This window comes from Abrus precatorius, unplaced genomic scaffold, assembly GCF_003935025.1.
Source record: "Abrus precatorius isolate BTA unplaced genomic scaffold, Abrus_2018 Scaffold2, whole genome shotgun sequence".
NCBI lineage: Eukaryota > Viridiplantae > Streptophyta > Magnoliopsida > Fabales > Fabaceae > Abrus > Abrus precatorius.
Genome location: NW_020874362.1, coordinates 7997688 through 8060269, shown reverse-complemented (window position 1 = coordinate 8060269; position 62582 = coordinate 7997688). Strand labels below are relative to the sequence as shown.

The 62582-nt window shown below is 31.7% G+C and overlaps 4 protein-coding genes across 11 annotated transcripts in view; 3 read left to right on the top strand and 1 right to left on the bottom strand.

Annotated features, from left to right (window-relative positions):
* The first annotated feature begins 9804 nt into the window (after positions 1–9804).
* On the top strand, positions 9805–13607 carry LOC113860056 (probable serine/threonine-protein kinase PIX13). Its single transcript, XM_027492684.1, has 6 exons — positions 9805–10061; positions 10156–10520; positions 11581–11716; positions 11808–11950; positions 12291–12414; positions 12959–13607. The coding sequence occupies exons 1-6, from the start codon at positions 10004–10006 to the stop codon at positions 13345–13347; spliced, it is 1215 nt and encodes a 404-aa protein (XP_027348485.1). The 5' UTR covers positions 9805–10003; the 3' UTR covers positions 13348–13607.
* Positions 13608–35789: 22182 nt separating this feature from the next.
* LOC113858744 (dehydrodolichyl diphosphate synthase 6-like) lies at positions 35790–39818 on the top strand. 5 transcript variants are annotated; one of them, XM_027491489.1, is made up of 4 exons: positions 35852–36021; positions 37064–37157; positions 37900–37968; positions 38554–39725. In XM_027491489.1, exon 4 carries the CDS (start codon positions 38595–38597, stop codon positions 39681–39683), a length of 1089 nt encoding a protein of 362 aa, XP_027347290.1. In that variant the 5' UTR covers positions 35852–36021; positions 37064–37157; positions 37900–37968; positions 38554–38594; the 3' UTR covers positions 39684–39725. The 5 variants fall into 5 exon arrangements, with proteins under 5 accessions (XP_027347289.1, XP_027347290.1, XP_027347288.1 ...); XM_027491487.1 differs by having other exon boundaries at positions 35852–36190; positions 37900–38472; positions 38510–39725; XM_027491488.1 differs by lacking the exon at positions 37900–37968 and having other exon boundaries at positions 35790–36021; positions 38554–39818.
* Positions 39819–53110: 13292 nt separating this feature from the next.
* Positions 53111–54037, top strand: LOC113859044 (dirigent protein 19-like). Its single transcript, XM_027491862.1, has one exon. The coding sequence runs from the start codon at positions 53218–53220 to the stop codon at positions 53773–53775; it is 558 nt and encodes a 185-aa protein (XP_027347663.1). The 5' UTR covers positions 53111–53217; the 3' UTR covers positions 53776–54037.
* A 244-nt stretch (positions 54038–54281) lies between these two features.
* LOC113858246 (phosphoinositide phosphatase SAC6-like) overlaps positions 54282–62582 on the bottom strand; it is a 16049-nt gene continuing 7748 nt past the window's right edge. For 3 of the 4 annotated variants that reach the window (XM_027490778.1, XM_027490779.1, XM_027490780.1), the window contains 7 exons: positions 62262–62361; positions 61867–61975; positions 61658–61730; positions 58933–59026; positions 58478–58570; positions 56860–56926; positions 54282–54848 (listed from right to left, as the gene is read on the bottom strand). In XM_027490778.1, coding sequence (XP_027346579.1) covers positions 54718–54848; positions 56860–56926; positions 58478–58570; positions 58933–59026; positions 61658–61730; positions 61867–61975; positions 62262–62361 — 667 coding nt within the window. In that variant the 3' untranslated portion in view covers positions 54282–54717. Of the gene's footprint in view, positions 54849–56859; positions 56927–58477; positions 58571–58932; positions 59044–61657; positions 61731–61866; positions 61976–62261; positions 62362–62582 lie in introns of those variants that run through there. The other variant, XR_003503342.1, reaches the window with a different exon arrangement.

Here is a 62582-nt window from a genome sequence, read left to right as displayed (position 1 = left end):
CACCATCAAGGTTATCATCAAAAGTAGGAATTTTCCAATCATCTAAATTTACAGGATCATCATCAACATCATTGGATTCAACTCCAACTTGGCCCAAGTGTTCATTTGGATTCAAATCTAAGTCTAATATGTCATTCATCATCATCATTAGATGAACTTTCATTGTCCATAATTCATTCATCATCAGATGAAAGATCATCAAGATTAAAGTCTATAGCGCTTCTAGATGTCTTTTTCTTGGCCAATTTTGAGTTAACCATAATATAAACAATATCATTCATACTTTGTTGTTACAAATAGTTTCATTTCTTTAAGTTCTTCCTAATTATCACAAGAGTTTCTCTTTAGATAAGGAAGAAGAAAATAACAAAAAAAAAATGGAGAATGAAGCTTCAAAAACTTACCAAAGAACAAGGGAAATGATCTTCCAAGCTTTGATCGGAGAAAAGTTGAGGTTTTTCAAGGATTTGCTGAGAAAATGAGGAGAGTAGTCAGAGAGAACATATGAGCGTCATGACTTGAATTATAATCCAAATTTCTTAACTTAGAAACCCTTAAATACCCCTCCATTCACGATATTCTTGCTACAGCGAGCCAATTCTCGCTACAGCGAGACCTTCTCTCGCTACAACGAAAAAATCAGACAAAATTGCACTTTACTGTCTATCATTCTAGCTACAGCGAGAGCTCTTCGCTACAGTGAGAGCATCCTTGCTACTGGGAGAAGATTATCGCTACAGCGAGAGAGCATCAAAATGTAACGTCTTAAATTTCAATAATATTATTTATTGATAATTATGAAAATCTAAATGTATATTCATGTGTGTATTTTTTAGATATATGTTGTGAATATGTAGATATATATATATATATATATATATATATATGTGTGTGTGTGTGTGTGTGTGTGTGTGTGTGTGTATGCATGACTGGTTGGGCTAAGTGCCTAAGTGTAGGGCATGTTACTGGGTTGTTCTTACTGCAGTAGAATTGGTCCTGCTGCATATCGGATCGCGTTGCCTCCAAATCTCTTGAATCTACATTATATATATATATATATATATATATGTGTGTGTGTGTGTGTGTGTATGCATGACTGGTTGGGCTAAGTGCCTAAGTGTAGGACATGTTACTGGGCTGTTCTTGCTGCAGTAGAATTGGTCCTGCTGCATATCGGATCGCGTTGCCTCCAAATCTCTTGAATCTACATTCGGTGTTCCATGTGTCACAGCTTAGGCAATATATGTCGGATCCTTCCCATGTGATTGATCTTGACTTGGTTCAAGTGAGAGAGGACTTACCCGGTGAGGATTGCTGATATTTTGTGTGATATTGTGATGTGACTGAGTAGGGGTATGAAATTGCTGAGATATGTGATGTGAGCACTTGTGCCGTTTATACATTTGTGTATATCTGAATGAACATTGTGAAAATGTGGGCCCAAGGGCCGTGTAATATAAATAGGAATAGGCTAGGGGCTGTGTGTTATGAATGACTTTTGGGCTATGTGCTATGTGTGTTGTGAAAACGAAATGTGGGCCTAGTGTGTATAGTTGAACAAATAAGGGCTTAGTGCTGTGTACTGTTAAATGTGGGTTATGTGCTGTATACTGAAATGTGTGTGACTGGGGCGTAGTAGCGCCGTTGTAATGTGTTATGAATGGTTCAGCAATACATTGGAGATGTGAAAGATGGGGACGGTAGAAATACCTTGGGGAAGAGGGAGTGGTGGTGACACCGACTGCGGAATGGGTGCACCACGGGCCACATACTCTCTTCATGACTAGACCTCTGACCACTATCTTTGCTGAGCGACCCGTGACTGTTCATGGTATCCGTGAGGTGGGGGTAACCGACGACTATTCATGGTGTAAATCTGTGATCACAGTTCTATAATGAGTGTGGCTGTTGTGCGTATGCATGAGTTTATATATTGTGCTTGTGAATGTGAAATGCTGCCTGTAATTGTATTTGTTTAATGTTTTGGTAATGTGCTAGAGGTGAGACTCTATGTTGACTATGTGCTTTTGGGTAGTGTAGAGTACTCACCCTTACATTCATTTTTCAGGTAATTAAGACGATCAGCACCAGACTCAGTGAAAGGGACGGATGGAACTGCTATAGGACTAGGATTTTAATTTGAAATTAATGTATTCGAATGGGTCCTGTAGTAGTGATTTGATAGAAATTGTAACCCCTTTCCTTATTTTAAAATATTTGAAATGAAATTTATTTTATTCCAAATTTGCGAAATTATGATTTATCGAAATTAAACATAAGGTGTTACACAGAATGCCTTATTTTGTACGCTGATTTCTCGCTAGAGCAAGATACATCTCACTACAGCGGAAAATTCTGCAACTTAAACATCTAAAACTCTTCTAATTTCTAGCATCATACATTAATAACTCATAGCAAATACAAAACTAATAAATAATAAAAATAGGGGTGTTATACAATATATGAATAGCAAATCTTTGAAGCTTCTGATATCCATCTTCATAAGATTCCCATCATTGTGCTAAAGTTTTGTTAGTAGTTTTAAGTGCATTTAGAGTTGCCTTACCACAAAAAAAACTTGTTTTTTACCTTAAAATCTTCAAGCTGAGCATTAATTTTAGTCATTTCTTCATCAATTTTCACCATCCTTTCTATATAATCATATAATTCACATTTAACTTTAAAATCAGCTTTAAAACTAGGATTGTAGTGTAAAAAAAGATAATAGGCTGCAACATGCAATGGCCTATGGAATGATTGTCCCATATTTCATCAATTATATTCCAAAGAGGGAGATAACTGATAGTTGAAAAAAGTGAATTAATTTTCAAACAAAAATATCTATTTTAAATTCAACTTAATAATTTATTTATCTTCTTTTACTCTCATTTGAAGGCCTTTGCATTTTCTCTTTAACTTAGTCCATTTCATCACGAAGGAATCCTATATTTGGTATCTCATCCAAATCAACCAAATGTAAAACTTTCATGATAGGATATGCACTTTTTAAATAAACAACGACGTCTTTCTACAAATTTTTATCCATAATCATATCTTCAATAAACTTCTCATCTATTTATTTAGCAAACTAGCTAATCTTCCATTGATCAGATGTGAACATTTTAACCAATGCTTTCTTATGCTCTTGAAGACATCCCAAAGTAAGGTAAGATGTAGCAAAGCGAATGATGGCTCATCTTACCAAATCTTTTTCTTTTGTGAAGTATTGCAATAAAAAATTAAGGGAAGTCCTTGAATAAATGTGAGTAGTAATCTTTTTCCTTTTTGAGATTGTCTTGTGATGCATGGGTAACTTCTCCAAATCCTCCAATATCAAATCTAAGCAGTGAGTCGCACATGGTGTCCAATATAGTTTCTTCCTTTTTTCCATCAACAATTCACTCGCAACCTTGTAATTTGTTGCATTGTCTGTCACAATTTGGACCAAATTCTCTTCACCAACCTCTTCTATAATATCATCCATCATCTTAAACAACTTGTTAGCTATTTTAGATCTATGAGATGCATTAATTGAAGTCAAAAAGTTGTACCCATAGGGCTATTTACTAAAAAATTCAAAATAGTTCTCTTCTTTTTGCCGATCTAGCCATCCATCATTATTGTGTATCTTGTTTTCTTCCATTCTTGTCTATGTGCTTCAATAGCTTGTGTGATCAAATTCACATGATGCTTCAAATATTTAACTCTAATTTTGTGATAGGAAGCTGACTTGAATCCAACACCATATTTTGTAACTGATTCTAATATATGAAATTTTTCATTCCTTGCCACATTGAATGGTATGACATTGTTGTAAACAAAAAAAGAAGCAATATCTTGACCCACTTCCTCTCTCAAATTCTTTTTGAATATGATATTGAGAGTAACTTGATTACTTAGTCCTTTCTTCTTAAAAAATATTCCCACTACCTTCAACTTTAATACCTTTTCTTTTTTTTTACCAGAATCACCACCATCATCACCTTCTACAAGAAGTTCTTTGAGGTTGTTATTTGATTTTTTGATTAAGGCCTTCTCTTAGTAATTCAAAGACATTAATTTAAGTGATGACTACTTTTGATATTTAATTATTTTCTATAACATGGGTTTTATTTATAAGTTAGTAAAATAATTTTTCATTTATATTTTTTAAGAATTTCAAGTTGTACAGAAAAGTAATGATTCTCATGATGAGACCGGTCCATCATCTTAATCATAATGAGTAATTGACTAGTTAAAATTGAAATTTTATTACTATACTACTAAATATTATTTATAGGATTCTATTTTGGTTATGTGTATGAATTGAGTTTTTTTTTTTTTTTATATTATTGTTATAGTAACATACTCTTTTTACCTTTTTGGAGTCATTTGTCATTGTTGACTTATGGTAAATCTATTTAGACTAACTATGGTTTTTTGTGGGTTAGTCATCTAATTTTTTTTATATAGTTTAGATACATTATATATATATATATATATATATATATATATATATGTTTTAACATAATTTACATGCAAGTTAAATATCTATCTGTTTTGTAGGTTAGTTATATACTTTTCTTTTTTTACATACCTAGGTTAAATATGCTAAAGTCGTTATGCTTGAGGGTTTGTTTATCTCATTCATTTTAGATTTTGTAATTGACATGCTTACTTGTCATATGAGTATTTTTCATTATTATATATATTTTTTTAATATTATTTTCTAGCTCATTGGATTATTCACATGCATATAATTATCATGATAAACTTATTGAAGTAAACTTTCTAAAAAGTAATGATGTTTTGTATGTTTGGAGTATGACTTATGGGCATAATTTTTTTTATTGGCAGCAACATGTTATGGATGTGATATTAATGTTTAGAATACTTTAAATATTATCAAACTTTTATTTTATTTTTTTATATTTCAATTGAATTTTAGTGCCTTTTTTTCTTTGTAGTGTTATTTCTTGATGTAGAAAACATCAAATATTACTTTTCAACAAATTGCGTATTAGTAAAATTCAAGGTAAATTACAATAGTATAAAAATATGTTTCTATTTATATAAACCAAAAAATTGTACTAGAAATATTGAAAAGATTTAATAAAACTATTTTGTAACTCTACTGAAAACATGAAACTAATGGAAAAGTACTTTAAAAAATACTTTCTATGTAGATTGAAAGATAGTAACTTTTAATTTGTCTTAATTGTTTAGGTTTGTTATTTTTTTTTAGATTTTAGTTTTTCTAAAATATTTATTTTATTTTTAAGGATTTGGCTTTGAAGATTAATATTGCATTTTTTTTATTGGAATTGGTTTGGAAGTGATGTTAAATAAATATAATTCAACGCTACTAAGAAATTTCATTGATCGTGAAGTTTACACTTCATTGTCATTTGTCTTATAGTTGTATTGGTATAAATTTTAACTTATTTTTTTAATATACTTTTTCAATTAGTCAAAACTTAAAAATATGTTTTTACATAATATTATTACTACATGTTTTTTAATAATATTTAAAAATCAAATTTAGCCTAAATTGCTACTCAACTTAATAATCAACCCACAATCAAACTAACCCACTCGACCAACTCAAAATTTGATGAACTCAAAGCTCAACCAACCTAAACATTACTTTGGACGAAAGTGATTTTTACTAATGTATGTTTAGATTCTAATAGTTTTGGGTTACCAGGCATGAATTTGATTAAATTTGACCATTGGTTAAAAATGGCGTTTGATGAGATTCAAAGGTAAATTTTGTCATGTAGGAATCCTAATAATTATAGATCAAAATACTATATATACTACTATCACATTGAGAACTGTTTATGATATTCATGCAATAATCCATGCAACGTTCTCATGGTGAGTCAGTCAAATATATTATTACTCCTAATGTGTGTAAGGATTTGATATCTCATATTCATGATATGAGAGATTTAATCATCAATCTACTCACATTGGTCTCAATATATTATATTGTCTTAATATTAATACTTGACTGTGAATATTTTAAGAAGATACTAAGTAAGATTTCGTAATTGAATTATTTAATTGATGCCATACAAAGTTGTATTTATTATTCTAAGAATATCATTGTATTCTTAATAAAATAATTAAATATGAAATATCACATTTATTAGTATAATACTTATGGTAAAAAAGGTATGTTCATAAGAAAAAAGCACCCCATACACATCCTAACACTACAAGTCTCAAAAGATAATAATTAGTTCAAAAGATCTCAATTTCAATGTAAAAAAAATATATGTTTTTACATTTTCAACTCAAAGGTCCTTTGAATAATTATTCACAGTATATTATTAACTAATGCTCCTTATTAAGAATCCAAGTCTCATCCCAAATGATATGTTTTATCTTGAACCAAGACACAAGACATCAAATGAGGTTTTTATGAACTATCTCATTTTTATCATGAAAAAAGTCACCAAATTTTTAGAGTTTATTAAAGAAAAGTGTGCATATTATGAGTTAGCTTAAGATTGCTCCAAATTCTTAAGAAATCAAGTGCATTACATAGCAAAAGTAATGTTAATTTAAATTACTAGTTGGAAATAGGTAAACTATTAAGAGATTGAATATTTTTCAAGCCAAAGAAACTATCAAACTAAATTAAAAATTTCATCATATTTATGAAAACTAAATTAAAAAGTCATGATATTTTAATAATTAAATAAAAATTTTATAACATTAAAAAAGATCAAATGAGAATAAAAAATTGTAAAAAATCATTTGATAAAAAATAATTATAAAAAATAATGATTAAAAATAATTATAAAAAATAATGATTAAAAATTTAGTATTTGAACTCAATTGAAAAGTGAGAACCAGTAATTAAGCTAAAATGTTTGTGTCACAGTTCCTTTTTGGGAAAGATTTATGACATACTATCCAATTAAAACCAGTATAAATTTTAGGCATTTAAAAAGGATTGAAAATTTAGTTCAAAATGATCATTGGAAAATAAAAACTCAACATTTCAATAGTAAGATAGAGATGTAGATTATAGGAGCATGATTTTTTTACACCAGTGTAAGTCTAAAATTTTTTATATCCAATCTGAGTTTTTTATTTAACTTAAATCTAACATGTTATAATTTATTACTTCACTAGCTGCTTGATTTAAGTTAAATGGAAGGCTTAGATTAGGTGTAAGAGTTTTTAGATTTATAGTGGTATAAGAAATCCTTCCCCCATATATATATACAATTGTCCTTTAACAAAATTTACACAAGAGTTGCTCAGCATTGAGCTCAAAAGAATACAAAGTTGAAAACAAATATTTACATTCCATAATAAGATCTTTAGCTAAATAATCTCGATTCACAACTAAGATAACAAAAATAAAGCTACAAATTTAAAAATGTCAAACTTAAGTCTCTCCTCAACCAAACCTTCCAGCATGAAAAGTGGACACACCACCTATTACACCTGCTCGAGTACCACCATACTGTTATTGTAGCAGATACGATAACACAAATAGAATGCAAGGGTGAACTTATACAACAAATAGCTATAGTCATAATACAAATATAATTATTTATACAACTTAATATATCAAAAAATTTCAGCAAATTAATGCAGCAATTCAGCCCATTCCCAGTCCATCTAATGCAAATGCAATAGCTCAGTTCCAGCTAGTTTCACAGTTCAAATAATCCAAAAGGAACCTATAATTTTTTTTCCTATTGTTACATGTCTAACTACCTAAACATGTAACTCGGCTCTAGAATGATGAAATCAGCATGATGCAGCACAACCATATATATATATATATATATATATATCCTTTCTTCCTGATTTCTATTTTAGATATTTATGCTCTAAATAAAACCAGACAATTCTATGAATTCATCTTAGTAGACTCATATTCTGTTTCTATAAAACACTATAAGGATAAAAAAGATCCATCCATTATTACTCATTAGACAATTCAAATTCTCAGTCTTAACTCCAAAAAATTTTGGGAAAAATCTAAATACATATTGATGCTTGGACGAGAATTTATATATATATATATATATATATATATATATATATATATATATAGCATTTTCAACATCATATTATAGCATCTCAAACATCTGTCCCAGACACAAACAATTTCATACCATTTACCAAAACAATAGACCTTAGCCATACATACTCTTGGTTCTATCCTAAGATTTATTTATGCATCACTCCATTCTCAGCTAAATCAAAATTTATAGTATCTGAGTGAATAATAAAGGCCATCTAGGGTAAGCTCTCTTTACTTAAAAATGGATTTTCTTACATTATACTGCTCGTGAGTTTCAAAGAAAGAGCTAGAATGTTCAGGTACAAAATATCGCTTGAAGGACTTAGATCTCCCTAGTATGATAAGGTAGAAAGCTCTTAAGAAAGAGAAAACAAAGAATAAAGAGTGAAGTTGGAGAATTAAGCTCTGGAAACTTACTTGGATCTGAACGGAATAGGTATTCACCCTCAGATTAGGAAGAGATTCGGGCTTCAAGAGATTTTCTCTAAGAAGAAAAGGTGAGAGAACCTAGAGAAAACGAGAGAGAAAAACTTTTTGGTGAGAAATGAAAGTTTTTGGAGGCTGGAGTTCCTTAAATACCCCTCCAAATTTGCGCATTTTCGCTTAAGCAAACTCTCGCCTGGGCAAGAACATCCTCGCCTAAGCGAGAAAATAAGACAATTGTACTACTTAATTTTCTCTCGCTTGAGCGAGATGCATTCTTGCGTGAGTAAAAATGGGTCCAAAGAGTTCCTCAATTTTTCTACGACTTCTTGCATGAGCAAGCTCATCTTGCTTGACTTGCTTGAGTGAGATCCCTTCTCGCTGAGCGACAGTTGGAGTGATAATATCTTATCTCGCTTGAACGAGACCAATCTCGCTTCTTACTTAAATGAGAAATATCTCACTTGAGCAAGAAAACCTCCACCAAACTCTTTTTTTTTTTTTTCCAAAATGAAGGCACTACAAATGCTATGCTATATTCCTTACACTAATAAATACATAAAACACTTAATAATCGATCGCAAACCCCCATCACCAATTATATCAAAATAAGCAACCAATTAGCACTCAGACACACAATTTTTATCCAGCAGTTGCACAACTCACACATTTATATTTCAACGTATGAAAATTCATATAATTCTAATAATTACAACACGATTTTAAAAAAATAATACATAATACACATATATAAATATATAAGCATGACAATTTTACTATCTTATTTATTTAAAATATTTACAATTTAAATGTGAGATTATTTATTTATTGTTAATATATTAATAAGATATGTTATATGGTCTAACACCTATTTTAAAATGATTATAAAATATTAAATGAGAAAAGTATAATTTTGTAGAAACCAAAAAACAAGTCCATTTATTACGAACTGATAGCCGTAATGAACAAACTTTTAACATATAGGTTTTCAATCTTATTTTTGAAAGGCAAAGTTTATTATTTTATCTTAAAAGTTGTTTTCTCTCAATAAATAAAAATATTTCAAAACAAAATTTAAAATTGAAATTAATTTAAACATACATTTTAATTATATTGAATAAATACAAATAATTGTAGTAAAATTAATTTAATTTTAACATTAAAAAAAGAAAAAATAATTTTTTATAAAAAATATAATTAATCTATTGTTTTATAATTTTTAATACATTTTAATATAATCCTTAATAAAAAAAATATTTTTAACTTTCTCGACTAGTATTACATTTTGATTTTATTAAGAAAACATTGAAATTGTTATAAATATACAAATACGAAGCAAGAGCCATGACGTTGAAAGTAGGAAATTAGACGCTGTTCATTGTTCAAGCATTCAATAACTAAAAAGACAAAGACATCTCTCTCTCTCTCTCTCTCTAACTCATTTCTGAGTTTCTTCTTCAACCCACCAACAACCATTTTTGCTTTGCCAATAACGTTGGAACCAAATCAACCACGCAACGCAACTCAAGAAGAGAGCATCTTCACATGGGTCTCTGCTTCTCCTCTTTCTCTCGCTCTTCCCTCAACCGTCCTCACTATTCAGGCGAGTCCCGCAACACGACACGTGTCCTTCCTCCCTTTCCCCCCGATTCGAATATTCTCAGGATCATTGATAGGTTCGGTTCCTCTGTTTTCAGGTTCAGCAAGCACAGACAGCAAGACCGTGGGATTCTCCGCAACCACGAGCAGTGCCGGAAAGAGCCAATTCTCGGAGATTGCGAGTGGAAGCATCGACGGCGAAGGTTCCTTTCCCCTTCCTATTGCTTCCTCTCATGGCCAGATTCTGGAACGCCCGAACCTGAAGGTTTTCAGCTTCGGGGACTTGAAATCTGCGACGAAGAGTTTCAAGTCTGACACATTGCTGGGTGAAGGTGGCTTTGGAAGAGTTTACAAAGGTTGGTTGGATGAGAAGACCCTCACACCTGCTAGAGCTGGTTCTGGCATGGTCGTTGCCATAAAAAAGTTGAACCCTGAAAGCACGCAAGGCTTTCAAGAATGGCAGGTCACTTCACTTTCATCTCTTCCGTTTTCTTTGTGGTTGAAATTTTTTTTTCCAATTCCACTTTTTCTTGTTAATAATTAATGCGGTCTCCATTGGTTAATATTCTATTTACTTTTAAAATTTTATCTAAAAATTCATGTAACAAAAAATGATGTTAAATTAAAGTGTGTATCACTAAGTTGAAATTTTAATTTAAACCAAAAAATAAAATAAAAAACATCAATGATACACGTAAGTTTTTACCTTAAGAAACATGGGGTGCAGTTTGGAGCTATTTTTTTAGTGATTGACGACTTGGCTTTGAAGGGGAGATTGGAATTGAAGCGTTAATTAATATGGCGGTGATGGTGGTTTTGACTGTGCAATGTGGAGATACAGATATGGATGATGGCAGGAATTTCTCATTCCACATGGGATATGATATTAAAAAATAAGGGTGGGTCCGCAAGGTGGTCGTGGAATGTGGTGGGAAATTGTGAGGGGTCCCACCTATTTGACCTTTATTTTCTTCCATCCATTGGTTATGCACGAGGCAAGATGGGTTTTTAAATACGTTTGCCTTAATTTCCACACTATTGAATTCTTGACTCGTGATATTTTCAAAATGGGCGTTTCCCTTTCGCTTTTAAATTTCGGATCATTTTCGCTGCCTTTAGATCATACCATCGTCCCTTGACTTTTTCATTACAATAAGGGAAATGCATTGATGGTATTGCCATCTCGCAAAGGGACTATTTTTTAAGTTATTATTGTTCAAGTAGTAAGTAATATGTTAGCTTTGAGTTTACGTGTGAATGGATTTATGTTGAATATGCATTTATTATCACCTTATGAATTAGTGGTTTCTGAATTATGACCGAGCTTAATATTGTCATGTAATCTGTGTAGTCAATTTTACGTAACTGGATAATGCTAAGCAGTTGTTATATTGTGTAAGTAATTTCAGTTGCCACATTGCATTTAGGCTTATGATGTAACCAACGCAATCAGACATGCGATAAATCTTACTTCAAGCTATCTGATTGTATAACATGTTTTTCTCTTGATTGAAAAAATGCAGTCAGAAGTCAACTTTTTGGGAAGGCTTTCTCACCCCAACTTGGTCAAGCTATTGGGTTACTGTTGGGACGATGACGAGCTTCTTCTTGTGTACGAGTTCATGCCAAAGGGAAGCTTGGAGAACCATCTCTTCAGAAGTATGAACGAGACAATTAAAATGAGTAAAATAAAACTCCTCTTCGTGAATTTGAGTTTAATTTGCTTTCTTTGCCGTGTTTTTGTGAGCAGGAAATCCTAACATAGAACCACTTTCTTGGAACACCCGACTTAAAATAGCCATCGATGCAGCTAGAGGATTGGCTTTCTTGCACTCTTCGGAAAAGCAAGTCATATATAGAGATTTCAAGGCCTCTAATATACTTCTTGATGGGGTCAGTTATTTATTGTTAGTTGACATCTTTTTTTGTTTGTTAGTCATTTTATCTACCTTTACCCTGATTTCAAGAGATTGAAACTAAAACAAATGGAGTATCAAATTGGAATTGATGAATATTTTACAAATTTGGATCCCATTGTTTGTTTCACTAACCAAACGCTATTAATACTATTAAATGCTACAATTTTCAATAACAACTTATTATTTATTATTTTTTATCATGTGCAATGTTGCAGAGGTTATAAAAATTGATATTTTTAAAGTAACAAAATTTTTATCTTTTAATGCTGAATTCTTTAAATAATTTTCATAACCAATTGTTTTGTGTCCTACAGAATTACAAAGCAAAGATCTCAGATTTTGGCTTGGCTAAATTTGGGCCATCTGGGGGAGAATCACATGTAACTACCAGGATCATGGGCACGTATGGTTATGCTGCTCCGGAATACATCGCAACAGGTAAATTATATCTGCACATAATTGGCAATTAAAGCAGCTCTAAGTCTATCTTTCAACCCTATTATTGACTCACTCAGCTTAATAAGATCCAAGCTTTCCATGCTATACAGTAAGATGGAAATGCAAGCAAAAGTCAAAAAACATTCTTGAGTTTTTCTTTGAGAAGAAGTTCTTCATTTTCATTTCCTATTTTCACAAATAACAACTGAAGTGTCACCTTATTTCTTGATTTCAAAATTTTGTACAGAAATAGTAAAAGCAAGATTTATGTTGTTTCCACCATTTCCTGTACAAACCTCTTGTAGTAGGAAATAAAGTGAAATAGAGGGGACATATTGACATTTTGTAGTTATTCCTAAAACAGGAAATGGAAACAGACACAATTTTCTTAAACCAAACAGGCTTCAGCATAACACTGTAGTAGTCAATGCTTTGTGAAAGATGAAATTAAGGAAGCCAGACTAAAAAATGAAGAATAGTTTGGTCTAATCCTTTGACATACCACAAACTAACATGCCTTTGAATTGTATCATTATTTCAACAGGCCACTTGTATGTGAAGAGTGATGTGTATGGCTTTGGTGTAGTGCTGCTTGAAATGCTTACAGGTTTGAGGGCACTTGATACAAAACGCCCAACAGGGCAGCATAACCTGGTTGAATGGGTTAAGCCTTATCTCTCCAGCAAAAAAAAGTTGAAAACCATTATGGATGCTAAAATAGAGGGCCAGTATTCACCCAAAGCAGCATTACAAGCGGCACAACTTACTCTAAAATGCTTAGAACCTGACCCTAAACAGCGTCCTTCTATGAAAGATGTACTTGAGACATTGGAAGCAATTGAAACTATCCATGACAAAACCAAGAACCGCAATTCTCAGCACACTTCTAATCAACCTCCACTTCATCCTCGGCATAGAGTTGTAAAAGTATAAATTAATTTTTATATATGGAAAGAAGAAACACTAGGAACTCAGATTGAATAGTAAAATATGGTCTAATTGAATATTTTCTATTGCTGGTTTGAAGGGGAGATTTTCACACGCCTTTGTCCAATTCTGTATGATTTTTTCTGTTGAATTGTTCACATTTTTACAAAGTCGTAAAATATTTGATACACGTGGCCTAATATGTCACTTTCTTTTGGGACTTCTTATTTTTTTCCCCCTCAACGAATGGAAAATTGATGCTTCAGTTCAGTCGTCAGCTTTATGCTGTACGGTTAAGATTACGTTTTACTAGCCGTTTTTTCTCTTTCAAATATCATTTCTTGCATAAATAATATTTAACAAAAACAGCTTACTTTTTTCATCTGCTTGTCCTTCTCATGTTTGAGGAATAAGTCCTCGGTCGCTTCCAGCTTGGAAATTGGATTATAATGCAGCTGAAATGAAGTAAAGACTACAAATTTTTTTTATGTTGCAAAACTAACGGCTTTTTTTTTTTTTTTATCTAATTATTGCTTTTTTAAAAATAAATCATTAAATTTGTTTAGGGTAAGAAAATTTTCTTAAGTTATAAAATTATACTGGATAATCTATTCTTTGAAGAGCCTTTACATATTAAAAAAATCGTGAGAAATCATGAAAATAGCCTTATTCTTTAAAGACCAATATTTCGAGTAATTTTGAAGGTTTTTTATGAACTAGGATGCATTGAAAGGAGTTATTTTTGCTCAAAAAATATGGTTGACAGAAAATTATTCTAAGTCCATAAAACTAGAGGCTTTATTGAGAAGTTTTTAGGAGTTTTTAAGTCTCTTACACCCAAAATTGCTCAAAAAATTAGAACTGATAAGAAATTATTCTAAATCCACAAGATTGGAGGTCTTTCGAGGAGTTTTTGAGGATTTTCAAGTCCCTGATACGCAAATGTCGAAAACAGGAAGTGGTCAGAAAATATTCTAAGTCCACATATCTGGTTGAGCTCTAAATTTCCTCTAGAAATGCTCAAAAATCAAAAAGCGGTTAGAAAATATTTTAAGTCCACAAATCTAGTTGAGCTCCAGATTTCCTCAAGAATTGCTCGAAAAACAGGAATGAGCAGAGAAAATATTCTAAGTCTACGAGACTAAAAAAAGCTCTCAAATTCATCAGAATTAGTCGAAAAATAGAAATCGAGGAGAAAATTATTCTAAGTTCGTAATGCTAAAAGATCTTCTTAAATTTCTCTCAGAATTGCTCGAAAAATAGAAAATAAAGAGAAAGATTCTAAGTCTATAGGAGCCATGATGGCACTCAAAAATTATTATAAGACTCAGAAGCAGTTACCAGTAGTTACTACCAGATGAAGGTTCAACAATACGAAGAAGGATCGTGGACAACCGACAGCACGATTAGAGACATTTGTGGATAATGGGCAGCAGTTGAAGACAGTTACCGAGAAGTATCCATGAAAAAAAGGAGAACAATGGTGGTTTCCTTTGCCTATAAATACATCAAAGCTTCATTTTACAGAAGATGACTTTTGACACCTAGACATCACACATAAAATTGTCTGAACGCTGAAAATCTGCACCGCACTAGACACCAACTACAAGAAGATATATAGTGTTGCTTGTCATTGCTAGGAGTCGTACGTTTATTTTCTTGCATATTTACATTCCTGTATTCACTTTTAGTTTGCTTTATTTTGCTTTCTGTTCCTACAATTTAGTTCTTATTTAAGCACGTTTCTATAAAAATCTTTATGCTGTGATTCAGTTCTACAATATCATTGTTTATTATTCCTGTTTAACAATTTGTTTCACGACGTCCATTTTAATTACAACACACTTAAAAGAACCTAAGAGGACCTAAATCCAGTTCTCAAATTACTCTTGGATTATTTGTTTACAAATTGTTATTTTTTACCATAAACAAATTGACAAGCCCAGTGGGACTCTATTTTGTGTGTTTTATTAAATGATTAATTGTTTTGTTATGGCTAATAGAGGAAGGAACAATGATTCTAGTTCTAGGAATGGTAATTCTAGAAATGATGGGAGCACTACAAACCTAGAAATGGTAAGCAGCAGTGCTAATACTGCCACACAACCAACACAAACGACGGTGTTACCTACGCCGTCATCCCCCGTAGTTAGCCAATTTATGGCTACTATGCCAAGCAACCTTGACATGAATTCGAGTCCGAGGCCAAGGCTGAGTGATCAGTCATTCAACCTACCTCATGTGTCCATTCTACTTATTTTTGGAGTACCAACATACTCCAACCTTGTGGTGACAACCATGTTGCCTTAGAGCCACACCATTCCATCGGGAATGAGTGCGGTTCATACCATTCCATTGGGAATAGGTACAATTGGCGGGATACTGGGAATGCAATTGGCGTTTAGAGATTCTAGTAGGAAACCACTTCCTGGTAGCTCTTTCTCGAATGTCACCTTACATTCCATGAGGCAACAAATGGATGAAAGTAACCATGAGATGGTCAACATGTTAACTCATCATATTACCACTGTATAAAATCCCATAGTAGAAACTACTAACACCAGCTATCAAGTGTTAGCTGAACATATATGTCAAATTGCTGACATCTTTGGGGCACCTTAAGTCCCTATGAGGCAAGGGTGAAATGTCGCCTAAACTCCTAATCGAAATGCACCTAATTTTGATCAAAATGATCAAGTATTTGAGCAAATTGGTCCAAATTTTGACCAAAATCTTTCAATACAAAATGAGGGAAATTTCCAGGTAGACCAACCCCCAATTTTTGCTTAAAATCAAAATGCTCTAGTTGAGTAAAATGGTCGAAATCTCGACCAAAACCTTTCGAGAAAAAATGAGGGTGACTTCTAGGTTAATCAATCTTTAATTATTGCTCGAAATTAGAATGCTGATGAAATATTAGAGCAAGTTAGGTAAAATAATGTAGGAGGCATCAACTTTATCACCAAAAATAATCTGAATCCCCAAAATATTGCAAAGGTAGTAGAACAAGTGATGAACCAACGTGGTTTCGACATAGGGTATGCTAATAGACCATACTTTGTCTCAACATATTCTGAGGCAATTTTGCAGGCTAAACTGCCTCGAGGTTGGAAAGTCTCGAAGTTCTCTAAATTTTTCGGAGAATTCGACGAATCCATTGTTGAACATATAGCTAAATATGTTATAGAATGTGGAAATTTAGCTCAAAATGAAGATTTAAAGTTAAATTACTTTCATAGTTCTTTGACTAAGAGGGCTTTCACTTGGTTCACAACCTTGCCCCTGAATTCAATTCACAATTGGAACCAACTAGAAAAGAGATTTCATGAACAATTCTTTTGTGGTGAAGCGAAAGTTAGTTTAATAGATTTAGTCAATATAAAAAGAATGCATAATGAATACATTGGTGATTATCTGAGTAGGTTTCGACAAATGAGATCAAGATGCCTCACCAAAATCCCAGAATATGAATTAGTCCAAATGGCTGTAGGTGAGTTAGAATATTCAATTAGAAAGAAATTAATTAATCAGCAGTTAAGAGATATGTCATAATTAGTAATGAAAGTGAGGCAAATCGAGTAACTTAAGGTTGAGAAATATGCTCCAAGAAAAATTGAGAAATTACCTCGACAAGATAAAGTGGCTTACATAGGTCTCGCTGAGGGAGAGTTACGAAGTGAGAATGACCTTGATGAAAAATACGTCAATTTAGGGGTAAATGAGGTGAATGTCGCTGAACTAAAGCCAAAACCTCCTTAAAATAAAGATAAAACTTGGCCTAATAGAAGTTATGCCTTTGATGTTTCTAAAGCTGATCATATTTTGATATTTTGCTGAGAGATGGGCAAATTATGTTATCTAATGACCATAAGATCCCTATTTTAGAACAAAGAAAACGTAAAAAATATTGTAAATTTTACCACGTTTACGGTCACTAGACTAACAATTACGTTCATTTCAGGGATCTGATTCAGGACGCTATTAAGTAAGAAAGGTTGAAATTCGAGCAAAAACCCAAGATGCCAATGAAAATTGACTCTGATCTAATGCAAGTTGAGACCAACTTTGTGGAACCTATCGACATACTGATAGTCAATGTTACTGAAGAAAAGAAAGATTTCGACTCGACTGTAGAGGAGTTCAAAAAAAGAGGAGATTTGGCCGAAGCTTTCAAAAATTTTGAGAAGGAAAATGCTTAAATTTTTCTAAAAGCAGGGGACATATTGTTGGATTTTCTTAGTTGGAAAAAAGAAGCCGATAGCGAAGTCATGCTTTGCCCTAGATACCGTGCTGTCTTATACAAAGCAACAGCCAAAGCTTTCGAGCAAACTGAAATGAAGAAGCACTATCAGGTGACCACTAACCAAGTGATCACTAAGAATAAAATGATCCAAACCCAAAATGCTTCGATCACCATACGGGACCCCCAAACTGTTCAGAACAGGACCTTTGTGCCTGCTCAAAATGTCCCGAACAACAAATGGGTTCGGAATGTGCTGCACCCATCACTAACTCGACAAAAGTGGCAATTGGTCAAAATGAGAGGACCTTCACAACTAGTAGTTATGCCCCAGCCTGTTTTCTCACAACCTCAAATTTTCGCTCAAACTGAGTTCCATAACCTATCAGGGAGTCATTTTTAGTCGAAAAAGCCTTACTTTAAGGCCTTTATGACTAGGACCCAATGGAGAAGAGCCCAAAGAATCAGAAAGGCCGAATATGAAGCACAAACTTTGGCTTAAGCGCAAGCTCAAATTTGAGCTCAAACCTAAGTTCATCCAGCCCAGGCAAGCGCTGTTAGAAACATGTGGCATATCCCAGTTAGAATCGAAGTCAAAATGACTCAACAAAAAGCACCAGTCAAAAAGAGAAGTTGAAGATGAAGAGTCCAAAGATTGAATATGATCCGAATGATGAATTAATCACTGAATTATTTGATTCGGGATTCAATGATGATCTCACATACATCCTAGGGGTCATATTAATGCTGCCTGCAGAATATGCTGAAGGAATCGGTGAAGGGACGAAGAAGACTGCTGATGATGAACTCGATAATAACCCCTAGGGTTATTGTTATTTGGCAGAGAATGGTTCTCTTGCCAAGTCATCGGCTACTTTCGAGAAGCCAACACTAGAAATGAAGTGCTATTAATATCATGCCCAGTTTTTTACTCAAAAGGATCGGGAAGGTTGAAGAAGATTTACTGCCCCATAACTTGGTGTTGACCAACTATGAGGGGAAAACCTCAAGTGCTAAAGAGCCCTTAATCGTCAACTTAAGAGATGAATCTGTATCTCGAGCAACCATTTTTGTGGTAGTAACCTCTAAGGCAAGCTACAATCTACTGCTCGGAAGAGAATGGATACATGGAGTTGGAGCAATACCATCGTCGTTCCATCAGAAATTGTGTTTTTGGAATAATGATGGGGTATTAGAATATGTCGATGGGGATCACAGCTATTTTAAGGCTGAGGTGCATGTTAGCAATCTTGACAATAAGACCTTTGACAAGTCTTTTGCTAACATTCCTCCACTTCATTTAGAGGATGTGGGTGGTCCACATTTTGGCCCTAACCCTTGTATACCAAAAAATCATGAAGTGCGAAATCAGATTCGACTAGATCCTTTGATAGGATTTTATGGCTTCTAGGAAAAATGGGAAGTCGAAAAGAATGAAAAAGATGAAACTTGAAGAGAGCCTTTTGGCTTGAATTTCGGCTTACATAGCCAAAAATAAAATAAAAATGGCTCTTGAAGCTGTTGAAACTTTAGAGGCCGATCAATCGAGTTCGGCCATAGAAGAAAAACTACAAAACATCAAAGAAACAACGGCACATGAAGCCGTTGACTTGAAACAAGCACTCCAATACCATGCAGAAATCAACATTGTAGAAAGTTTGATGTAACTACTAAATCTATTTCTTCTTGAGTTTATATGATATTTAGTTACCTTACTTGTATGTGATTATATGCTTATTTCAGCTTGATCACTCGTTTTATGAACTAGGGTTTGAAATTTTGTTGGGAAACATTTTCTTAATCTAAACTGAATTATCACACCTAACAAACTCTTGTACTAGGAATAGACTTGGGTTTGTTAGCCACTTATGTTCAAGTTATTGTTCTTAATGCAAGGTGTTATTCTTAATCATAGAGGAACCATGTTTTAGGATTAACTACCTTAGGACTTAATTTTGAGGGATCTGGTCAAGTTACTCAATGAATGTGGAAGTAAAATAGTTGAAATCATATTTACTCATTGAAGATAAAGTGTTAGCAAGTGCACTTGAATCCAATCTCTTTCTTGCATTAGGTTTTCTACTAAAATTTTACTCTATTTGCTTTTACTTATTTTCATGCAAACCATTATTTCAACCATGCTTTTCATTTTTGTATATAAACAAAAAAGAAAATCACTATTATCACTAAATCCCTGAAGATGATATCAATTTACTACAACGAAGCTTGGTCTACTTGCCAAGTGTTACCAAAAACGTCACCAAGTTTCTAGCGCCATTGCCGGGGAATTGGCACAAATATTTAGCAATTTTGATTCTTGTTAATTCTTGTGAATAGTTAATCTTGTGAGATTGAGAGAACAGTAAGGAGAAATAATAGTATAACAAGAAGGCTCAGACAGTTGGAGAGACTTCAAAAACAACAGCAAGAGTTATTTGTTCCATCTTCTTCAACTCCTTCCAATCAACCTTTTCTTGAGTTAGAAATGGCTGAAGAAGAAAAAGGTAATCGCAATGGTGGGGCTGGACCAATCAAACCTCCTAGAAAGACATTGTACGATTATGCTTAACAATAAGGCCTAAGAGATTTTTCGAGCATTGCAGCTCCAAATACCTCAAGAGCCATGGAGACGAAGCCAGCTTTTCTTAGCTCAGTTAGCTCACAATAGTTTGTTGGACTTGACCATGAAGATCCATATTCTCATTTGTCTAATTTTTATGAGCTTTGTGATACAATGAGTATTCTAGAAGGCAATGAAGAAGCTGTCTATTTGAGATTATTTCCATTTTCTCTTATTGAAAAAGCTAAAATATGGTTACAGTCTCATCTAAATCAGAGTTTGACTAGTTGGAGTGATGTAGAGAACAAGTTTGTTAACAAATTCTATCTTTCATCCAAGTATATCAAGGCAAAATTAGAGATTACTACTTTCAGGTAAGGCATAGATGAAACATTTTATGAGGTCTGGGAGAGGTTCAAGTCTTTACTCAGAAAATGTCCTAACCATAGGTTTGAACACATTGCAAAACTTAATTTCTTTTGCAATGGGATCAAACCCGAGGTGAAGATGTTATTGAATGTAGCAGCTGGTGGTACTATGATGTGTGCAGGTCCAAACAAAGCTACTCAAATTATAGAATCCCTAGAATCCTCTTATTAGCAAGCTCAACATGGAAGACATCAGTCTCAAAGAAGAGGAGTTATAGACTTGAGCATTAATGATGCAATTCTGGCTCAGAACAAGTCGTTATCTCAATAGATTGAGACTTTGACAAAACAAATGGCCAAAATACCACAACAACTCCATGCCATAAATTTCCCTCAAGCTCAATCAAGCCCTCCACTTAGGTGTGATTTTTGTGGAGGAGATCACCAAAACCATTTTTGTGCAAAAACTCCTTAAGAGGAAGTTAACTACATGGAAAAGCAATCAAGAGGAGATAAATTTAATTCCCACAATTATAATGCTAACAATTTCATGCAGGAAAATCAAGGATGAAGGAATAATGCCAACACCAATCAAGGCTATGGATGAAGGAATGAAGCTGGTACTTCTAGTAGACCACCACAACAGCAACAAGTTTCTTATCCTTCTATGTATGAGAGGACCAAAAAATTGGAGGATACATTGAATCAATTTATGCAACTATTCATCACTAACCAGAAGAATACAAAGGCTTCCATTAAAAATGTGGAAGTACAGGTGGGTCAGCTTGCCAAACAATTGGCTGACAAGTCTGGAGGACCATTTTCAGCAAGCACTCAAATCAAACCTAATAAGTAATGTCAATCCATCACCACAAGGAGTGGAAAGGTGATAGGAAGTGATGGTATGAGTGAGAAAAAGTTGAGTGAGGAGAAAGAAGAAAATGAAAAGAGTGGTGAGGTTGAGAAGGAGATTGAGAGGAAAGATGAAAAAAGTAATAAAAGTGAAGATGTAAATAATAAGAGGAAGTAAAAGAAAATGAAAAAGAAAAGTGAGAGTGAAAAAGAAAATGAAAAAGAGGAAGTAAAAGAAAAGAATGGAGTAGAAAAAGAGAAAAGAGTAAGAAAAAGGGCAAGGGGTAATTTTTACAATTTTTTTCAAGGACCTACCTTACCCTTACGCTTCATCAAAGAAAGAAAAAGAAAGACAATTTGCAAGGTTTTTGGATATTGTAAAGAAACTTCAGATTAACATTCCTTTCACTGAAGCTATGGAATAGATGGCCACATATGCTAGATTCATGAAAGATTTGTTGACCAAGAAGAGAAGGATTCTTGAAGAAGAAATTGTGGAGCTTGAAGCTGGGTGCATTGCAATTATACAGAAATCTTTACCCAAAAATCCAGAAACCTGGGCAGTTTCACTCTTCCAGTATCAATTGGAAATTTATCAATGGGTAAGGCACTTTTAGATCTTGAAGCTAGTATCAATTTGATGCCCTTATCCATGCTGAAGAAGATTAGAGATGTGGAGGTACGCCATATAAGGATGACCTTGCAGCTAGTAGACAGATCAGTGAAATTTCCACATGATATAGTTGAAGATATATTAGTTAAAGTGGACAAGTTCATGTTCCCAGTGGATTTTGTAATCTTGGATATGGAAAAAGATGCAGAGGTTCCTCTAATTTTGGGCAGGCCATTTATGATGACAGCTCGAGTTATTATTGACATGGATGATGGAAAGTTGAAGGTGAGAGTTCAAGATGATGAGGTTATTTTTAATGTGTTTAAAGCAATGAAGTTTCCAAAGGGTACCAAAGAATGCTTTAGAGTTAATGTACTGGATGATGTGTACTTGGAAGCTCAAGGCAACCTTAGGAGCTCATCACTACTTGAAAAAGCTTTGTTCAATGTTGATGAGGAGTTTGATGAAATTATAAACAAGGAAGTACAAGATTGTATTGATAGCTTGAATAAAGGTGAAAGTTCTTCTACTAATGCTTATTTGCAAAGAAGAGAAAATGCAACCTGTGAAGTTAGAATTGAAGCAACTACCATCTTACTTGAAATACATCTTTTTGGAGAGTGATGGTGGGAAGCAAATCATTATTAGCAGTCAGTTGTCAAAGGAGCAAGAGAATCAGTTGGTTGAGGTGATCAAGGCCAATGAAGGTGCTATTTGATGGACTTTAGCAGATTTGAAGGAAATTAGTCCTTCATACTGTATGCATAAGATACATATGGAGCAAGATTATAAGCCAATAGCCTAACCTCAAAGACGCATAAATCCAACCATAAAGGAGGTAGTGAGAAAAGAGGTAGTAAAGTTGTTAGAAGCTAGTATGATCTACTCCATTTTAGATAGTGCTTGGGTCAGTCCGGTTTAAGTTGTTGCTAAAAAAGGGGGTATGACAGTTGTGAGAAATGAGAAAAATGAGCTAATTGCAACCAGGACAGTGACAAGGTGGCGAATCTGTATAGATTACAAGAAGCTCAACCGGGCCACTAAGAAGGATCACTTTCCCCTGCCATTTATGGACCAGATGCTTGAGAGATTGGCTAGTCAGTCGTATTATTGTTTCCTGGATGGTTATTCTGCATACAATCAAATAGCAATAGATCCTCAAGACCAGGAGAAGACAACTTTCACTTGTCCATTTGGTGTCTTTGTTTATAGAAGGATGCCATTTGGCTTGTGTAATGCACCAACCACATTTCAGAGATGCATGCTAGCTATTTTTTCAAATTTACTTGAGAAATACATTGAAGTGTTCATGGATTTCTCTGTATTTGGATCCTCATTTGATGTTTGCTCAAAAAATCTTGACATCGTACTAAAGCGGTGTATGGAGACAAACTTAGTACTCAACTGGGAGAAGTGTCATTTTATGGTGACTGAAGGACTTTTATTGGGGCATAAAATCTCAGCAAGAGGAATAGAGGTTGATCCAGTCAAAGTGGAGGTTATTTCTAAGCTTCCACCACCAACCAATGTCAAGGGAATTATAGGGCATGCAGGCTTTTATAGAAGATTCATCAAAGACTTCTCCAAGATAGCTAAGCCTCTTAGTAACCTTCTCCATTATCAAGGGAATCATGATTGTTTAAAAGCTTTTGAATCGTTAAAGAAAAATCTTGTTTCAGCTCCCATAATCATAGCACCAGATTGGAAATATGATTTTGAACTTATGTGTGATGCTAATGATTATGTAATAGGAGCTGTTTTGGGTCAAAGGAAGGACAAAATTTTTCATATCATACACTATGCAGCTTTTCATCTTGTTATGGTACCTCTTGGTCTTTTCTTTGTAAATTCCTAAGTTCTCATAGGCCTCAAGACACAGCTCCTCCAACTCTTGCAGCTGTAACTTCCTCTTTTCTCTAGCTGAGTCATAATGGATATTACAAGTCTTCATTGCTCAATAAGCTTTGTGTTCCACCTCAACTGACAAATGACAAGTTTTTCCATAGACCATCCTATATGGTGACATTCCTAAGGGTGTCTTGAATGTAGTTCTGTGTGCCCACAAGGCATCATCAAGCTTACGACTCCAATTTTTCCTATGTGACTGCACAACTCTCTCAAGGATTTTCTTGATTTCTCTATTAGAGAGCTCAACTTGTCCATTTGTTTGTGGGTGATAGGCAGTGGAAACTTTATGTATAACTCTATATTTCTTCAACAAGACTTCCATTATCCTATTATAGAAGTGACTTCCTTGATCACTAATAATGGCTCTAGGGATTCCAAACCTACAAAATAAGTTGCTACGGACAAAATATGCAACAATTCTGGCATCATTAGTCCTGGTGGCCTTAGCTTCCACCCATTTTGAGATATAATCAACAACAAGAAGTATATAAAGAAAACCAAAAGATTAAGGGAAGAGTCTCATAAAGTCAATACTCCAGACATCAAAGATGTCACAATATAGGATGGGCTGTTGGGGCATCTCCTGTCTCCAAGTAATTACTCCTCTTGCTCTTTGACATCTCTCACAAGTGGAATATGTCTGCCATGAGTCTGTGAAAATTAAAGGTCAGTACAGTCCTGCATGTAGCACTTTCCTTGCTGTCCTCTGAGGTCCTTGATGACTTCCTACAGCTGAGGCATGACAGAATTGTAGTATGGATGGAATCTCCTCATTAGGTATGCATCTTCTAATGACTTGGTCACTACAGAATTTTCATAAATAAGGGTTATTATCTCAAACTTAGTGTTTGACATCACTCCTTATCTTTTCCTTTTTAGTTCTTGGTGCATATGTTGGAAAGGCCCCTGCAACAAGAAAATTAATAATGTCAGCATACCAGGGTGCCTCTGAAGTATACAACTCTAAGAGTTGTTCATCAAAAAAATCATCTAAAAGAGGAATAGGTTTAAGAACTCCCTCTATCCTGCTTAGGTGGTCAACTACCAGATTTTGAGTTCCTTTTCTATCCTTTATCTCCAAATCAAACTCTTGAAGTAAGAGCATTCATCTTATGAGCCTGGGCTTAGAATCTTATTTTTTTAGCAAATACTTTAAGGCAGAATGATCAGTAAAAATCACAACTTTTAACCCTAAAAGATATGACCTAAACTTGTCCAATGCAAAGACTATGACCAACAATTCTTTTTCAATGGTGGTGTAATTACATTGTGTTGGATCCAAGGTTCTAAAAGCATAATAAATGATGTGAAGAAACTTACCAACTCGTTGTGTCAAGGCAGCTTCTACTGCAAAATTGGATGCATCACACATCAATTTAAATGGCTTGGTCCAATCTAGAGATTGGATGATGGGTGTGGTGGTCAGAGCTTCTTTAAGCATATTAAATGCTTCTTTACACTTTTCATCAAAATTGAACTCAGCCTCCTTTTGCAACAGCTTGAACAGAGGAATGACAATTTTGGAGAAGTTCTTAATAAATCTCCTGTAAAATCCTACATGGTCAAGGAAAGCATGAACCTCTCGAACACAAGAGGGGTAAGGCAATTGTGCAATAATATCTAATTTTGCAGGATCTACCTCAATGCCTTTTTCAGATATGATATGGCCTAACACTACACCTTGCTCTACCACGAAATGACATTTTTCAAAATTTAGCATAAGATTAATGTTAATGCATCTCTTCAAAACTTTTTCTAAATTAACTAAGCATGCAGAAAAAGATTGGACATATATAGTGAAATCATCCATAAAAACTTCTATATATATTGCACTAAGTCAGAAAAAATGCTTAATATACATCTTTGAAATGTTCCTGGAGCATTGCATAAGCCAAAATTCATTCTCCTGTAGGCAAAAGTGCCAAAAGGACATGTAAAAGTGGTTTTTTCCTAGTCTTCAGGTGCTATGCAAATTTGAAAATAATCAAAAAAACCATCAAGAAAACAATAATGAGACTTACAAGCTAACCTCTCGAGCATCTATTGGAAGATAGAACCCAATTGGGTTGTTGTTGCAAATTTGGTAAAAGAAACTTATTAGTATAAATATTTGCAGCATAAGCCTGAGGATTACTTTCTAGAGTATCAACTCTTGCAGTGTAGGGCAGCTATCAGTGTAATGGTTTTTAGCTGAACAAATGCCACACAACATGGCTGGAATAGATGGTGGAGGAGGTGAAGATGCAGCAACACTCTTTTGTATAGAAGCCAATTGCTTCACCAGGGATACTAATTCATCAAGCTTGTGTTCCAGCTTACTAGATTCAACAACTTGTACTTCACTCACATTTCTGGTAACACAATAATTTTGCCTTGTTGCAAATTGTTGGGAGTTGACAGTCATGTTCTCTATCAAGTTGCGCGCTGCAACCGGAGTCTTGTCTACTAATGCCCCTCCACTTGTGGCGTCTATCATGCTCCTATCCATGGGGTACAGTCCCTCATAAAAGTATTGGATAAGCAATTGATCACTAATTTAATGGTAGGGGCAGCTGGCACACAACCTCTTGAATCTTTCCCAATATTGATAGAAGGTCTCTCTCTCAAGTTGTCTTATCCCACAAATTTCCTTCCTAATAGATGTAGCTCTTGATGCTGGAAAAAATTTCTCCAGGAAAAGCCTCTTTAAGTTATCCCAACTGGTAATAGATCCGGGAGGGAGATAGTAGAGCCAATCCTTGGTTGCATCCATCAGAGAAAAAAGGAAGGCTTTCAATTTAACATACTCCTCAGATACACCTTGTGGCCTCATGGTCGAACAAACTATGTGGAATTCCTTGAGGTGCTTGTGTGGATCTTCACCTGCAAGACTATGGAATCTAGGCAACAAGTGTATCAATCCAGTCTTAAGAACAAAATGAGCATCAATGTCAGGATACTGTATGCATAAAGTTTGATAAGTTACATGAGGTGCAACCAGTTCCTTTAATGTTATTTCATTATCAGCCATTTGGTCCAATTCAGAATTTAAAGAATGTGGTGATGAGTAGATAGATGAAGGAGATGAAGGTTCCTCAAAATGTTCAGAATTATGCCTAAGTATTCTAATGTTACTATGAAAAGTCCTATCAATCTCTGGATCAAGTGGATACAAGTCTCCAGGATTTGATCTGGTCATGCACTAGAAACTAACTATGAGGAATGAAAAGAAGTTAGCTAAATGAACTAGCAAAAATGCAGCAAAATGCATATAACAATTATGCAGAAAACTATTGTCTAAGTACAGTAAAATGAAGCAGAAAAGTTAAGCAACAAGAAATAGAAAGAAATTACAATTAATTGTAAGAAAACGCAACACAAAGTCACAAATTCTGTAGAATTATGCAGCAAAAATAGAATAAAAATGCAGAAAAATTAAGAACATAATACTAAAACAGAGTAACTAATAAGTTCAATGCAAAAATTAACACCAAAGTCCTCGGCAACAACACCAATTTGATGAAAAGAAATTTGTCGCGAATCATCATGAAAATATAAACAGAAATTAATGTAATACTAGGGTGCTAACCTAGGTCGACTCCAACGACAATGGTTGAGAATATGCATCAAACATGTTAAAAACATTAATTACAAAAACAATTAAAAAAGGGGTTTGTGTAGTTTCAAGATTGAAATAAAGAGCAAGAAGCATAATTATGATGTTCGATCAACAAAAAGTAGTAATCCCTAATTTATTCATATGGACTCTATCCTGATTCCTCTCAAGATTTTAATACTCTTCCTCTCCTCCCAAAATTCGGTTAATTTAACAAGCAAAAATCAACCTTATGTTTTCATATGAATTTTAAGCAATCCATTGAACTCCAATATCTCATTCCTTAATTACGCAATCTTATAATTAAACAAGAATTAAGCAATTCAAATTTAGAATTTCATTAAAATGAATTAGGGCTCATTATGCAATGCTCCCTTCATTCACCCATTAATTCAATTCAAGAGATTAGAAAGAAGAAACTCATGAAAGAAAAAGAATAATATTAACATTCAAACCCAGGAATTCAAGAATCTAAATGAACACACTAGGGATTACAAAAGAGTTTAGCCTTCTATGAGGATGGGTCTTACAACTATCAAATGAAAATGGGGAGAAATCACTACCATCAATGCAAGAAGTAAAGAAAGATAAGAAGAAAATTGAAATCAAACTCTAGGTTGAGGCCTGACTGTCACCCAAGGCTGACCTAAACTCTATAAGCATTCCTAAAATGGCAAGAAATCTAAGAGTATCAAAAAGCTGCTGACCTAATTTCTAAAATTATATTTATAGTGCAGTAGTCGTCACCCATAGTAGCTACTATAGTTTCATAATGGTTACGCACAGATGCTCTCATAGTAGCTACTATGGTTTCATAGTGGCTACGGGCAGGTATCCCTTGCTATTGACCCTCTCTGAAGTGTTCACTTTGAACTCATAGTTGTTACGTGCAAGACTGGGTGAAATTGACTTTCTCTGGAGTGTCTACTTTGGGTTCATAATAGCTACACGCAAGTCTGGGTGATTTTTGGCCTTCTCTAGAGTGTCCACTATGGACTCAAAGTAGCTATGTGCAACACCTCTTTAAATTGGGGTCTCTATAGTGTCTACTATAGAATTAGAGTGATCACTTTGGTTTGCCCTCTGGATCTAGTTTGTTGTAGAGTTCACTATGGAATCCAAAGCGGTCACTTTTAGCTCAAAATTTCTCAAAGGCTAGAAATCCATGAAATAAGCTTAGAAATTCCTGCATAATTATTCAAATGATCAAAATTGCAAGTTATATATATGTAAATCAATGTAAATTAATCAAAAATTAAGAAACATATGATATTTGACTAAAATGATGTTTCTATGCTATTTACACTCCCTAAGTCTACTTTTTCTATTAAAGAACACTAAAAAGACAAGTAAAAATCCAATAAAATGTAGATTCATCAATACATTAATAAGGAATATATACAAATTACAAGCTATAATTTAGGCTAACCTTTAGGCAACTAATGCTACAAAATATACTTAAAATAATAACAAATTATTTTGCATAATAATATTTATCACTAACTATGGAAAAAGTTAGTCAATAAGGGATGCAATTACCACCATGATTTGATATTGCATGATTTTGTTAGATGAAGTCTTGATTAAGTGTTGTATCTTAAGATCTTATGTTTGTGGTTACATGTTATTAATCCAATAGCCATTTTTTCAAAATTTCAAAACATGAATTATACAATAAATTTTGTCCAAGTGAAAGAATGTTAGATTTTTTTTTTCCTGTAAAAATTATTGTGGGTTACAATTAATTGTGATTTTTTATTTTGTAAAAAAAAAACTAACATTATAATCCATTTGAGGATACTTAAGCCTACTAATAATGTGATCAATTTAGAATTTTATACACTTAATACTAATTTATCTGAGATATAGTCTAAGCCTAACCTCTAGGCCCTATGATGAGAGGTGCATAGGTTAATAAATATTGTGACTAAATACAAAACATATTCTATTTCTCTCTAGGTTTATCCCATTGAAAACTTATAATTAAGAGGATGTGATCAGGTACAAGGAAGACTTGGCTCTATTGCTCGGATTTAGCTTCTTGTTCATAAAGATTCATATCTCGTAAAGGCTAAACTTAGTACAATTCATTATGTCTATAATAAGTAAGTGAATATTATTGTTATTCTATATATGATATATATATTGATGTTATAATTTTATATAATTACCTCTAATTTAATTTGAGCTTAGAGATTTAAGATTCAAATAGTAAGGCATAGAGAAAGTTCAAATCAATTATAAGGTTAGTTAGTAATTATGATAGCAATAAGTCACTTTTATAAGATGTGCCTATGGCTAATAGTGAGTTTCAAATCTTAACATAAAAGAAGGTTTATTTCAATAAAGTACGCTTATATCTAACAATAAGGTCTCCTTTAATAATATATGTACTTACTTAACAATGAGCTTCCAATTTTAATACACTAGAAGGTCTCTTTCTATAAAAATATGTCCACACTTAATAATGAGCTTGTAATCATAATAACAAAACTCTCCTTTGATAAGATATGTGTATACCTAATAATAAGTTGTCAATTCTAATTAAACATAAATTCTCAAAAGATAAGAGAGCTACATATACTTAATCATAAAATGCATTAGTCCTTCTATTTACGTAATTTTCATAAAAGTGCTTTCAACTCTCTCTCTTTTTTTTAATCTTTGTAGACCTTAAAATAGACACTCAATATATATCTTCCAATTTCTTATATCCCATTTAAGCATAGAAGATAAGTAACTTACACATTATAACAATTAACCTTCTATGTGATTCTCTAGCTAGAAGGAGAAAAAAGTACAATCATTCAAAACATTTATAAAATCTTTATTGTATAATTTTTAGAATTACCTTTTTATTTTTTTTATAATATTATTGAAAGGTATGCATACACACATATATTAAATTAAAAACAAGTGTGAGATAAAAATAATTATATATAATATTAATTTTTAGTTATTTAAAAAATAAGCAAATAATCATTTGTAAGGTTTTAAATTTTTTTTATTTGATCTAACATCTTATTTTTCAACTGTACATAAAAAGAAAAAGGAAAGCCTAAAATTCTATTTTGGTTAGTAGTGACAAATCACTGTTGTGGTTATCTTTCTATTTAAGTAATCTTTATATGAAAATAATAATAATTTTAGGGTATATTTAAAAATATAATTTTAGAAAGAAAAAAATGTTATGTATATATATATATATTGAATTTATGTTAATCAATTATTTTTATATTAAAAATTATAAAATTTAAATGTATTTTTTCAAAAATATCTTCCTCTTTACAAAGTTTAATTTTTAAATAAATTTTTAGATGAATATCATAGAGGAGAATTTTGAAATAATGTACAGTGTGACCTTGTTTCATCTTTTCTTTTTAACAAAAAGGCAAGAATGATTTGAAATATCGGTTTGTAAAATCATTCGTGTCTGACTTGTGAGATAAATTAGACGAGTGTAATGAATACCTTATAAAGAATGAATCTATCATTTACATTACGTGACATACCTTTTATAAAGGGTTAATTACTATTACAACAAGATAAGAGTGTCAGGTTTAACGTTCTAATCCTTGTTAATACATAGCGCTACTTTTAATTAATATGTTTTTAAATGTTGATTGATATATCTTGAAATATAAGTTATGCTCTCAAAAACAATTGTTACTTCTTTTTTAAGATACAAAATGTCTCTATTAAAGCATGCTTGAAAGCTCTCTAAAAGCAAAATATTGTCTGAGTTTTTATTATAATATTTTTATAGTTTCATTTGAGTATCAATCCTTTATTCAAGTATGCCAAGGGACACTCGCCTAAGTCTACTTTTTTTTTAAATGTTTTGTAATTTACTTTTCATGTATTTTATCTTTAGTTCCTAATAGACCTTTAAGGTCTCAAATAATATCAGTTTATATTAATCTATGTAACCTTGTTTTATCTTTATCGTAAAATTTAACACTAAAAGAGAAATATGTGATTCATTTTATTTTTTTAAATGAATAATTATATAATTTTTATAAATCTACTATTTATTTTCTCACATATGGATAGATATATTAGGCAAAATTATATCTTTGATCCTTTAACCTTTACACATTTTTTATTTTGGTCATTTAACTTTTAAAAGTTTCAATTTAGTTCCCTTACTTTAAAAATTATTTTAAATAGGTCCTTTTTCATTAAAATGTTAACTTTATTAAAAATTACTATTTGTCTTTTTTTTTTTTGTTGACTTCTCCGTCACTTGCGATTTCTTTATCTTTCATATCCTCCGCATTGATCTTGTTGAGCTTCTTGGCTCACTTACTAGTGAATTACTTAGCAACATTGGTTGATCATATGATAATGGCAAACTATAAGTTTATTCAAAATGTGGCCATATTCATTAAGATTTAGCTTTAACTATAGGTATAAATTGACGTGAAGTTTATTGGCGTTGATGCAAAAGGACCCTAAACTTTGGACACATTAAACTAAATGGCAAACATAAAGTTATTAAAGAAGAGTGTGTGTGAACATTCTACTTTGACAATAGAGTATTCCCATGAGAGCTGAAGGAGTGAAAAAGAAGATGGAGAAAGAAGAAGAGAAAGAGAAAAAAAGAAAAAAAAAATAAAAGAACAAATAAGTTACAAGAAAGAAGAAGATAACAAGTGAATTTTAACATAATTAATAATTTTAATTAACTTATTTTAAATATTTTAAAAGTTAGAGAATAAAAATAAAATTTTAAAAAATTGAAAAATTATATATATATATATATATATATATATATATATAAAGAAGTTAAAATACCAAATATATAATTTTGTCACATGATTAACTTTAGATTCCTTTTTCTGTCTCTAGGATTTAAAAAATTCTTTATAAATATTGAATTATATTTTTTATTAAATAAATTTTTTTGTCTAAATAAATTAAGTTTAAAAAATATAAATAAAAAACTAATTAACAATTCACATAACAACTTTGTTATATTGTCTAATATAATTTTTAAAATATAAATAAATATTAACTATATAATTATATATCTATAAAAACTATACAATTATATATCTATAAATGTTTAATTTATTTAAAATTTAATATGTTTGATAATATAAATATATAATCGTATTTAATTATTTAATTAATAAAATTTAATGTTTATAAAAAAAATATGAAGTAGAGTTCGTCTTGTAAGAATTACTTTTAAAATAATTTGATCTCACTTCTTATACATACACATATATTAATTTTTTTTTATAAGAGTTATTTTAATTAATAATTCTTTATAAATGTTAAATTTTTTTAATTTAATTTTTAAATAATATAACATGTACATGCTGATTGTATATATTAAAATATTAAATAAATCAAATATGGATGGATATATGTGTAATTTATAATCAATATTTAATTATATTAAAAAAACTATATTATTCGTTATTCAATAAAATGTTAATTGGTTTTCTATTTTGGACAATTCTTTTATAAACTTCATATATTTAAGAAATTTTTTTAATTAAACAATTATATATAAATATATAATTAGCATCTAATATAACGAACATAATATATTAACGTGTTCATGTAAATTTAACAATAAAATTAATAAATATTATTAATGAATTTTGATACTGCTTTCGAGGTCGAATTCAAGTTTTGTGTATGTAAAAAAAATTTAATAATAAATTTATCTACCGTATTTAAGTACATGATTACAGGTCAGATTTAGATTAAATTAAATAAATAATAATAATAAAATTAATAAAAAATTATTTTTTATACAAATTATTAATCCAGAAAATTTTAATTAAAGTAACTTAATCCCTACTCACTCCGTGTATAAAGCAAATATCAATAACTAAAATTTGTATGTTGATTTCGGGAATGTAAATATCTTAAAGCTTTTTAATTATATGAGAGAGTGGGAGTCATGTTAAACTGATGAGCCACTGATCCAAAACTTGCTACACAAGTTTAGTTGCCACTGTGCCTTTGTTTCAAGGACGACAAAAATCAGAGATAAACAGAAAAATTAATTTCTCACTTATTATTTTAAGGAGGTTGCAAGTGTTTCTAAACAAAGCCTAACTCTTATCGTATTATCTTCATTTACATGGAACCCACTTACAGTTCACTACCCTTTTTGTCTTGTGATTTTCTCTTATTTACACACGTTTTCTCTTCTCACGTTTTTTTAATTCACTTTTTCCTTTGTTTCATGATTCTAAGTCCATGATTGTGGTGTGAGGCTGAGTTTGCGTGAGTTGTTTACACTCTACGAACACACATGTTGTGCCTCCCATAAAACATTGTGATTTGTGACTAAGCATCGAACATATATATATACTATTGTTAAGCCCACGCCATGTTCACCCACGTATTATAAGGGATTATTTCGCTTTCTTCAAAGAGTATCTATTACTTAGGTGAACTTCAAAAAAATATTTAAATTCTACTCCTAATTTAATTATTCTCATTCATACTTTTATAATCTCTAATAAATTATAATAAATAATATAAAATATGTTAAAAAAGGATCTCTCTCGCAAATTATGGAATGAATCATTAGCATTGTTTCACAGAAATTCATGTGAATACGACAACATTAAGTTAAATAGAAAGATAGAAAAATTAGTTGATTTTTTAAATATATTATAATATATAATTTTACCTCATTTAATATCATTAAATGTAATCTCATCATCAACATTTATCTTGATTGAATTTATTTTAATTTTTCTTCTACTCTGATTATTAAAGACAAATTAATAAATACTTTATATAAATTATAAAATGCCTTATAATGAACTCTATTAAAACTTTCTAGAAAATATTTTATAAAAATGGTAAAAACTAATATTTTAAAAAATAAAAATGATAAACAAAAGTAAAGTTAAATACTTAATATTAAAAAGTTATATAATTTAAGAAAAGTGATAACAATTATTAAAAATATTCTTGTTTAAAAATGAGGTGGGACATTTATAATCAATCATACAGGGATGGTTACACTCTAGGTAAGATAACACAAGAACACTCACTCATATACGACAAAACTCTCAGTCTGGGAAACAAAACGTGAGTGAGGGACATTTTCAACATAGGACTCTGATGTTTGATAGTGTCCCTTGTTTGTGAGGCTGTTCGCATTGCTTTCTCTCGTGCTACCTCCCATCTTTTAACGTATTTTGTGCTTCTATAAAAACACAAGAAAAGGAAACGAGAGAAAAAAGGTGATTCTATTTCGAAGAGCCAAAAAACCTGCAAGAGAAAGTTCTCTGTTGCAGTGAAAAAGAGCTCCAATAGATAAAAAATGGCGATGTGATGAGCACCTTCTCTGAATTTTTATTTGATGTTGGATGCGAGAATTTGACAAGAGGAACCAAGTCTGAGGTAATTTAACGATACTTTATTGATAATTATGATTTTTAAATACCTTCATAGTATTAAAATTTCTTAATTTTAATTATTATATTATCACTCTTTTCTTGTTCTTTCTGTCTTTATAATTTCTCTTAATTGTCTAAGAAACATTTTACTTCTTTGAATTTGATGATTTAATAAAATCGGTTCTATTACTTTACCATTAGTATTATTTATTCTAAAATTTTGACTTAACTTCGACCTGATAAAACTCAATAATACATGAGATACTATTTATTAAATTTTAAAATTTAATTATTAATATATAATTCTTTAAAATCTATAAATTTTAAGAAAATGAAAACAGTTAATTGAATTAGCATAACTTAAATTATAACTTGAATCTAGATTCAAAATATATTGAGCGAGTTTTTAAAATCTAAACCTATTAAAATTAATTTTAAATCAAACAAAATTAGGGAGACAAACTGATCATAAATCTCCACCAATCCTACGTGTAGCCCAAAGAAAGGACCAGGTTGAAGCATTCAAGAGGGTATCCCTTGCCGATGCATTCCACAGACATCCCTTATCTAATGACGTGGGCAATTTTATTTTATGTTTTTAATTTTAGTCTACACGACATCTAAGTACGATAACTTTATTTAATCAAATAAAATTATTATCCGCGATAAAAAAAAATTTCTTCAAATATTTAATGCATCTAACTATTTAAAATTTTAAATTCGATACCATTACTTAAGGTAAAATAATCTAAACGGCATGGGCAATTTGCACGTAACACTTTGATTGATTTGTTTTAAAATTAATTGTAAATATTATATTTTATTTAATTAAAAACATGAAAATTTATTTTTTAACTGAAAATCAGATGAACACTAATCATTCGTGGACGACAACGTTGTCCTCAATAGTAATTTTGTCATTGGAGTCACTGTGTACTACTCTGAATCTGTAAGCGCCACCACTCACCATAGAAACACATAGTTGGGCGAAACACCCTTTTCGGCACACAGCAAAACACAACATAGAACATACCAAGTTCAAAAGCATGGTACCTGACACGCTTCAACTGCACTTCACCATCAAATTCGAATAAGCCACCGAGAGATAACACTAACAACAATAAGCGCTTACTGTTTATGCCACCCCGTCCTCCCTGCTTCTATGGTTTTCCCTTTAACTGTGATTTGTTTCATTGCACTTGATTATTCTCTGCTGTTTCTGTTTTTATCTAGGATACGAATATAGCCTGTCATAATGTTTTCTAATTAATTAAGTGTTGATTTTCTCGTGCCCAACAAATGTTCGAAGAAATTCATAAAAAGAATTTTGAAAAGTGATTTCTTTTAATAATCTGGTTGTTTAAGTGCATACTTTTTTTTATAGTCTTCTTAATGATTTTTATTAATGTATTTGTGTTGCCTTAATAGGTTTTTAGTATATCTTTAGCATAGGGGTTATTGGTCTTCAACCTAGAAATATTGGAAGGAATGGGATTGTAAGTTTGTGATTGTAATGACCGGGATGAGCTTCTTGGAATTGTAAAACTTGTTAGTTTGAAGTTGTGGTTCCACAGTGATGAATGTGTGCATTTAGGGACCTGATGTCCAATTTTCACGAATGTTTCTTACATTTCCAACCCTTTTGCAACCCCAAATCTTGGCTATTATTCGGATTTCTTTACTGATGATTCAGAAAACATGAACTGTGAATTTTCATCTGTAGTTCACAGTAGATTCGACGTTTGAAAATTAACTTATATGATGATTGTTTGGTGCTACCTTGTGCACAAATGTCTTAAGAAGAAACAGATGTCTCCTACCTGCAATTAGGAGTCTCCAGGTTAATGTGTTAGGAGTTAGGAGAGAGGGAAGGGAAAGATAGTTGAGGTAGTTATTGAGGTTAGTTAGTGGAAGGGATTCGTTAGTTTGAGTTGGTTTATGTGGTAAATAAATAGGATGAAGATGTAAGGGAAAGGGATTCAGATCTGTTATCATTTGTGAATTGAGCTTTTGCTCTTTGTGAAATGAGAAATTTATACTTATATCTTTATGTATGCATGGGTGAAGAGCAGTTGGAACTTGGAGTAAGCACACACTTGATTGGTTGAATTGTTAATTGGCAATTGGAATTAGAAGTTATGATCATATACATATTCTTAATCTCCTGCCTTTGAACTGAACATAGTCGTAACTTTCTTTTCTTTCAGAATTACGGTTGTTGAAGAAATCATAGCAAACAGATTTAGACAACTAAATAACAGGTGTTCAAGAAGGTTCTGTTATCCAGCACTAGCACCCAAGGTTGGCCCCTTTTTCTTCTATATGTATGTCATTTATATATATTCATCTAGTTTAAAATGAAGATTTCTCATGTGAAAAGTCCGTGTCTAATTTGTTCAATGCTACTGTTCTGGTTGCTATATGTTTCAGTCCCGTTGTATTGGAGTTTCACGCATTTTATTCTAAGTTTATCATGCTTAAAAGTTAAATGGTGATCTGTTTACTTTTTCTTTTCACTAAATATGATTGCTGTCTTGTAGAGAAACTGCATGTCACTTGTCTTGTTGGTAGCTTGTTAATGATGTTCCATTTTCGGTTCTGTATGTGTAGATATTGCATACCTTTTAGATCGGGCCTTAAATGTGCATTTTTGCTTCAAAATAATTGAGTTTTTTATGTCCTGCTTTTGGTGGGGTTGAATTGCTCTTTACTAAAAGAAAACAAATAAAAAGTATAAAACAAAAGTAGGAAAGACAACTAAGTGCTGTGAATGTCGTCGTTCAAAATGTTAATCACCAGGGACCCAATTCTCTACAACTTTCCATAAAATTTTAGATTTAAAGACAAAACACAAACCTAGCTAAAAGCTGCTTTATGATCCTTCAGACTTAAAAATCTTGATGTTTTGTTACATATTGGGTGGCAAAGCGGGAATACATATTCTGAAAATAAATTATTATTATTCTGATTTGCGAAAACTGTATGAAGAAATGTAACATGTGGTAGTAACAATAAATAGAAACAGATGGACTCCTTATGTCAGGTGATGATAATGCTCAGACCTATCTATTTGGCATAGCAGTTTGGTTCTTTGACTGCCTAATCTAAGGAAGTATACCCTTTCTTGCTTTGGCAAAGTAGATGAATTTATAATTTATACTGTGCACTGCATATTTATTTGTCACTTGTTATAAAATAATTAGTCTTCATAAATCTCTCATCCTAATGCCCAATTAAAAACAGACCTTGTTAGATTTTGCTCTAGCTTCATTGCTGCAAACTGATGGAGGAACAGGTTGCTGGAATCCCAGCACTTATAGCTCACTCCACTTTTAGGATAGCAATGCTTAAACCCTCTATACAAGTTATCATTAATTGATGAGAAACTTTGTCTTCATCATTGATTTGATGAATTCAAGTAACAAAGAGTGAGGCACTGTTTTATGTGGTGCCTGAACTAGGAGATTTAGTCTTTTTAGTCATAATTTCTTATTAAAATTGACCACAAATGAGAGAAGTAATTATAAGCTTGTTGCAATTAAATTTACTGCAGACTTCTGGCTGTTTGACATCATTTTCTTTTACAGATCAGATTAAATACTTCATTGTTTTATTTTGGGCATGCATCTTGATGTTCTACTGTTGTTGCTTTTACTCATCCTAATGCTAATTTATAATGAAAGTTCTTCTGAAACAGGTATATCTTAGACTCTTCAAGATTCATAACTGAACACTTCAATGCAGAAAAGTACTGGAGATATTACAAACCACCTGCTTGGAGGTTTATATTGCTATCTAAGAAGATGCATGTTTTCCATTTTATCTGTGGGTCCTGTGCCAAATCATATTGCTTTCATCATGGATGGGAATCGTAGGTATGCAAAGAAGAGAAACATGGTAGAAGGTGATGGCCATAAGGCTGGATTTACTGCTCTCATGTCCATCCTTAGATACTGTTATGAATTGGGAGTGAAGTATGTGACTGTCTATGCATTTAGCATTGATAACTTCAAAAGAAAGCCTAAAGAGGTTCAGTCCTTGATGGAGTTGATGCGAGAAAAAATTGAGGAGTTACTTCAACAGGAAAGCATTATTAATGAATATGGTGTTAGATTACATTTCATTGGAGACATGCAACTATTGACTGAGCCTGTCAGAATTGCTGTGGAAAAAGCAATGAGAGTTACTGCCCACAACAACCAGAGAGTTCTTTTAATTTGTGTAGCCTATACTTCTCGTCACGAGATTGTGCATGCTGTTCAAGAGTGCTGCAAGGAAAAATGGATTGAAGTTCAAGCATCAAAAGAAACAAAAGTTACCAATGATGCATTTGCAAGAATTGATCAGGGCTTGAAAGAAAATGGTTTTGATTCGCTTTTTCATGATTCACGTAAAGACTATCTATATGCAACCAAAGCTTGTAGTAGTGTACCTGAAGGAGTGGAAGATGGTGGAGAGAATGATGGCATGTATGAGTATGATGTTGAAAAGCATAAGAGTAACTGCCATGAAGCTGAAATCACATCACGCAATGAGCTTATTGAAAGGGCTGAAGAGGGAAAGTATAAGCAGGGTGAAGTTCGTTTCATAAAAGTGGTGGATATTGAGAAGCACATGTACATGGCAGTGGCACCTGACCCAGACATCTTGATCCGAACTTCTGGAGAGGCTCGCCTCAGCAATTTTCTTCTTTGGCAAACTAGTACTTGCCCTTTGTATGCACCAACTGCACTTTGGCCTGAAATAGGTCTAAGACACTTGGTCTGGGCAGTATTGAACTTTCAGAGACACCATTTTTATTTGGAAAAGAAAAGGAAACAGTTCTAACTGCATCCTTGTTCGCCAAAATTCACAATGTAGTTCATGTTATGGCTGTTTGTTTTTTCTTCTTTTTTTGAAAGACTACTTTTTGCCTTTATTTTTCTTTGATAAGAGTTGTTGAAATTTAAAGAGTTTAAGTAGAAGAAAAGGAAAAGAAAATAAAAACGCTTTGGATAATAGAATACAACATTGACGTGGTATAAATTACAATGCACTTGCCCTTGTTTATTTCAGGCAATTATGTGTGATAAAATACAATGCAGTGTTCCTTATTTATTTCAAAAATACTATAAAATATAAAAATTGTACTTTATCATTTAAAATATTTTAAGATACACTAATAAATTCTAATTTTTTTGAAAATATTTTAAGAGACACAAAAGACATAAGTTTTCCATGACTACATAAGTTTTCCATGACTGAGGTATAAACTGTTTGAGGGATTAATGGCATGTATAGTTCAGCTTAATTCAAGAAAAATAATCATTTATTTTTATAATTTTTTAAAAATATTATAAAAGAATAGTTTAAAAAAAAAATTTGAACTAAACATGTACTAATTTTGGGTTTGAGCAGTATTGGACTTTCACGTGCATTATTTTTGCATGTGAAAAGAAATAAAGTTTTAGTTGTAACCAAGTTGTAACCTTATCAGTCAAACTCACAAACTAAATAATGCAATGACATATTTCATCTTTTTGGAGCATTTTATGATTTTTATTTTTCTTTGGTTTGCTTGCACCCATACGCGCGCTACGCCTACTCGTGAGACAGGTTCGTCACTTGACGTAGGACAGATCCAAGCCGTAGTCGGAAAAAAAAAAGGGCTAAAATAAATATATTTTATTGATGTTATAATTTTTTTATGTATTAAAAAATAGTTAATTGTTAAATATTAATTTTTATGACAAATATATTATCTAAATAAATATAACCTTCATAGTTAATGTATAAAAATAATAATTATTTATCAATTCTGCTAATTTTATAATAAGAAATGAAATAGAGGGGAATGAAATATATATATAGAGTGAAAATGGAGTTGAAAAAATATATTTTTTGTATGGATTGAAATAAGAGAGAATGAAATAAAAAGTGTAAGAATAAATGATTAAACTAATTAAAAATAATCATAAAAATAAATTTAATTAAAAATATTTTTTATTATCATATTTTTAATAATAAATTTTATTATTTTAAATATTTTTATATTATATATAAATTATTTGAAAAAAGTAAATAAAACAAAAGTTTAAGAAGTTTCATTATTCTCCCCAATTGTGACTCCATTTCATGCCGGGAAGGACTATGGTAAGTCTCATCAAAATTCTTATATTTGACTTAATTCAAAAATGATATATATTTTTTAAACTTTTTTTACAAATGTCAATATTTAAATAATAATATATTAAATAATAAACTAAATTTGAATTTATAAACTAATGCTCAAGTTTTTCTAAGAGTTTCTTTCAAGAGTTCATTTTTAAAAAAACAGAGAGAGACTATGCTACCCCTTTTCTTTTAGGGTTTGCTTAACCCTTTCCTTATTTTTTTCCTTTAACGATACTACAGTGAAAGAACTCCTTCTAATGGTATCTACAAAAATGAATGAGAGCTCTAGCCCTCAGATTCCTCGATTCAAGAAGGAAGTGCTAAAGGCGAGAGCGAAGGCTAAGAAACGCTCAACAGACAAGGCTGATCTAAAAGATTGCAATTCAAAGAAAGGTAGAATGAAGGCTATGAGTCCGCTGGAGGTGTTGAATCAACATATACAAGAAGACCTGTGTTTCTCTTGACCATCAAATAATATCGCCGTTGTGACAAAGGATCTTCCATCCCTCTCCTCCAAGAAGGAAGCGATTATAGGGAGATCTGAAGTAGAGAAACATTCCTAAAAAGAGGTAGACCTCAAGACCCATATATCTAAGAAGGTTCGAATGGAGGATGTGGTCTCTCAGGAGGTGCTAAATCAACAAATGCAAGAAGATCCAAGTTTTGATCTTCTCGCGAATCAGGTTCCCTCTAACTCTTGCTCTCCTTCTTCTACATCCTATAGGGATAAAGTTTTAGTGCTAAAAGATATATCTATGGACTTAAGCAATGATAAAATTCTCAGATCTGTAATGGAGGATTTTGATATCCCTCCAGCAAAAGGTGTGGGCGCCTCTGATGTAAATGTTACTAAAGATCTTTGCCCTGAGATTAGAATCCCTTTGGAAGACTATGAGCAATGGTGCTCACTTTGGAAATATACCCTTATAGTAAATATCCTAGGAAAATCTACAAGTTTTAACTTTTTAAACCAAAAATTGGGTACTTTGTGAGGGAGGGGAGGAGGAGAAATGGGGACCTAAAAATTTTAGACCTGAATAATGATTATTACCTAGTTAAATTTGACAAAGTAGAAGACTACAAATTTTCACTTTTTGAGGGACCTTGGCTAATTTTAGACCAGTACCTATTGGTCCAGAGGTGGAGACCTCTTTTTCGACCCAAGGACTATAATCTTAAAAGAATTGCAGCATGGATTTGAATCCCTTACTTACCTCTAGAATTGTACAATCAGAAATTTTTATGGCAAGTAGGGTCATGTCTGGAGACAATGTTAAAAATAGATCCACACACTTTTTTAGTTTCTAGAGGAAAGTTTGCTAGAATATGTGTGGAATTAGACCTGAACCAAAAGTTGGTTCCTTCTTTCAAAGTGTTAGGTTAGGAATTTAGAGTAAAGTATGAAGGTTTACACTTAATTTGTTTTAACTGTTGTAGATATGGTCACAAAATGGACCTTTGTAGTGAGAAGCCTGATTTTAACCCTAATGTTCAACCCCATATTACAGATCCGTCTGAATCCATAGTTAATAAAAATAATGGAGAAGATTCTAGAATAATTACTACTAAAATTAATACATACCCTAGCCCAGAAGATGAGATTAGGGATGTTAAGGGCAAATTCGGCCCTTGGATAATAGTTAAAAAGCCCATTAGAAGGAAACCTGGTTTATCTAGGAATAGTAATTCCCCTATCCCTGCTGGAAAAGGTAAGGATCCCATGCTAGGATCTCATTTTGATGTTTTGGCCAATGCTGAGACTAAAGAGATGCATAAAATTACTTATGACTTTAAGATCACACCAGGTGATCAACATGTAGATAGTACTAAAGAATCTAATAAGGGTAACTCTAGTAGGTTTGATCATGCAGGGAAAAGTGGCCCAAAAAACCTTGCTCCTAGCAATAATAAGAAAGTAACTCAGCCCAATCACAACATGCAACCAGCTAAAGTTCATAAGGATCCTAAGGAGGATTCGCTACCTATAGAACAGAACCCATATATCTTTGAAGATAATTCTTTAAATAAGAAAAATAATTGGGAATAAGACATTTTCCTTATAGAAAGCATATGGAGAATGAGATTATACAGAACTCTTATAATAAAGGATCTATACAAGACATTTTAGGAATAAATCTAGGGAGTTGTTGGAACTTCTATACATTCCCTGGAAGGGATATAGAGAGTGAACCCTTTGACCTTGGACCTAGTATGGATATAGATAAGCCTGTTAGTAGCACTGAGTGATTAGCCTTTAGATATGAGCTGGAATCTAGCATGCTTTTGACCAAGCATCCTAAGGATGCCTTTAGATTTATGAATTGTTTCTTCTAGAACTACAGGGGGTGGAGGTAAAATTTTTCCTTGGTTAACTAATGATTTTGGTGAATATTTACAAAGTAGACTTTCTTGCTTTATTTGAACCACATATTAGTAAGGATAAAACTGACAACATAATTAACAAAATTCAATTAAACGGGTGTGAGAAAGTGGATGCTGTTAGTTTTTCTGGGGGCATTTGGTGTCTTTGGAATAATAATTAACTTAGAGTGACTGTTGTGGCTATTTGCTATTCATCTAAAAGTTAAAACCCTAGATAATAAGGAATGGTTTTTGTCCTCCACCTATGTTAAGCCTATAGATAAACTTAAAACTAAATGCTGGAGAGAATTAGTTGAGTTTAGTAAGAATATCATTGGCCCCTGGTACTTTGCTGGAGATTTTAACACTGTTCTCTATAATACAGAGAAGATGGGGGAATAATGCTAATATATACCAGATAAACAAATTTGCTAGTTGTTTAAATGAGTGTAATATGTTTGATCTTGGGTTCAAAGGCAACCTTTTTACTTAGCATAGAGGTAACTTAAGAGAGAGAATAGATAGGGTAGTTATAAATGATAGCTAGAATCAGATCTTTCCTAACAGTTGTATGGTTTATATTCCTATCCCTAAGTCTGATCATGTTGGTCTATAGCTTAAAATTAGGGCTGATAATAGTAAAATGAATTATAATAATACTAACTTTAAATTTTTGACTCCCTAGATCTCTTACCCTGATTTTAGTAATCAAGTTCATAATTCTTGAATTTCCTCTACTGCTTGGGCTGAGAATGTTATTAGATTTAGGGATAATATCTCTTTATGGAATAAGAATGTTTTTGGAAATATATTTAATAGAAAGAAACGTCGTATGAGTAAAATAGAGGGTATCCATAGGAAATTAGCTCATAACAACAACTTTTACCTCTATAATCTCATAACTTCCCTCTGGCAAGAATATCAGCAGGTGCTGGATTTTGAAGAGACTTATTAGTATCATCATTACAGATCAACCTGGTTAAAATTAGGGGACAAGAATACCAAATTTGTTCATAAAGCTATTGTTCACCACAAGAAAAGAAATATAATTGAAGCTCTTAAGAATGAGTCTGACTAATGAGAATTCAATTCAGATAACTTGAAAACCTTAGCTTTTAATTATTTTAGGAAGTTGTACTTTGAATCCTGTCTGTTCTTTCTTGTCTTGTGCACTGTATCCTCGTTTCCTCTATTAAAGGATACTAATAGAATTAGGATTGATGCTAATATTTCCATTGAGGAGGTTAGAACCTCCCTGTTTAGCATTAGAAACAAGTGGAAGCAACTTGCTCTATTTTTATTCAGACTAGTTAATGATATTTTTCTTAACCCCACTAAGGTAGCTGAAGTTAATGATACTGGAATTACCCTAATCTCCAAAATTGAGAACCCAGAATACATTATCCAATTTAGGCCAATTTTCTTGTATAATGTTAGTTATAAGATTATCACTAAGCTCATTGCCAATAGGATTAGATATGCTCTTCCTAACCTTATTTTCAATAATTGTTCCTGGGAGGCAAGGAATTGATAATGTGCTGGTTCTCCAAGAATTGACTCACTCTTTCCATAAAATTAAAAGTAGAACTGGTTATATGATAATCAAATTAGATCTTGAGAAAGCTTATGACAGTCTTAGATGGTCTTTCATAATTGATACCTTACAAAATATTGGTTTGGGTCCTAATTTGGTTGAAGTCATTAAGCATTGCATTTCCTCTTCATCTATGACTATTAATTAAAATAATTCTGTGAGTGCTCCTTTTAAACCCTCTAGGGGTATTAGGCAAAGGGATCCTCTCTCAACCTATCTTTTTGTTCTTTGTATTGAGAGACTTACTCATCTTATCAATGATAAAATCAATAGTGGGGATTTGCTCCCCTTCTCCTTCAGTCGGCATGGTCCTAAAATCTCCCATTTAATGTTTGCTGATGATATCCTATTGGTCTCTAAAGCCACTTACAGTTAGGCAACTATTATTAAATCTATGCTTACTAAATTTTGTATGACTTCTGGTCTTAAAATAAATGTTAGTAAATCTTCTTTATTTTTCTCAGCTAATATTGACCCTGTTATTTCCCAATCCATTAGTAACTATATAGGGATTCCTGTGACTAATAAAATTGGTAAATATTTAGGTGTTCCTATTTGTCATCATCGACCTTCTAAGAATTACTACTCTTATATTTTGGATAGAATAAGGAAAAAACTTTCACTTTGAAAAATGAATTCCTTTTCCATGGCAGGGAGGGTAACTCTTGTCCAATCTTGTCTCATGAGTATCTTGTCTTACATAATGCAAACTCAATTGATTCCCTCCTCTGTCTACCAGGAAATTGATAGGATTTGTAAGTGCTTTATTTGGGGATCCTTAAAGGCTAAGAAGTGTCATCTTGTGGGTTGGAAAACTATTTGTACTCCCAAATCTGAAGGAGGTCTTAGTTTAAAAGATCTATACATTCTGAATAGGACATATCTAATGAAACTTTGATGGAGGCTAATAACCTTTCCTTCTACGTTATGGGCCCAGGTCCTGTGTAATAAATATAAGTATAGTATGGATCAAAACCTTGAGGCAAAGATAGGCCTCAATTCTTCTCATCTATGGACAAGCTTAGGGTCTGTTTGACATATGTTTTTTCAAGAAACTGGTTAGGCTAGTGAGGATAGAATGAATGTAAAATTTTGGTTTGATAACTAGTGTCACAAAACTAGTGTTTTATCTAATTATAGTATTGTTCCCTTTTCCCCTTTCAACCAGAAAACCCCTGTTGATTGGGAGAAGCTTGTTGCTGTTCTTCCTGATGAGATTTGCAGAATGGTGGCTGATAGTAGTCCTCCTTCTTATTCTGAGGTCCTGACTTTATTTTCAGGAATTTGACTAATAATGATATCTTTTTCCTCAAATCTGCATATTCTTTGTTTTCTTGCTCTAATAACATTTTTGGTAATTGCCAAAATTTGTTTAAAGTTGTTTGGAATTGGGAGGGTCCTCCTAAAGTTAGGATTTTTCTTTGAACACTTGCTCACAATAGATTGTTCACAATAGATTGCTCACTAATGTTGCACTAGATGTTTTGATGACGAGGAATCTGTTATTCATGTGGTTCGGGACTGAGACTTAGGGATGACAATGGGTAAGGTATGGGTAGAGTACTATAGTATCCATCTTTATACCTGCGTTTTAAAAAAATACCCGTACCTAACCCTATACCCGTGTGGGTATAAACATTAATCTCGTACTCATACCCTCTAGGTACCCGCATACTCATCTTGAACCCATTACCTGCGCTTGTTTGAGAAAAAAATATTTATAAAGACAAATATGTTTATATAACTTCACATAAGTAACATAATAATACAAAAATTCAATATGTAGTTGTCGAATAAGGTACAAACATAGATAAAAAAAACAAATATTTAAAGATCATAAATGTTAAATGTATCTTAATACAATAATTTTATAAACTAAAATTCTTAGAAATAATAAGCGTAACTAAACACACAAGTTATTTGTCGGCGATGACCCTATATTGTGTGAGATTCAATCAATCGACAACATCAGAGCGACAACAAAATAGATCTGCACAATAGGTGACCCTTATGTGGGATCACTTAGTGACCTCTTGTAGCGGCATTGACAATTAACTCTAATGAATAATGTTTCATAATTGTTAGGTTTTAATGAGGTAAACATTGATAATGAGAACATAGTTACGGCAAAGAAGTTCGAGTACTAACTACGAAAAGTGGACATATAAAGTATTTTTTAACTTTTAAATTTGAAATTATAAGAAAATTAATATATTTAATTAAAATAATATATATATATATATATATATATATATATATATTAGTACTAGTATTTTTAACTCATGTACTATACGAAAGTATTTTGTCAAAAATATAAATTTTTAAAAAATTATTTTAATGAATTAAACATTTATAATGTATATAAATTTTAAAAGAAAGAATTTGAATAAAAGATAAATAGTCACAATAAAATTTTATAGTCAAGAAATATATGTGTATGTAAAAAAATTATACTTTTTTATCTAAAAAAAAATTACTCCCTCTGGTCCTTTTATAAGAAACAAAAAACTAAATCACCAAGACCAAGGAAAGCAATTAATTTTATTATGTTTCTATAAATATAAATTTTATTCCAAAAAAACTCATAATATTAAATGTTGTAATTAGTAATTTGAATATTTAATGATACTAATGAAAGAAGGGTATAAAAAAAATTTAGCAATTAATGCATCTTGAATCTATTATTTGTTTTTTATAATAAGAACGAAGAAAATGCTCTATTTTGTTTCTTATAAAAAGGATCGGAGGGAGTAACAAATAAAAATTAACAATATTTTTTTATATTTTATATCTTTTCAAAAAAAAAATTAAATGTAAACAAATAGTAAAAATAATATTATTTAGATTCAACAATTATAATTGTGCTTGTAATGCACATGTTGTATAGAAAAATATTATTTTAAATTAAAATATAAAAAAATTAAATATTATCAATAAATAATAATCTTACAGTAATAGTAGGTGATTGTAAAATTTATAAAAATTTTATAATATATTTATTATTTATCATTCACTTTATGATTTAAATATCAATATGATTTTATTAACAAAAATATTTGTATAAAAAATATTTTATATACGTGTCATATATAAATAATATTTTTAAAAAAAGTCAATCTCATATCAACCATGTAATAATTAAATTGTATTAGTCTAATTAAACGATATAAAATAGTAAATAAATTTTTCTATTAAAAATATAAACTAAAATAATTTTTTTGGTTTACTTTATTATTAAATATATTTTTATATTAATCTTATATAACTTCACATAAGTAGTATAATACAAACATTCAATATATAGTTGTAGAACAAAGTTTAAGCATATATATTGTGTAGGTATGGGACGAGGTGAATACTTAGATACCCATAACTACACTCATCCCCATTAAAATTTGCGAGTGTTTACCTATATCTATACCCGTACCCATGTAGCGGATAAATACCCTACCCATTGTGGGTAAATTTTTTGGTTGCCCATCGAGTACTTTATCCATTGTCATCCTTACTGTGACTATGCCAAGGCTGTTTAGGATTATTTCATATTCACTGACTAGTAGGTTACTTTCTTTAGTAGTGATATTTCTGATGGTTAAGGCTTAATCTCTCTAACCAGAATCTTAGTAAATTTTTTTATTGAAAAATTTTATTTGGGTTTATTGTGTGAAATCTCTGAAAGGAAAGAAATAGTTTTGTGTTTAATAACCTTTCAGCCCATTCTGAGGTCCTTATTCAAAGAATTCTCTCTTATTTAAGGCCTGTACAAGTTGTCATGATAATCTGACTGAGTTTTTTTGTTTTAACCAGGTTAAGGACTAGGTTTGTAATAGATGGATTCTTTCCTACTCATCAATGGAAGCTTAATGTTGATAGGGCTATGTCTCTGTCAAGTAATATTGTTGCTTGTGGGGGATCTAATTAGAAACACTCAAGGCCTCTTCATTGCTGGTTTTAGCAGGAAGTTGCATCCCTATTCTCTTGTGGAAACTAAACTCTAGAGTATTTTGATGGGGTTGGAGCTTGTTTCTCAGCTCGACATCAATATCATATGAATAGAAAGCAATGCTAAAGAGGCTTTGTCCTTCATCTTCAATGTCCAAAATGCTACCCATCCTTTATATAATTTAATTGACAGGATTAGGAAGATAGTTCAGCCTATTCAATTTGTTAGATTTAGTCATGTTTATTGAGAAGCAAAGTAATGTACAAACCATTTAGTCAAAGGAAGCTTAGATAATTCCTTGTTGTCTTCCTGTATTGTTTTTGCGCCTAATTCCCTTCTCTATTCCTTTGTCTTGATTTTTTGGGCAAGTAGACCCCTAGGTTAGGTCACTAATTATGTATTTTTGTATATGGACTTTTAGTCCCCTTAAATAGCAAAAAAAAATATATATAAAATAATAAATCAAATTTTTATCATCTAATTAATACTTAACAGAATTTAATTAACGATAAAAATTAATTATAAATATTTTTAAAATGTTAAAAATTAAATTCTAACAAATTTATTTTTTAAATAATTTTAAAAGATAAATATATAATTAAGCTTTTTTAAAAATCGAGTATGCTTTGAATGAAAAGTGTGAAAAGCAAATTAACACTTGTCTATTCAAATTACTGTTATTATCTTGTAAGTGGAGTTGAACTTGGTCAAAATTGGTGTGAATTTTTTTCCCATAAAAATGCAGCAAAGGATGTGGCATCCAGATGGTCATCTAATTTTGAGGTGTTGTTTTCACATCATTGTTTTTAAAGGTGGCTAAGTCTTGGAAGGAATTTTCTGTTCCCACCTTTGAAAAGGAAGAAAGGATAGAAATTGGGATTTGACTATGTTAATTATAATTGATTTAATTAATGTAAATTCATGTGTCGTGATTAAATTTGCATTTAGTAAGTCAATGCATTTGAATTATTAATGTGATTCGAGTGGTCCAATTTGTGATCGTTTAATAATTCCCACTATACTGGTTTGCACTTTGCCTGTTCATATTAACTTTTGAAAATCACATCTCACCTAAATTCAGTTTTTTAGATAAAGCAAACGTTGACACACTTTTAAATGCACATTTATGAGAGCCAGTTTGCTATGACTTTTACTTCTTAACATAGCACATGTCAGACGTTTTATTCATCAACAACTTGCACTTATATTCGATAAACGTTTTTTTAGTGTTTATTTAATATATATATATATATAGATAGATATATATATATATATATGTATATATATATACTTTATTAGAAATTGTATAATTTGATATATTAATAACATTCAATATTATAACTTTTAATGAAAATCATTTTAATTTTTTTCTTTTATTAAATCTCTCAAATTACTTTTTTCTCTTTTTTCATATTAGATATTACTTGAAGACATTTCATTGGTTTCAAATTATTTATTATTTATAATATAAAAAATACTAATTACCTATTATTTAATTATACCCTTATTTATGGAAACGACAAACTACTCAATCGTAGATAAGTGCATTAGAAGGTGAAGTGTAGGAATTGAGGTGCGCGAATCTGCATTACTCGTATACATAAAATTATTAAAATAAATATGATCCAAACTTTGTTATTTTATCACAATTTTGATATGTACTTGACTCAAAGTGTTTTATTTTTTTTTCAAATATAATGCTATATATAAGATATTTTAAACTAGGTTAATGTTATAAGTTTTTTTTTCATATTTTTTTTAAAATATCCTTGAATAATTAATAAAATAATTTTAAATTTAGTTAGCATGTAACTTACTACAATAATTTCAGCATTTTAATATAGGTATTTTAGTGGGATCAATTTATTTTACTATAATAATTGGAAAAGTTGAACTTTTTCTTCAAATGTGTAGATTATTACTAAACCACATCTAATATGAATTAACAGACTTAAATGAATAAAATATTAAATATATTTTTATATTTCTAAGATGATAAATATATTCGTTCTTTTCATTTAATGCTTTATTTTATAAAATAAGAAGAAGATTATTAATAAAATATAACAAATTTTTTAATAAAATGTTTAGCATTTATTAATTTTTTATTGTGTGACTGAATGCACATTAAAATAATTATTGATAAAACTGTTAATATTTATTAAGAAAATAACGTTTAACGAAAAAATTAACTGAAATATTTAAATAATATAATTTTTTTACATTACCACTTAATTATAAATTACCAATTATAAATGTACAAACTGTTTGTGAATATAAAATATTTAAAATGTAAAGGATTTTCGCTAATATTAGTATGTCTTTGTTCTTTTAAACTTTCATTGATTTTATAGTTTTTCTATTCCAATTAATAATTTATGGTTATGTCCCTTGATTTTTCCTAAACAAATTACACCCATCACTTTTGAAATATAAAATAATAATATTTTTTTTTTATTTTAAAATTTCACTTTCTTCTTATGAAAGATAAAATATGTTTCCCTATCATCAATTTTAAAATTCAAAGATAAATATTTTGGTTAAAGTTTCAAAAACAGTAATACAGGTTCTTTAAACTTTATTTTATTCTTCTCTATAGGCCCAAAATTAAGTGTATAGAAAATTAGTGGATTTTGTAGGACGTAATCAAAATTAGAAGATCTTCAATTCGGTCATTTAAAGGTATGTATGATTAAATAAGTCTTTCTAAGATTTGGATCGCCAAATATAACATTTAAACATTTGAAACATTAGTCCTTTTAAGTTTATGTCACTAATTTAATTTTTTTTGTCATCACTTTAGTCCTTTGTAAGCATTAATTTGGTGAAATTATGTATCTTTTTTCTTAAAAATTTAATTTATCAGTAAGTTAAAGTTTTTTAAAGACCTGATTTAGTATTTTAAAATAAGTATACATTTAATTTACTAATGACAAAACAAAATTTTAAAAATATGAAATATTAGAATATGTTATAAAATTGAAAGACGTAAAATTTTGCATGATTACAAAATTAATCAAATATAATACACATACAAATTAAGTCTTCTTAACAAAAGTGTTGTTTACATATATAATGTTGTGTTAAAAAGATGTAAATGTCAAAACATAAACCTTTTTAAACATCATGTTGTGATAGATAGAGAAGAATAAAAGATATCATAATTTGAAAAACAAATTAATTATAATTAATTAAAGAAAGGATGGTGAGAAAGAGTATTTAAGAATAATATAAATTTTGTGAAGAAAATGAATGAAAGTGATGGATTCTACATTTTTTTTATTAGAGAAAACATGTTTCTGTATGAAACTAAATATGTAATTATTGAAAATTTTGACTGAAAATACTGCAATAATATATTAAGTTGAAGTAACTTCCCATAAAAAGATGAATAAGAAGTAAATTGTTGCAACAAAGAGAGTATAATAAAAAATTTAAGCATTGTATTGCACACCACAGGTTAAGTTGAAATAACCTCTCACAAAACAAAATATAATTAACAAACTCGTGTTACACACCTCATTTGTAACAATGAATGAATTTAATTAAATAGAGAAATAACAATGAAAAAAAATAAAGTAATATCTAAATTTATTAAGAAAAACTGTAATATTTTTAGAAAAGTGGTTTAGCCAATACTAAGATATAATTAACTATACTTAAATTATATTTAATTTCATTAAGGTCATCTTTATGCTGCCTATGATTATCATAGAAGAAAAAGAATAACTTTAATACATGGTTTAGTGTATTTAATGCGTACTGAAACCTAGGGAATATTGGATTTGGGTACGGTTGACAAAATAAAATACACATCATTAAGAGGTTACATGAAAATAAAAGTAATTTATCATAGAAGTGCATATCAAAATTAATTCCTAAAAAGTTTGGATAATATTATAAATCATTTCGTACAACGTTAAAAGGTTTTCTTAACTAATAATTATGTAATAATTAGTGTATGTCAACCGAGTAACATGAAATATATTACTCATCCATTTCCTTCGTTGGATTAACGAAAAGCAAATGCAGCAAAGTACCTTTGACACTTTCTAGTTTCTACATTACTTTTAGCGATACACAATTTCAAATTGAAAGCTAGAGCATGAAAAACGATAAATAGAATGCTGAACGACCTTGAATGACTTAGCTATTGTTTTCGTTGACTCTATCAACTGGGTCATCGACAGTTTTTATACGGTAATGTGAACCAATATTTGCGCCAAAAAGAAAAGAAGAAAGAAAAGAACTCATGTCATGTATATATGAGATGAGATATCACCTTTCTTTGCGTTCTAATCAGCACAGTTATGGCGTCCTCTTTACACAACTGTGTTTTTGCTATTCTACTTTTGGCCATAATCCAATTTAAAACCACGCATGCGAACTCCCATCATCATCACCACCTCAAATCTCTTCACTTCTCTTTGTTTCAACACGAGACTATAAACAAAACAGGATATATCATAGTGAATGGTATAGAAGGCGGGCCAGGAATCACTGAAACAACAACCCCTTTTGGCACCTTGTTTGTCTTTCAGGATCCTTTGACTGTTTCAGCAAACAGATCCTCCAAACTAGTTGGGATTTCAGAAGGGACTTCCATTACATCAAGTCTTGATGGGCTTCAAAGCACCTCAGTTGCCAAACTGAGTCTCAGTTTGAAGCACCACAAGGGTTCTGTTTCTATTGTTGGTGGCACAAATAATGTCAAGCCTTCGGATTATCCAGTGGTAGGAGGTACTGGTGATTTCATGTTTGTGCAAGGCTATGTTACATCTTCTCCAGTTAATCTTAAGGGTCCCACTGTTGTCTACAAGATTGAGTTTCATCTTTACTGGCCCCCATATGCAACTCAAGCCTCATGAAGGTCCTGGACACTTGATAATACCCCAGTTCCAATGGGTCTCAATTTTTCCTTTTGGTTTCGGAAAATACATCAGCTATTTGCATCGTATTCTAAGATTTAGGGTCAACAAATCTTATTTGCAGTGCCATTTGCTTGTCTCCTTATTCATGTAGCTAATCCTCCATTTACTTGTCTGTTTGTGCCATTATTACTTGTTATTTTAGTACGGAAATAAAGATTGTCAACAATCTGATTGTTATCCTTAGCTTTTAATAGATTCAGACTTCAGTCAACACAACATGTATTTCCTTACCATGAATTTGGATTTCTTAATTGCTGGATGTTCCGATTGATCTAAAGTTTCTAGTAACAAACGATAATAACTAATAGAACTGAAAATGGTAGAGTAGAAAGGTTCCCAGCACACTTGTTTTAATACACCTTTATTGGATGAAATTTATGTAGAACTAATTAAATGATGTGAATCTAATTTCAAACTTGGTAGATCCCACTTATTGAGTTTCACACAAATCATTTGTGTGAAAAAATTGTTAATATGTCGCTTGTATTACTCGTATTAGAATTATGAAAGTAATAACAATTCAAGTGGCTGCAGCAGATTAAAAAAAATGAGAACAGCGCAGCAAATGCAAAAAGAATGAATTTTCTTAAAAGCATACAAAAGAATCAACTAAATATGGGACATATAACACCCGCATATACATATAGAGGAAGGCAGAGCAAAGAACTTGCCACACAGCACCAATCGCTGTAATGTAGATATGAAGCAATTTTTGAAGCTGTAATAAGATATGCAGTATGCTAGGAGCCTTATGCAAAGATTGAATTTGTTGAAGAGATCTAAATGTAGAACTAAGGCTCCTGCAGGTCAGGCCTGTTGCAGAAGCTGGACACTTCCGGAGATAACTTTTAATTGCTAGAAGTGATCTGTATAGAGTAGTCAACACCGGGGCTTGTGTAGCCGAGGTCTGTTGCAGAAAAGCCGGCCGTTGGCCCTCACAAATGCTGCTATACCGACACTAATGCTTGCCCACATTAGCGAGAAGAATAAGTGCCGAAAATCATATCTAACTGCAGGAATGAATCAGAGATTGCCATGTAAAAGCCATAGACTTCAGATCATATAATACTAGTTTAGTAAAATAACATTTGGATGGTGGTCACACTTTCTGTAACTTAATTGTTGTAATGAGTTTTTACATATAAATTCTTACCTACCACTTACATCTGTAAAAATCGCACAGAAATTCTTGTAAAATTTCACATCATGATATGGCTTTAAATTATCTATTTAGGAAGCTGCATAAAATGATTACTTGTCCAAAATAATTTGAAGCAACCACACAATTTAGTGAAAGATTCTACTCTGAAGTAATGAAGTCTAAACTCTCATTATTCTACCCGGTGCCTCCATCTGGTTAGAGTATCAAGGAGAAAGAAGAAAAGAGCTGATGGAAACAGGAAGCAAATAATAAATGATTCCTCAAATTTATCAATTGAACAAAATGGAAAAGTGAGATCAACATTACCCTGGGGTCTGCTATTTTTCCCTTACCATTGAGAAAATGAGTGGAGAAAATTGAACAGAATGCCAACCACTACAGGTTTCACTAGCTCGCCTCCTATTTGACTTTTCTAATCAGAATGAAAAATTGTTTTGTCTCTTTTTGGCCCTCCATCACCTTACAAAAAATCATAACCCTGATACCAAGATCTTTGTATTCAGGTTTTATGGATTCAAGCCACACACTTCCAAGATCCTAAGTCAAGTGTGCCATGCTCATGGCAATATTTGTTAGGTAACTGTTATGAAGTAATGCATAACAGTCATTCCCTACAGAACAAAGCCATTCTCACTACGATCATTATGTTTTAGGAACATTGTTCTCAATATATATCTTGGTAGTTTTGGAAAGCCTAAATTATTTCTTACATGCAAATGATGTTTATATAAACTTGGTATCTTTAATTGAAAAAAATGGGAAAAGAACTCTATAAATTCACAAAACACCCAGAACAGAATACACACATTGTAGAACTTTGAGGGTCTGCACCTCTCAATGCCAAAAGGCCCTAATTTCCTCTTCCAAATCGCATGATATTCCTCTCTAATCTCCCCTCTTATTTATAGGCAACATGCCTTATTCAAACTAACTCACCAAACTAACTGAATCACTAATGTAACTAACTATTTGATAACTAAGTAACTTATTGTACCTAACTACTAATGGGGGTTAACTAATAGATGTGAAACACAGTAATGTATTTGATGGAGTATGGTTGAAGTATAATGAACAATTAAGACATTGTTTGGAAGTCTTGAGGGAGAGGGAAGGGAAGGGTTTGAGGGGGTAAGGGAGGAGAGGAGAAGGGAGGAAGAAGGGTTAACAAAAAATCTCACATTTAGGGGAAACTTAATAACACGAGTTTAAGAGGGTTTATAAAAGCTCCCTCTCACATTTAAAAACTCTGAAACAAGGGTTGTCATCAACTAAACCTCTTCCTTCCCTCACATACCCTAAAATTAACTCTCAAACAAAGCCTAAGTAGTTTTTTTGTTGAAAAAAGGTATGTGATATACATAAGTTTATACCATAAGTTTTTTTGTTGAAAACTGTATGTTTTGAAAACTACCTGGAGTACTAATTAGTAGTTAGGTATATCAATGTTTTTAACCTTTTTAAGGACAGGATAATGGATGTAACTTGTAAATGAGGGGATTCAAATCTTGTGGCATTTTAACTAGTTCTCCCATTTAAGGATTATTCAGTTGCACAGCTCTAAGATTCTTTCACGGATTGGTACTTATTACTAAGCAATTATCTCTATTGTCCCTCTTCTTCTCTCCCTTTGTATTCTATCTCTCACTAAACTTTCCCTCATTTTCTATCCTCTGCAGTTTCTCTTCTCCCTTCTCCCTATTGGGCATAGGTGACACTCTACCTATAAAAGGTGAGATAGGTGGTTACAAACCTCAGGTCACTCAATATTTTGTGTACGTGCATGCAGTTGAAAAAAATAATTTTTTATAGACTTCAGGTGTACTTTGTATCCTTCAGCTAAAACAACAAAGTTAACTCACCTTGCCTCAGTGACATGGTTGCAAAAAGGAACCCAGTCAAAACCAGACCCAAAGCCAGAGGAAATGACTGCAATGATAAGCAAAGTGAAGTTAATATCTTAAAGTGCAGATGGCATTCTTCAAGCAATTCTGACAATGAACAGCAGCACACCAGAACAATATGGAAAGAAAAATAATCATTAGACCTTCAACACAAGGCAATGGTGTAAGTCATAGTCTGGCCACATAATCACTTAAAGATTCTTTGAACAAGTAACAAGGTTACACATTTTAATGTCAAAGTAGAATCAGTTCACAATTAAGCATGTACTATTTGTTTCATGTGGTGTCTGTGCTTGATAATTGCTTGGTAGATCATCTGTGTATCAAGTCTGTTAAGTTGTCCACATCAACAAGGAATATGGCAAAATGACTTAAATACATGTGTGGCCTTAAACAGTCACCCCCCATGTTGGTTTGGATGATTCAGCTGAGCTCTATTATACAACATTATGGCATGATCTATAGTAAGATAGCTCGTGAACTTGTAGTTTACATGGATGATATCATGAATGAATTCAAAGATTGAAGCACTGTTTGTATTTCCATTTTGAAGCTAAGAATTCAAGTTGATTGAAATACTTTCTTAGGATTAAGGTAGTTTAATCAAAGTCTAGTATGGATATCTCACTAAAAGAGTACACTTGATAATTTGGAAGAAATTGAGATGCTATGCCACAAACCAGTTGGTACTCCTATCAAATCAGGAAAGGGCCTTTTCCGGACCTAAGTAGATATTAGAGACCGGTTAAAAAACTAAATTATCTCAAGTGATTCTAGACTAGACACATCTTTAGCTATCAAATTTGAGTTAGTTCCTTAATTCTCTATGTGATGATCATTGAGATGCAGTAATCCAGATTTTGAATTGTTCTAAAAGAGGGTAAGGATATGCAAATAGAGAACATGCAAATATATTTGCTCATTCAGATGCCGCTTGGGTTAAGTCTCCTAGCAATAGAATGTATTGAGCTAAGGTTCTCACAAGAGGTGAAATCATATGGTTAAAACAACTCCTGAAGTTAAGATTGTGTGATATTGAATTTGAAACCATGAAGTTAATTTGTGATTATCCAGCAACAATTCACATTGCTTCAAATCTAGTCTTACACAAATGAACATAGATAAATAGATCCTTTGTCATGTCATCCATAAAAAGATTATCTTTAGAGAAATCACTACTTCATTGGCAAACTCTAATGATCAATCGGTAGATATTCTTACTAAGCCTGTACATAGTACTAAATGAGTAACTAGTTTCAAAGAGAATTGGAAGTCAATATTGTAGGAAATGCTTTCTTTTATTTATTTATTCTAAGTATGTTGAGTGCTGATCACTAATGCATTTTCATTAACAAAAAGTCAAATATTTCTCTTTTAAATCTCAAGTATTCTGTCCTTGAGGGATGTAAGCTGTCTCCAAAAAACTTGTATTTCAACTAATACGCATAGTCGAATGAATTTGGCCATATGTCACAAAATTTTTATGTATTTATATAGTATACTTTCAAATAACTATTCCAAAACCAAAATAGATGCTCAAAACGTCAATCTGAAATTCCATCTAAATTGAACTCACAGCAATAGCTTCAAGGCCTCGATTCTGAGAAGAAGGAGCCATATCTCGGTTGACAGAAACTATATAATGTCCTTGCAGGAGATCAATTGCATCCTTTACATAAACAAAAATTAGTTACAAATAAACTGTAATTTCTTTAGACCAACAAAAATGATAAATAAATTTGATCTAGAAAAGTTTGGAACTTCGTTCAACTCTAGAACTGTTTAAAAGCTAGGGAAGAAGAGATAATGGATAAATTTTCTAAAGAACATGATCCAAAACTAAATAAAAATTTAGTATCTCCAACGGCACAATAACTACAACTAGAAGCAAAAACCTGAATAGAACTTTGAAATGGGATGCTTAAGTAAATTCCAACATACAAAGGACCGGAGACATAGATGATGACAACGTATGAGAGCATACAGCAACAAATTGTACCCAATACATATAATGAGGTGAGGTACACAAACCTGCTTTGTTCCATCAGAAAAGTTATTCAAATAATAGCGCATAAGAGCATTCCAACCATCATTCAGTATCCCCTGAATTGTGCGGTGCCCAAATCTGAATCCAACCAAAGCCTCAATGAGGGAAGACATAAGGATAAATTTTAAACTGCCAGCATTGTTGAAAATAATAAGAAATTGTCACATCATAATGCCAGCATCTTGATCTAAATTTTGTCAGATAGTCATATAGGGGAAGTGATTCAATCACCTTGAGGTATTAAACAATCACATAATTGCATTGTAATGTTTTATATAATTTTCAAGTATTTTGATTCTAAATTTCTAATTGAATATACTAGGTAGTATAATTAAAATAGGCAAAAGAGAAAAGAATAATAAACTATTATGGAAAAAATAACATACGCTAAAAATCGCTAAATAAGGCTATGGTAAAAAGAGAAAACATGAACCAAAGGGGAAGGACTGGTTTCACCGATGTAGGTCAAAAATTTTCTAACACCGTTCACAACGTTGTAAAAACAGAGATTTTTATTGATCCAATAATTGGATTATAACTATCCATTGCGGCATTGCCTAGCTTGTTTATGTCAAATCTGGTAAAAACAGAACTGTAGTAACGATATAATTAAAGGATACTTATTTGCATATATTTTAAATATATTTATAACATTAATCTTGATGTATATTGATGAAACATTAGATAATTTTATATTCGACTTATAACTTATAAGATAAGAACACTCAATTCGACAGAATTATAGAAAATGGAAAATGTTCCTCTAAAGTGAAAAAGTAAGAAATATTTATCCTTGAATCCTTACAAATTTAGTATCATGTAAATTTAAATTAAATCAATGGTAAATAATCTTTTATGTTCTCATTTTACAAACAAACTCACTTTAAAAGAGGAGTCCTTAAAAAATAATTACCTAATAGAAAGTTATTGAGCAGTGTAAGAATGCTTTTGACTTACACGGTTACAAGAAAGATGTACGGTCTAACTACGAAATATTTACTCATGGGTGGGGCAAGCTCTTCTATTCTGGTTTATGGTTTCTCTTGGCTATATGGTTCATCCGGGAGAGATCGAGCTTCAAGAAATAGAAAGTTATTGAGCAGTGTAAGAATGCTTTTGACTTACACAGTTACACTGGTGTAAGCTAATCTGTATTCTGAATTCATATAATTAGGATCCATTTGATCGTTAAGATAAGATAGGATATATCTTATTTTAATTTAGTGCTTGTTGAGTCAATAAGAGAGGATAACTTAGCCTGTTGATTATTCTATCTTACTAGCCTAGTATAAATTTTATCCTAAAGGGGGAGCAGGATTAGAAATGAGGAGGATAACAGAACTATCGATTCTGCCACTAAACACTTTCTACCACTAGCATTGCCACCATCATTCGACAACCATCATTGCTTTTGTTGGCACCGTTGATCACAACTATCTCTGAATACTCTTGCCCCTGCCACCTAGCCCTCTACTCTTATTGTCACTCAACACCCTCCATTGTTGTTGCGACTTGAAACCCTTTATTTCCAGCCACCTATTTCCACTTCCACTGCTCCTACCACCCCTTGATACCATCCACTACCTTTGCCATTATTGCCACTTGACACCCTTCACTACTGCTATTTGACACATTTCTCTGTAACCGTTATCCTGCACCCTCCACCACCATAGTCACTTGATACCCTCTGCCGATTTGTTGTTATCCAACAACCTTTACAACCACTATGACCTAACACTCCCCACTGCGGCCACACAACACCCTCTACCACCGCCACCAGACATTACAGTCTTTTTTTATAATTTTAAAATGAATTATATGTATTAAAATGGTTAAAAACATTTTTTAAAAGTTAGACTTAATTGTAATTCTACTCGTGTTTTAGTTGACGTGTAATTTCAATTTTTTAAAATTTTAATTGCTCATATTTAATTTTTATAATTTTTAATTATTCAAACCTACTCACTCTAAAATTTAATTTAATAGTTAACATAATCATGTAACAAAGATGTAATATATCATTAATATGTGTAGATTTACAAAAAAAAAATTATTAAATAAAAAATTATTTTTACATTTAATATATATTTTTATAGATATTAATAATATGTTATACTTTTATTACATTTTTGTTAATTATTAGATTTAATTTAAAGATGAAGAATTTAATTAAACAATTACAAAATTACGAGGATTAAATACAAACTATTAAATATGAAAGCCTAAAATCATATATAAATTCAAGTATGAAGATCAAAAGTGCAAGCCTAAAAATTAATTTTAAAATATTACATGTAATTATGATAGAAGGATAATTTTGTTATTTACATATCATTTATATTATATTCTATAATTATCTTGATCACCAAAAACAGAAAAATAAATAACATTCTATTATTTGGTGAATTATCTGTTCAAACATTAAATAGGATAAAAGCTCCTCAAGTTCATCCTATTTTACTCTTGTCTAACTTTCTTGTCTTATCCTAACCACCAAATGGCTCATAACTCCAATCCTAATGCACTCAAAAGGTATCAGAGACACACCTACTTTACACAGTGCAATCAGGACCAATATACAATTTATGTGATTTTTAAATTGTCTTTTGCCAATGTAATTTCAAAATTAATTTTTATGGAGGAATCACTTCTCTATGTTCTTTATATGAGGCACATTGAACACTTTCCAAAAGATTCATGGGAAAATACCGAACAAAATCTCCTTTGAGAGCTGGAGTGCCTGTATATTGAATACTGATATCATCCCCATGATTAGCCCACACTGATCATAGAGAATCGATTAGAAAAGATATAGGTTTGAGTCCTATGAAACAATGTACATAAGAATGTATTAAATGAAAATGAAACATATATTTATACTCCAAAATAAACAATTTGAAAATCAGTAATACACTTACAGATCTTAAACCTCTCATCTAGATTTGGGTGAGAACAAATGGTTTCTTCAGCACCAAAGACCCCAATCCTTCTAAGCTGGTATTCCAATATGTTACGAGCTATCATGCTCTGTATACATGTCATAACATTATTAAGCAGGAAAATGAAGCATAACACAAAAGTATAAGTTAAATTGAAAATTAAAATAAAAAAAATGCAATTATGGAGGTTGAGTGCACGTATGCACACATATGCAAATAAGCACTATGTCGAGCTTTTAAGCAAAGTTAAGCAGAAAGTCCAAAACAGATAGTAATATATGGATGGAGTGTTCAAGAAAAGGGGAAATGAAAATTAGAAACATTTTTTATTCATCTGATAAGGCACAACATTTGCATCGTATAAACCAACCAACCTGAGTAACGTTTGTTCGGTCTAGACAATCAATACAATTGGTCCTAACAACCCCAAGTTGCTCTTTCATTTTCTCGCCCTTTTCATTCAATAGAAGATATCTACAATTTCAAAACAGAATTGCAATGCATAGATCAGATTTTTGGAACCCATCAGTTAGTACTGAGTAAAAAAATTTGTAACAAAACAGAAAAAAGAATTGGTTAAAACCATTCTTCAGTCGGACAGCAAATTACATTATGCTCGACAATTATCCAAAATTCTAAAGCGGAAAGTTCCATGATATGCAACACAACAAAAAGACTATCATAAATTATTGATT

Bases quoted from the DNA above. Each gene is read 5' to 3' on its own strand.
- LOC113860056 (XM_027492684.1), top strand. From the start codon at position 10,004: ATGGGTCTCTGCTTCTCCTCTTTCTCTCGCTCTTCCCTCAACCGTCCT. The intron at 10,062-10,155 runs GCGAGTCCCGCA...CTCTGTTTTCAG, and splicing joins CAACCGTCCTCACTATTCAG to GTTCAGCAAGCACAGACAGC. The intron at 11,951-12,290 runs GTCAGTTATTTA...TGTGTCCTACAG, and splicing joins CTAATATACTTCTTGATGGG to AATTACAAAGCAAAGATCTC.
- LOC113858744 (XM_027491488.1), top strand. From the start codon at position 38,595: ATGCAGAAAAGTACTGGAGATATTACAAACCACCTGCTTGGAGGTTTA.
- LOC113859044 (XM_027491862.1), top strand. From the start codon at position 53,218: ATGGCGTCCTCTTTACACAACTGTGTTTTTGCTATTCTACTTTTGGCC.